This window comes from Lathyrus oleraceus, chromosome 2, assembly GCF_024323335.1.
Source record: "Lathyrus oleraceus cultivar Zhongwan6 chromosome 2, CAAS_Psat_ZW6_1.0, whole genome shotgun sequence".
Classification (NCBI taxonomy): Eukaryota; Viridiplantae; Streptophyta; class Magnoliopsida; order Fabales; family Fabaceae; genus Lathyrus; species Lathyrus oleraceus.
Genome location: NC_066580.1, coordinates 469,867,713 through 469,939,801, shown reverse-complemented (window position 1 = coordinate 469,939,801; position 72,089 = coordinate 469,867,713). Strand labels below are relative to the sequence as shown.

The window sequence follows — 72,089 nt, the reverse complement described above, 5'->3', positions numbered from 1 at the left end:
TCTGGTGCTGACATTATGCAGGAAACACTTAAAAATTCTGGTTCAGACAAGTACAAGGTCTTTGTAATGCACGAGGCCCATGGAAGATCATGAAGCACAAATGTCTTTGAAGGAAGTTGTAGCCCAATGCCGTGATTGCAAGCTGATTGCTACATCGGCAACTCTGAATGCACATAAATTATCAAATGTCTTTGGTAGTGTTCTGATCTGTCATAGTCCTAGGAGAACATTTCTTGCCAATGTATTATAGAGAAAAAACTCCATGTGGAGATTATGTTGAAGCTGTAAGCTAGGACTGTTCATATAACAGGCCCTTTAGGTGACATCCTTATCCTCATGACTGGCCAATATGAGATTGAGGCATCTTGCTATGCCGTTGCTGAAAGCAGGACCAAGCAGTAGCATACCAAATCATATCCAACATTGTGCAATGCAACATCCTCCAACCACATTAGCAAGGCATCTCAGTATTAAATGATTCAGATATAACTAACAACAACTTGATGATTTCAAATTCAGTGTAACATGGTAACACATAGCAGACTACCAATATGAATAATACCACATCAGCAACATAATTCTTGAGGGCAAATAATCCAGCTAATCCATATCGTTCTAATTGAAAAGTGTCTAACTGAATTCTCATGACTTAACTGACATTTTCCACTAACAAAATGGACACGACTCAAAGTTAGTTATCAGCATCTCCTTCCAAATTTGTCCTAATTGAATCTGAATATCTAACTAACATTCTAACATTGTGGTCTAACTTCTAACAACTTTCAATCAAAGCAAGCAAACAGAGTTAATCCTTCTATTAATTCAATCCTAATTGAATCTGAATATCTAACTAACATTCTAACATTGTGGTCTAACTTCTAACAACTTTCAATCAAAGCAAGCAAACAGAGTTAATCCTTCTATTAATTCAATCACCATTATAAATTTAAATCTTCACCGTCAAACATTCATTCTTCAGCTTCTTCAAATCTCAAAAATTCGTTCTTCTTTTAGATTCAAGACTGCATTTCTTTGTCACTGGTGGTGATGATGAAAATGAGCTTATTTTGGCTTCATAAGGTGTTGGCGGTATGAAATCAAAAACATAGTCGTGATACTTCATAGTTTTTTTCACATTTCCGTGTACTTGCAATAGTGCTTCATGGTAGGATCAACTTGGGATTTGTGAATGTTGGAAAAAAAGTTATCAAATGTATGTATGTATTGTTTTGATTTGAAATGCATTATGGATACAAAATGGATTTTGGATTTTGGATTTTGGATTTTGATTATAAAAATGGATGTGGATCTTTAGGAATAATCCAATATTAGTTTGAATATCAATTTAATTAATAATAACAAATCAGCAAAAACCAAATTAAAAACAAATTAATCTATAATTCATTTAAAATTACTTGGATATCCACTCTAACATTCATTTGGAAATAAAAATCGATTAGAGTTTTAATCATTAGTAAAAATAAACAATTAAGATTAAATTGACAATTGGAATTAAACTTAATTTGAAATTAAAATCAAATTAAAAATAAAAAAGAGTCAAGATATTAAAATCCATTTTATACTGATGAATGTATGCAAATGCAAAAATAAAAGAAAAAAATGGAAAAATTTCAGGATCAAAATCGGGGTATGACAAGATGCCATCAAATATACCAAGAAGGTGAGACAATCAGTCACAAAAAAAACTCTTCTCACCAAAATGTTCTATCCTTTCCTCAACATTTAAAGCATTCAAGGTAGCCTGATATTTAATAACATGCCTCTGCTTCTTCATAGACCCTACTATTTTGAGTTATTCCCCTTCTTGCAACTGTCTATGCATATGTCAAACATCTGGTTTGAGTGATAAATAGAAATGATCCCCTAGCCATGAACAAAGTCTTTCGAAGTTTGAGATATGAGGAACAAATTGAAAAAGATCTGAACATATGGATTGACCCCTCGATACTCACTCAGATGCTGGATCACTTTTGCAAAGGCTCGGGAAGATTAATGAAATTGGGATGGAGATACAACTAAGTGATTTAGCAAGCCCTCCTCAAAAGTGGTAAAGGGTAACCTGGATTTTATCAGAGTGAAAATTCACTCGTAGAAAGAAATAACACATCCGTCGTAGCGACTGCGAATCTATTTATCCTCGCGAATATGGGTCTACCTCTATGCGTGCATCTTCCATCTTTTTCGAATGACCATATATGGAGACGGTCCCTACTATCTCCAGATCAACCCAAAGGTAAAGTCAAGAATCAGGAGGCTGAACTAGGTCAGGTCATCCCGTTTAACCATGTCATCCTAGCTATCACATAAAAGAGAACACCAATCACAAGTTGGATTGTTGTTCATAAAGATTAGATGTTCCCAAATTTTCTCCTCAGTAGGTTCCCTTTCACCAGCGGGGGAGAAAATTTCAAAAAATTAACCGACCCCCGTCTTATTCTTAGAAACAATTTTCGCCTTCAATTCCTCATGATAACAAACATAAGAAGTCAAGCATGCAACAACCGCTAGGTAAACCAAAGTGTGTGAGTTTACCTCCTCATTCCTACCAGAAGGACTAAGAGGGTCACTTTCGCTCTCAACGAAACCTCATCAAATCCTAAAACTATCACTAAGAATGACCAAATTGGGAGTGAGACCTTAACTTCCAGCGGTTCCTCATTTGGAATATCAGTGTTTCTATAAATAGGCGATATGGTAGAATCGGTCCACCATCTCCATTTACATTCAAAGGCACACTCCTAGGTCATCCATGGAAAAAAAACTAAAAAGAGGAAGTATAAAGAGGAAATGGTACTTGAAAGAAAGAGGTTGAGCAAAGTAAACTGTTTAAATATGAAGATGTGACAATGTGAAAGCTGAAGACGTGGAAAAAAAATTGGAAGCAAAAATTATCCAGGAATAATGCAGAGGAAAAATGTAGGAATGAAAGCAAGAAGAAGAGGCAAACCAAAAGGTTCTAAAAAAAACCCAAAAGAAATTTTATATAAGTGAGGGAAAACCTAGAGCATATACACTTAATTTCACTTAAATGGTTTAGGCATATACACCACCCCTAACCTGATCACCTAGAGCCACACATAAGGTAGTTAGTGAAACGTTTTAATGTTTAGACAAATATTTATTAAAGATGTTCCCAGAACCTCTCCATTGCCCCCATGAGAGTGAAAGCGTAAAATCACCTGACCCAATTCGAAGACTTCATGTGCCTTTCTGCATTGCAAGCCCGGGGCAACTATTCCTCATCGGACCAAGGCCAAAAAAAGGATTGGGAAGTCCCAATACTATCCACCATATAAATACTCCCCTCTTCACGCCAAAGAAGATATGAGATTCATTTCCCAAGAATTTTGCTCCATCTTAAATGATTCGCAAACTAACTTGAGCATTAAAATGTTAATCTTACAGGTCCTTCTTCGTCTCCACACTGGAGCTGCAAGTTTTTTCGTCAACATTAGAATCTGCCTCTTTAATTTTCACTCCACAATGGAATATAACCTATTCTATTTAATTTTTTTTTGCATATACAAAGACATACTCAATTATAGTTCTATTATCTAGTTTTTCTTTTTTAAATGGTAAACTCTTCATATGAACATTTTCAAATATGTATATGATGAAAACTTGGTTTTTAATCTTTGAATGAATCAAAATGTATCTTTTTGACATCTTTAGTTGGAGCATGATTCAATATATACACTACTATTTTAGTGCTTCTCTCCACAATAAATTTAGAAGTTCAGAGCTCCTAACCATGTCCATCAATGTTCCATTTCTTCTTTTTCTACCCCATTTTGACATGGAGAATTAGACACTATGTATTGGACAACTATCTTGTTACCTTGATTTTTTTTACAAATAGATCTACGATTTGTCCATGTTGAATATATCTATTGTAATATTCTTCACCTATATGATTTCTTACCATTTTAATTATCTTTTCTACTTCGGCCTTAACAACTTTAAAGGCATCTAATGTTTCATACTTGTTACAAGGTCTGAAAAAGATGAAGCATTTTAGATCTTGTATCTATATGTGTGGATACCATATATTTGAATGTAAGATTTCTAATATTTTAGTTCTTCTTTTTGCACGTTTCTTATACTTGCATGTTTGTCTCTTTTCCCTTAATGCAATTTTTACAAGTCTCAAAATCCAAAGAACTAAGTACCACATCATTCAGTGGTCTTTTGATTTTGAATGGAGATATGTCATAAGCTTTGATGCCACATTGTAGCGGGGTATTCGTTACCATTAGAGATATTGACTAAATCCAAGGTAAATCATACAAGTCGAGTCGCCACCGCACTTCTATTTATCCAAAGGAATGGTTAGAAAGCGAACAAAAACCTAAAAGTTTTATCGAATCAAAAACTAGTAAAAATGTCAGAGATCTGGGTAAGGGGGTTGGTTATGCAATGGGAAGGTATTAGGCACCCAAAGCATCCTAGGTACTCCTAGGGAGCCCTTTTCACATTTGTTGCAAAGGTTGTTGTTTTTTTTTGAAAATTTATTTGTGCAAACATGATTGAAGGGATGAGAAAAGCGTGTATGTTTATCTAATGTACTACTTACTAAAAGAAGGGTCAAAAGAAAATGACTCGCACGGACGTCACATCCACTGCATACGTATCTCATCTGAATCTGAGAATCAGAGTTTTCGTAGCTCGGCTACCTATGGGTTAAAGAGGAGTGTGCTTGCTAAGACATCGCGTCTTATGCCTACGCATCTCATCTGGGATGAAAATCAGAGCAAAACGTAGTTCGACCACCTATGGGGTAAGGGTTGTGTTTTAGGGTGAACGACGTTACTACGTGTCGCATCCTGCGAAAAATCAACCGGCGAGCCTAAAAATAAAAACACACAGAGCCGCCACTAAACGTTATTTATCCCAAGATAGGGAAAGGAAACGCTCAGAGAAACCTGGAAAGACATGGTCTCGCGACCAGAGAGAAAAGGTTCGGGAGTCGGTTACGCAAGGGGAAGGTATTAGCACCCCTCACGTCCGTCGTACTCGACGGGATCCACGTTCTAGAAAGATAAGGTTGCTATAAACATACATCAAACACACACACAGGGAACGCAGGTGGGGTTAGGAGAAACGGGCTCGATAAGGTATCGCACCTTATGCCTACATATCTTGTCTGGAACAAGAATCAGAGCCACTGTAGTTCGGCTTACGCACGCCAAACAACACAAAACAACACAAACAAGAAAGGGTGGCAAACATGGAGCCCGACAACCACTGGATGGAATTACGTCGGCATCCGAACCAAAACACACTTAAAAGGGCAAACATGGAGCCCGACAGCCAATCCTGGGCTTACGTCGGCATCCGAACCCAAACATACAGTCAGATAACAAGTAAACACACGCAAAAAAGAAAAAGGTTGCCCGGAGTGGTCTCGCACGACCACCTGCCTACATACCTCGTCTGGAACGAGGATCAGGGCGATGTAGTTCCCCTGAAAGGGAACTAAATTGCTAACCAGAAACCGGGGAAAGATACACGACTAGGGAGCTGAGACTCGAGCCTAATGTTGTCATGCATCGTTAACCCTAAGTTCAGTTTTCTATCCTACTTGCATAAACAAGCCTATCCTAACCAGGAAAGAAGCTAGCACACAAGCATACAATCATATCATACATCAAATGAGAACAGGCATCTCAAACAAGCATGTCAATCAGATATCCATATAACACGCACTATAACCACACAAGGGGCTCAATCAATGGGGTTTGACCGCCGAAGCGAGTCGTCTGTACAGGCTGGTTTTGCTCTTAACCTTGCCATTACGAGGCTAAGGTGAAGCAGATGAAAGGATGAAGTGAGGATCAGACCTCACAGCTCTTATCCCTAACCAGGGAGAGCTGACAAATGAGCATGGGTCCAGAATAGGGGAACCCTTCTATACTCGATGACTCTGACACAACAGATCTTGGGCTTTTGATCTCAATGCTACAACCATGTAATGGGAGCAAGGAGAAGACTCAACTGAATAGTGGGGGACAGGTTGCTTGTCCCTACCTTCCACCAATTGCCTTACTTGAAGGACTTTTCCTGCTTGGGCTTGAAAAATAAACATACACAATCATTGCCTCTTAAGGAGGACTTCAGACAATTTGCCCGGCCCGGTAACAGCCGGGTCTCCAGACTACATGAAGTAAGAAGGCTATACCTCAATGCAAGTTGCTTAAGCAAAGCAAAGCAATAGTTCACAAGGAACTGAGCAACTAAAGTACCTGGAAACAATCAAACTCAGTCAGTACTCAATCAGACAAACTGTAAAGCAAACAGTTAAACAGCTTAAACAATACAACACAAAACAAGCCCAAGGCTTAAGCCCAAGCTCCAACACCTACAAAACAATGTTATGTTAGTGTACAAACATCCACAACATCAATTAAAATGGATTTGGATCATTCTCCATGTGCATTATGCTCTTGATCCTGAAAAACCAAGCAAACATTAGCAACTAGACCACTAGGCCAGGCCTAGGGTCCCAAAGCAAGAAAAAAGTTAAAACAGCAAGGTATCCACCATCCAACATCAAATTAACATCAAACAAGAGCAAACATCCTTGGTCTCATGTTTATATCATCCATCAAGTTCAATTCATGCACAAAACAAGGCACATTGGTTCAAATGAAGCACCAAATATACAAACAGAAGTATTGCATTCAAAGCCATGCCAAAACACATCAAAAAAAATCTCAAATTAAATACACCTAAACAGGGGTCAATCAAGGTCTACCATGTCAAATTTGAGCTCAATTGGGCAAATGGAACCATGTCAATGAAAATCAACAAAAACAGACACCATTTCATGCTTCAATTCATACCATCAATGCATACATCCACTTCAAAAATTCATATCTCATTGAAAACAAAAAAGAAATGGATGAGACCAAAACAAGGAGGTCCTAAAATGTGTCTAGTTCATGCATATCAAATTTCATGGCCATACAATACAATGCGAGCATTTCCCAATCATTCTACCAACCTATGTCATATGAGCTTGCACAAATGATCTCCAGAAATGAAAAATCATGATCAAATAGAAAATGCAGTGAAAAATTCTACAAAAATTCATACAACATCACAACATGCCAACCAATCATCATGCAAAATTTCATTCAATTCTAACATGTATAGGTCACTCAAAAAAATCCTGCAAGTTGACATAATGAGGTGTGACACAAATTGTCACACCTAAGTTCCAGAATTTGCTGCTCTCTAACCAGGTATCCAAAATTCATGAAATTTACATATAAATAATCCTCAATGAGTCAAGAACCACCACAAAAAGTTTCAAGAATTTATTCTACATTATGAGCATTTCATGATCAAATTACAAACATGTATCAAAATGTGACATACATTAGAAAACCCTAGGTCAAATGAAATATTCCCCAAGCACAACTTTGACCAATAGGTCAAAAAAAACCTACACTCACCAAGGAAGCTATAGAAAAAATTTCCATATTTTTTGGATTTTTTTACTATTTTTTACGATTTTTTAAAGGTCGTATGAATTTTTTAATAATTTAAACGAAATTAACTAAAAATTACCAATGGCATTTCTGTAATTTTTTTGGCGCGGCGGGAAACAGCAAATTTGAAAATTCAAATGACAATTTGGATCAAACATCATCTTCTTCATCGTTTTCAGTAAGAGATTTTCCAGAATTTTCAAAATCATGAAGAACATCAAATGCTAACGAAAACGGACATGGCCGGTACCATTCGAACCGTCTCAACAAGAGGATTACAACTATGAACTCTATTTCTCTCAACTCTTCCTAAATCAAACGAATCACTCGATCTAGGGTTTCACATCCAAAATTCGAATCCGAATATCTCCCTACACAGTCCTCCATTCGCAATTCCAAAACTATCACGACGATCTACATAGCAAGCTCTATAAAACGCATATGCACATCGAGCAAAACATGAAACTCGAAAATTGCTCAAACCTGTAATGGCAGTCGTGATTGAGAGGTCTTTTGCGCTTCTTTTCTTCAAACAGCAGTAGAAGAAGCTCCAGGCAAGGTGATGTGATGCTCCGGTCCCTTCAATTTCGCTCCTACAGCTCGCAATCCGAAATCACCATGGATGAAGGCATTAGCAACAGTCACGATGCAGCACCTAATTCCTCTTAATTTTGCAAAACAGATGGTGAGGATGAGGTTTGTGATCGAATGCAACAAGAATCTCCAATTTTGGTTGAAGAATGAGGAAGAAAAGTGAGATTGAAGATTGGTGTGTTCTTGAAGGTTTGAGAGAATTGGAAGAGTTCTAGATCTAGCTTTGGAGAATGTGATTTTCTGTTATGATTAGGCAAGGATTTAGAATATATATGTGTGCTTAATTGATCACTAATCATGTAATTAACCAATTTGGCATAATTAGTGATAATGTAATTTTTGCAAATGAGGGCAAAATAGCCAATTCACAATGACAGCACATGCCAGCTCAAAATTGGTTCCAACATGTCCAAAACACCATATGTGAAGTGTAGAAACAATTCCCATTGCAATTGGTTGCTTAAATCTCATTTTCACTATGTGTATGTAAAGTATCCATTTTTAACCATTTCATTTTTCATGCCAAAACTCAAACCATGTGCATTAACCATGAAATGAATATTCAAACACACTTAAAATGCCATTCCTGAGGTGTTGGAAAAAGTCCCATTCAAAAATTCCCAATATTTTGACTTTTGGACAATTTTGCCCCTGGTCCAATTCAGCTGTCCAGTTGAAAAGTGACTTTTTGCCTTGGCCATTTTTGAACAAATCCAATGATGCACCCTCAAAGTACATGTCAAATGGAGTTTGTGCATATAAAGAACTTGCAATTTGGACAAACCATGTGGAAGTTATGGCCTCCTGATTACGGTCTTTTCTGAAATTCAATGAGCCATATTTTGCAAACCGTACATTGGATTTTCAAGTTCTTGGACTTTTTGGAAAGGTGAGAACAAGATCTACATCTGTCATGTTGAACAATTTTTCATTTGAAGCTTCCTTGGACTTCTGTTTTTGAGGTCAAAAACTTTCCATTTTTGGAAACTTCAGCTACCAGTCACTTGCTATTTTTGGCAGTTTTTGTCCTGACTTGATTTTCTTCATTTTTAAGCTTTGCAATGTCATTCAACACTTGTTCCAACATGAATGAAGTGTGTCTAACTTGTTTCCACCTCCAAATCCACCAGATCATGTACAGTTGACCACAGTTGACTTTTCATCTGATAGATGAATTTGGCAATGCATTGATCAATCTGAGCCCCAATCTTCAACTGAAATGGCTCAAGGGTGATACCCTAGCCTCCATAAGCACCATATAGTCACAAAATGATCCTCATCTCCTTCATAAACCCCATCTCCTGATCCAGCCCTGATTGGCCCAATACAACTGATTAGGGTTGACCAGTGGTCAAAACCCTAATCTCAAGGAATCTTCTTCAATCTTCTGATGACATCCAACCATGATGATGATGATGTATCAATTCAATCAATATGAAGACCAATACCCTTGAGAATCATGAAACCCTAATCCACAGCCCCAATCCTCAGATGGCCCATGATCAATCAATAAAACCCTGGCTTGCACCTTCTGACTTCCTATCTCCTGATTAAGACTTGGGAAGATGGCTTGCACACTGTAACCACATGATATGCAATATGAAATGCCTAATGTCCTAAAATGATATGCAAATATGTTAATGCTAGTCCCAAGAGAGGAGGGCAAATTTTGAGGTGTTACAGCTGCCCCTATTCAATCCACTGTGAACCTGTCGATACGAAATAGCCTCGGATTTCGGATGATCAGGATGAAGAGTGATTGAATACCAAGAAACAGACGAACAATTTGCACTCTGATGGGATAATAATTAACAACGCCTGTCAGCATCGGCGAAGAAACAAACTCTGAACGTCGACCTGGATACCAAAATAAATGGTAGCACAGGGATAACCATGGTCTGATCACCACACATCCACGCGGGATTATCACCTCTTCTTTTTTGCTTTTCTTGAACCCCGAACTTTCTTTTCTCTCCTTTTCTTATTTTCTTGAACCCCGAAATTTTTCGCGCAAACGATCCTCGGACCTCTGCATTTGAACCCCGGAAAATGCCTCAGCACTCCTCCTTTGCCAAAATAATGAACCCCAATCTCCAATTTGAACCCCAGTCGCCTGACGATAACTCTCGATCGCCAGAATGAACCCCGTTCTCCAGAAAATGTCGCAACATCTCCCTTTCTCCATCTGAACCCCGTCTCCAGAAAATGTATCCACATTTCCTTTTCTCCATTTGAACCCCAGAAAATGCCTCAGCATCCCCTTTTCTCCATTCTCGTGATAATTCCGCTGGCAACGTCGGAAATAACACCAAACCACTCTGAGGGCGACATATCAGAGGGTAAACCTTCACAAAGGAAGGTAGCATGTGTATCTCTTCCTCAGAAGACACCTATAACGACCTCCATTGGCCTCAACCCGAGTCTACGGTGACACATGAACAGAAGATAATCCTGAGGACCTCATCCCGGATATAATCTTCAACTCCATCTCCATTTGAACCCCAGAAAATGCCGCAACACTTCCTTTTCTCCAGTTGAACCCCGAAATTGCGCTGACCGCAAAACGTCCTTTGACTTTATTTCCATCTCTGTCCGACGGAAACATCTCCTCCAATATCGCACTACTGGGGAACATTGTTGATCTGACGTCGTGATGCTAAACTCCTCAGAGTAACATCTTCACCATCCAGCGAAACCAAAACTCCAAGCGGTAACCACGGCTTGAATTGCGCTGATCGCATAACCTTTCCATCTCTGTTCGACGGAAAACAATTACTCCAGTATCGCACCACTGGGGAAATACCTTTGATTCAATCACGATGCTGAACTCCTCGGAGTAACACCTCTTCACCTTTGGGAAAAACCACCTCTCAAACGGTAACCACGGCTTGAGACTAGCTTATGCTTGCCATGATGAATGATTGATTTTTTCAGCGTAATGCTCCACAATTATGGAAATGCTACGCGATTATTTATTTTTCTATGCAATATGCCATGTTATTTTTTTCATGATGAATGCATGAAAAACAAAAACATCCCCCTCAAGGGACTCTTCTGGGGAACACGAGAATCTTTGCTGAGGAACTCGTCACCACTCGGATTTCCGCCCTGCTGGGGAATAACACTGCTGCTGGGAATAAGGCAACCCTTGCTGGGGAAGAACCTCTTTTGCACCCAATCCACTCGAGAAACTGCTGGGGATAAGCACCACCAACACTCTGTGGGGATACACCAACCTTTGACTTATTGGGGATACCAATCCTGACTCCGCTTCGGGAAAACCCTCACAGATACCCGTGGACTTCGCTGGGGAAACACTCACAGAGACTCTGCTAGGGGAATAGCAACCTCCAGGCTCAACTGGGGAAGCACTAAACCATCACCTGCTGGAGATAACCATCTTGACCCTGCTAGGGAACCGCATACTACTCCGCTGGGGATTACCCATGCAATCCATAGGTAGCATCAACTCAGCTGGGGATGCAGAAATTCGTCCGCAACAGGAACTTGTCCAATCCACTGGTAGGATGGACACTGTTGGAGATATATTTCATTAAAACCCGCTCCACTCGGGGAATAGCAACCTTCTGACCTGGCTGCTGAGGAAACACCGCTTTACCTCTGCCGGTATAACCATCCTGACTCGGCTGGAGAAGTCCACAGACATTGGAATCCGCTGGGGAGCCAGCCCTATAACTCTGCTTGGGGACCTAGCTGAGGAAATGAGAAAAGTTGGTACAGAACACCCGTCGACTCGTCGAACCACGGTATCCACCTCCCAATCTCGTATCAGCTTTCCACTTTTGAGAGTCCCCAGACTCGTCTGGACCTTTTCTGCTCCATCATCTTGTATTCCAAATCGCCCCGCGCTCGACGAGAAACGTACTCCTGGGATTTATACAGAAATTTCAATTTTCCGACTTTGAAGAGTCTTCTTGGTTAATTTCAAGGGTCGTCGGACGTCTCTCGTCGCCTCTTCGTCGCCCTCCTTTGTGCACTCGTCCCCGATCGGACTCTGTGGGGAATTACATACTTTCAAGTCTTTCGACTTTGAAGAGTCTTCTTGATTATCATCAAGGATCGTCGTACGCCTCAACGTCACTTCGTCGTTCCTCCCTTCATACCTTCGTTCCTGAGCGAACTCTCTGGGGATCTATTACAAAGCTTCCACATCACAACCTGCAAGTGAGTGAAGAATATCTAACAGTACCTGCAAAACAGATCGTCAGATAAAACCGTGCCCCAGGCGTGTCAAGATTTCAACACTTGGGTCACTCAACCTTCCAAATAAGATTTCCAGCATTCAATCTTATAAACATGCATTGGAAGGAACCTGTATGTCTTAAAATGCAAAAATTCTTTATCAAAATAATCGGATGTTTTTGCAATCAAAGCGGTAATGAAAAACAAAAACAAAATTATTTGACTGAATGTGCATTTTATTGATTGAAAAGTGTGTGGCTCAACTGAGCAATACAAAGGGAGCAATTCCTGAAAAGAGGTAATTGCGCTCAAAAGGAAAAATCTATCCTAATGGCAATGTGAAACCCGTAATCTCATCGAGTTCCAACTCGGTTACACCCCATATGTCCTCAGACTCTCCGTGCTTTCTGCCTTCTGAACAAAGCGATTCTGATTGATCCGTACCGGGTATTATCCATGATGCTTTAACCAAAGCGCAAACGATCATGCTAGATGCAGTTGTTCGTTTCAATCCCTCTTTTGCCTGGACCGCCCTTTCAGGTTTTCAGTCCACCGGGATACCCTTTTTTGCCCAAGTCGCCTCTTCAGGTTTTCGACTTGCCGGGTGTACATTTTTCTCATTTATATCCCTAATTTTTGCCCGAACCTTTCTTTCTGTTTTTGGTTCGCCGGGATGCCCATTTTTGTCTGGACTATTTTGTTCTTTTCGTCCAGCGGGTCTATTTATACGAAGTATTTTTTAACTGCGTCCGCATTCACAGGGGATGGAAAATCTTCGCCATCCATGGTCATTAGCAACAAGGCTCCACCAGAAAAAACCTTCTTGACCACGAATGGACCTTCATAATTTGGCGTCCATTTGCCTCTTCGATCGTTTTAAGGAGGAAGGATCCTTTTCAGCACCATATCACCTACGTGATATTCCCGAGGTCGTACTTTCTTGTTAAAAGCACGTTTCATCCTCTGTTGGTACAACTGCCCACGACAGATGGCTGCTAGCCTCATTTCCTTAATCAGGCTCTCTGAGTGAGAAAGGCTTTTGCCCCAGTAGATGTACGTACCACGGTACGGTACCCAGGATACCAGCTTCGTACTCGGCCACCATTGTTGGTACATTCCCTCGTGCCCCAGGAAGCACTACCTTATTCACCTTATCCTCCCCCATCAGACATCAGAACCCGTTCGGATTCAGGGTCAGGCCCCTCCTCCGGGATCGGTTACTCTCAATCTTTCGATTAGAGCACCTCGAGATGTCCTCATCAGGGAACTCAAACTTCCTCGGTTGATAACCCTCACTGGGTTGCGGAGCGACGTAATCAGACGATACACTCCTTGATTGCTTTCTGAAAGTATCACAAATCAGTCAACATTTTTTTTTGCTTTCTCACAGCCCGTCCGGTCGATGCTGGATTCTCAAATCCATACTTGATCAGATCCGTCTCGGAAATCCGCAAAGTGGCATGAACCAGCATACACTGTCTCAGTCGGCGAGCAGCCTATGCCAAAGTACATCAAGTTTTCTCGAACAGTGAATGTATTGTTTCACAGTCGACAAACTTTTTGCTAAGGTAAATTGCATGCTCTTTTCGACAAGACTTGTCATGCTGACCCAATACACCTTGTGGATCCCTCGAAGGCCGTCAAGTACAGAACTGACAATTGCCCCTCCCACAGGAGGTATCAGACTCAGAGGTTCCTGCAACTTATTCCTTTATTTCTTTCAATGCCCCTTGGCAATCATTATTTCACCTGACCGTTTGATCTCCTTTTTTTTTCAACATCCTGAATATAGGTTCCTACGTGGCTGTTAGATGAGATGTGAACCATAACAGATAGTTCACTCTTTCGAAGGAACCACGAACCTCTTTTCTTTTTCTCGGTTCAGGCATTTTTTTTTTATTATTTGTTTTTTTTTTTTTAAGCAGGATGAACCCCGATTCTTCTCCTACAATGAACCCCAGCAGCTTACCGGCTCGCACTCTGATAGTGCACTTATCTGAATTCAACCTCAGTTTGAATTGTCTCAACCAGTTAACCAACTTGGCCAGATCTACCAAATGCCCCTCTTCTGTTTGGGACTTTGCTATCATGTCATAGCATTCGATTTCATGATGAATCATATCATGAAACAAAGTCACCATGGCTCTCTGATACAGGCACTGGCGTTTCGCTTCTCTAGAGGACAGTCTCCTTTCTATGGGAGCTTGTGCACAACGACACCGGTATTCGACCTTGGCATATCCTGACATGACCAAGTGAATGCGTCCACCTGCTCCTTCAACAAGGCTACCATTCTGCTCTCGACTCGCCTCTGAAGCGGCCACAATTTTCACTTCCTTCCTGACCTCGGCGGTGCTTGGAATAACGACCTCAACCCGCTCCTCGGGCGGCTGAATCACCTTCTCCTCTTGTCTCAACAACCTGGTTAATTCCAGTAGATCACAATCTTCTTTGCCTTCTTCTTCAGCCTGATTGCTCGGATTGTCGAAGTCATATGAGGGGTAACCAAATTGTTATCAACGAGATCCGGAGAATTATTTTTCGACTTTGGGACGAGACAAATCAAAAAGGAAAAATGAAAATAAACATTGCCATTTTTATTTGTTTTTAAACTGCAAAAATAAATGAAAGACAGGGAACATCGTTTTTTGACTGAAAAACATCCATTTATTAATGATGCAGAAATGCAAATTTAAACATGAGGTGGCCCTTACAATGAACCATTACGTGTCGGGCAACACATATGGCTTCCATGCATATAAACTGAAAACAAGAAATATTACTCTTCCGGACGAGTGTCAGTGACGATCTTGTTTAGGCCTTTCAGCTTCCTGGTACGCACGATTTTATCCATTGATCAATCTCCTAGTCACTGTCAGTTTCTTTACCCACTGTATAGGCGTGATCTGAATCTAGCATTCCGGCACTGACAAAGGTGAACGACGGACGACGTCCTCTGTTCTGCTCAGACGAGTCTTGACCTGGATGATAACCAATCCCAAACATATCCGCCTTTACTACAATGCCTATGATTTTTCCCCAGCCTGGGATCCCTCCATTTCTCAACATTTCCAGTGCCTGTTTGTAAGAAGACACAGACGGTTTTTTCTCTTTCCCAACACCATTGTCATTTTCCACCTTGACGGTTTCAATCAGACTGGGTGTTTCAAATTCTCCACCGTCCATTTCCTTCACCTTCTGGATCATATCCCCCATCGGTACACCACCCTCTGTGGCGACGGCCATACAACAAGTATCAACACTAGGGAAAGTTCCCTCTTTCCTCCGAGGTTTTGGGACCACAGGCCTCGGCATTTTTAACCGATCCCCATTCACCAACCCAATCGTCTTCCTATCCCCATAAATTGCATTCATCTCCACCTCACCATGCGCGGGCATGTGATTAGCATTAATATTGGGAAATTGTGCAAAATTAATGGCCTTGGAATCCACCAGGTCTTGGACAGCATGCTTGAAAGCTCTACAACCCTCAATGTTATGCCCAGACGCCCCCGAATGGAATTCGCACTTAGCATTCTCATCGTATTTGGTTGGCCTCTGATCAGGTTCTAATGGAGCTAATGTCCTCAATTGTACCATTCCGAGATCTTTCAACTTCCTCAACAGAAAAGCATACGGTATGGGTGGCTTATCAAATTGACGATCAACCCCCTTTCCTCTTACCTGGTTCCCAGCTCTCTGTGCTCCCGGGCGAGGTGACGGATGTCTCGGTGGTACAGATGAACCATCAACAGGAATGGTTGCAGTGGCAGCATAAGGGTGATAACGATCCTTACCGCATTCTCTTTTAGTCTGCGCACCACCTGATTCAACCTTCTTCTTGGGCTGACCACTGTCAAGGGATTTCTTCACCACAGAGCCAGAGGGATTTGTTACTTCAGATGACGGAGCCTTTCCCTGAACTTTCTCTTTGATCATCCAGCCCTCAATCCTTTCTAATCTCTCGGCCATGGCTTTCTGCCCCAAGGCAAGCCCTTGCACAACCCTGAACAAATCCCTCACCATCTCTTTCAGTTCGAGGATGTCGGCGTTGAGAGGATCCATCAGTTTGGATTTGTTGCCCCTAGCAGGATATCTGAGCAAACGAGCTGTGCGCACCGGTCGACACCTACAAAACAGCAAATGGGTTAGTATGCATGAATGCAACGTCTATCCATATGAGGAAGCTTCTGTCCTTTGATTCTGGTTTCATCGAGACAGACAACATTTTGACATCCAGATGTCTCTCAACCAAATTCTCAATCCATAATACTCCCCATATGACTAGACGTGGGTTTGGTGCAGATGAATGCAAAATGAGAATGATGCAGATGTATGCAATGCATTGTGCCATCCTCCAGGTCATCTGATCCTCTGTACTGAATCTGGCCTCTGGACTGATCATTACCATCTGAGGGAACATGTAACCATAAGTCCGACTCAAGGGTTCCGAAATAAACGGAAGAAAGATACATCATCATCATCACTGGTCTCTGAGCAGACACACCATCACCATCTGAATCGGCCCAGGGAATCCGAAATAAACGGATCCCCACTGATAAATAACTCGGCCCGGGGAATCCTGAAATAAACGGATCCCCACTGATAAATCACGGATAGCACTCCGGCGTCTCCGAAATAAACGGTCATAAATCCGACTTATAAATAGGACTCTGATCCACGGAACAAAAAGTCACCATCTGAATCCATCTGATCATGCATCTGAAAGAATCACCCTCCCCTCACAGGTAAATTCTAAACAGGTCATCCTAAGGCGGATAATAGTCTCGACAATCGGGCAGAGATACTCAATGGGTTTGCCCTTTCGGGTGTGCCATTGCAGCTCTCCTGAGATCGTCTAAACCAAAAATCCGGGAAAAGATCGGTCACCAGAGTCAACAACTCAGATGGAGTAACTCAAACAAAGCGGAATATCCACAGAGATGAGCACTACCAAATGAATCTCGTCCGGCTTGTGGTACATCACGCCGCCAGGCACATGTTGACTTAACATGAAAGAGGCAACGTGAGACCACACTAGTCCTAGGTGTATACTCGGGCCTGGGTTTTAGCCCCACTCAGAACACCCACCCCAAACAACAGAACCACCTGCAGAGGACGGCAACAACATGATAGTATGATGCATGCAAACATTAATGCAAATATATACACACTGGTTAGAATAATAAATGCAATAAATCACACAACACACAATAAGCAACCCAAACCAATCCTAAAACGCTAGGAAGGACTCGCTTAGGGACGATGGACCAGCATAGGTCTACATCGCACCTCCCCAGCAGAGTCGCCAGCTGTCGCATCCTGCGAAAAATCAACCGGCGAGCCTAAAAATAAAAACACACAGAGCCGCCACTAAACGTTATTTATCCCAAGATAGGGAAAGGAAACGCTCAGAGAAACCTGGAAAGACATGGTCTCGCGACCAGAGAGAAAAGGTTCGGGAGTCGGTTACGCAAGGGGAAGGTATTAGCACCCCTCACGTCCGTCGTACTCGACGGGATCCACGTTCTAGAAAGATAAGGTTGCTATAAACATACATCAAACACACACACAGGGAACGCAGGTGGGGTTAGGAGAAACGGGCTCGATAAGGTATCGCACCTTATGCCTACATATCTTGTCTGGAACAAGAATCAGAGCCACTGTAGTTCGGCTTACGCACGCCAAACAACACAAAACAACACAAACAAGAAAGGGTGGCAAACATGGAGCCCGACAACCACTGGATGGAATTACGTCGGCATCCGAACCAAAACACACTTAAAAGGGCAAACATGGAGCCCGACAGCCAATCCTGGGCTTACGTCGGCATCCGAACCCAAACATACAGTCAGATAACAAGTAAACACACGCAAAAAAGAAAAAGGTTGCCCGGAGTGGTCTCGCACGACCACCTGCCTACATACCTCGTCTGGAACGAGGATCAGGGCGATGTAGTTCCCCTGAAAGGGAACTAAATTGCTAACCAGAAACCGGGGAAAGATACACGACTAGGGAGCTGAGACTCGAGCCTAATGTTGTCATGCATCGTTAACCCTAAGTTCAGTTTTCTATCCTACTTGCATAAACAAGCCTATCCTAACCAGGAAAGAAGCTAGCACACAAGCATACAATCATATCATACATCAAATGAGAACAGGCATCTCAAACAAGCATGTCAATCAGATATCCATATAACACGCACTATAACCACACAAGGGGCTCAATCAATGGGGTTTGACCGCCGAAGCGAGTCGTCTGTACAGGCTGGTTTTGCTCTTAACCTTGCCATTACGAGGCTAAGGTGAAGCAGATGAAAGGATGAAGTGAGGATCAGACCTCACAGCTCTTATCCCTAACCAGGGAGAGCTGACAAATGAGCATGGGTCCAGAATAGGGGAACCCTTCTATACTCGATGACTCTGACACAACAGATCTTGGGCTTTTGATCTCAATGCTACAACCATGTAATGGGAGCAAGGAGAAGACTCAACTGAATAGTGGGGGACAGGTTGCTTGTCCCTACCTTCCACCAATTGCCTTACTTGAAGGACTTTTCCTGCTTGGGCTTGAAAAATAAACATACACAATCATTGCCTCTTAAGGAGGACTTCAGACAATTTGCCCGGCCCGGTAACAGCCGGGTCTCCAGACTACATGAAGTAAGAAGGCTATACCTCAATGCAAGTTGCTTAAGCAAAGCAAAGCAATAGTTCACAAGGAACTGAGCAACTAAAGTACCTGGAAACAATCAAACTCAGTCAGTACTCAATCAGACAAACTGTAAAGCAAACAGTTAAACAGCTTAAACAATACAACACAAAACAAGCCCAAGGCTTAAGCCCAAGCTCCAACACCTACAAAACAATGTTATGTTAGTGTACAAACATCCACAACATCAATTAAAATGGATTTGGATCATTCTCCATGTGCATTATGCTCTTGATCCTGAAAAACCAAGCAAACATTAGCAACTAGACCACTAGGCCAGGCCTAGGGTCCCAAAGCAAGAAAAAAGTTAAAACAGCAAGGTATCCACCATCCAACATCAAATTAACATCAAACAAGAGCAAACATCCTTGGTCTCATGTTTATATCATCCATCAAGTTCAATTCATGCACAAAACAAGGCACATTGGTTCAAATGAAGCACCAAATATACAAACAGAAGTATTGCATTCAAAGCCATGCCAAAACACATCAAAAAAAATCTCAAATTAAATACACCTAAACAGGGGTCAATCAAGGTCTACCATGTCAAATTTGAGCTCAATTGGGCAAATGGAACCATGTCAATGAAAATCAACAAAAACAGACACCATTTCATGCTTCAATTCATACCATCAATGCATACATCCACTTCAAAAATTCATATCTCATTGAAAACAAAAAAGAAATGGATGAGACCAAAACAAGGAGGTCCTAAAATGTGTCTAGTTCATGCATATCAAATTTCATGGCCATACAATACAATGCGAGCATTTCCCAATCATTCTACCAACCTATGTCATATGAGCTTGCACAAATGATCTCCAGAAATGAAAAATCATGATCAAATAGAAAATGCAGTGAAAAATTCTACAAAAATTCATACAACATCACAACATGCCAACCAATCATCATGCAAAATTTCATTCAATTCTAACATGTATAGGTCACTCAAAAAAATCCTGCAAGTTGACATAATGAGGTGTGACACAAATTGTCACACCTAAGTTCCAGAATTTTCTGCTCTCTAACCAGGTATCCAAAATTCATGAAATTTACATATAAATAATCCTCAATGAGTCAAGAACCACCACAAAAATTTTCAAGAATTTATTCTACATTATGAGCATTTCATGATCAAATTACAAACATGTATCAAAATGTGACATACATTAGAAAACCCTAGGTCAAATGAAATATTCCCCAAGCACAACTTTGACCAATAGGTCAAAAAAAACCTACACTCACCAAGGAAGCTATAGAAAAAATTTCCATATTTTTTGGATTTTTTTACTATTTTTTACGATTTTTTAAAGGTCGTATGAATTTTTTAATAATTTAAACGAAATTAACTAAAAATTACCAATGGCATTTCTGTAATTTTTTTGGCGCGGCGGGAAACAGCAAATTTGAAAATTCAAATGACAATTTGGATCAAACATCATCTTCTTCATCGTTTTCAGTAAGAGATTTTCCAGAATTTTCAAAATCATGAAGAACATCAAATGCTAACGAAAACGGACATGGCCGGTACCATTCGAACCGTCTCAACAAGAGGATTACAACTATGAACTCTATTTCTCTCAACTCTTCCTAAATCAAACGAATCACTCGATCTAGGGTTTCACATCCAAAATTCGAATCCGAATATCTCCCTACACAGTCCTCCATTCGCAATTCCAAAACTATCACGACGATCTACATAGCAAGCTCTATAAAACGCATATGCACATCGAGCAAAACATGAAACTCGAAAATTGCTCAAACCTGTAATGGCAGTCGTGATTGAGAGGTCTTTTGCGCTTCTTTTCTTCAAACAGCAGTAGAAGAAGCTCCAGGCAAGGTGATGTGATGCTCCGGTCCCTTCAATTTCGCTCCTACAGCTCGCAATCCGAAATCACCATGGATGAAGGCATTAGCAACAGTCACGATGCAGCACCTAATTCCTCTTAATTTTGCAAAATAGATGGTGAGGATGAGGTTTGTGATCGAATGCAACAAGAATCTCCAATTTTGGTTGAAGAATGAGGAAGAAAAGTGAGATTGAAGATTGGTGTGTTCTTGAAGGTTTGAGAGAATTGGAAGAGTTCTAGATCTAGCTTTGGAGAATGTGATTTTCTGTTATGATTAGGCAAGGATTTAGAATATATATGTGTGCTTAATTGATCACTAATCATGTAATTAACCAATTTGGCATAATTAGTGATAATGTAATTTTTGCAAATGAGGGCAAAATAGCCAATTCACAATGACAGCACATGCCAGCTCAAAATTGGTTCCAACATGTCCAAAACACCATATGTGAAGTGTAGAAACAATTCCCATTGCAATTGGTTGCTTAAATCTCATTTTCACTATGTGTATGTAAAGTATCCATTTTTAACCATTTCATTTTTCATGCCAAAACTCAAACCATGTGCATTAACCATGAAATGAATATTCAAACACACTTAAAATGCCATTCCTGAGGTGTTGGAAAAAGTCCCATTCAAAAATTCCCAATATTTTGACTTTTGGACAATTTTGCCCCTGGTCCAATTCAGCTGTCCAGTTGAAAAGTGACTTTTTGCCTTGGCCATTTTTGAACAAATCCAATGATGCACCCTCAAAGTACATGTCAAATGGAGTTTGTGCATATAAAGAACTTGCAATTTGGACAAACCATGTGGAAGTTATGGCCTCCTGATTACGGTCTTTTCTGAAATTCAATGAGCCATATTTTGCAAACCGTACATTGGATTTTCAAGTTCTTGGACTTTTTGGAAAGGTGAGAACAAGATCTACATCTGTCATGTTGAACAATTTTTCATTTGAAGCTTCCTTGGACTTCTGTTTTTGAGGTCAAAAACTTTCCATTTTTGGAAACTTCAGCTACCAGTCACTTGCTATTTTTGGCAGTTTTTGTCCTGACTTGATTTTCTTCATTTTTAAGCTTTGCAATGTCATTCAACACTTGTTCCAACATGAATGAAGTGTGTCTAACTTGTTTCCACCTCCAAATCCACCAGATCATGTACAGTTGACCACAGTTGACTTTTCATCTGATAGATGAATTTGGCAATGCATTGATCAATCTGAGCCCCAATCTTCAACTGAAATGGCTCAAGGGTGATACCCTAGCCTCCATAAGCACCATATAGTCACAAAATGATCCTCATCTCCTTCATAAACCCCATCTCCTGATCCAGCCCTGATTGGCCCAATACAACTGATTAGAGTTGACCAGTGGTCAAAACCCTAATCTCAAGGAATCTTCTTCAATCTTCTGATGACATCCAACCATGATGATGATGATGTATCAATTCAATCAATATGAAGACCAATACCCTTGAGAATCATGAAACCCTAATCCACAGCCCCAATCCTCAGATGGCCCATGATCAATCAATAAAACCCTGGCTTGCACCTTCTGACTTCCTATCTCCTGATTAAGACTTGGGAAGATGGCTTGCACACTGTAACCACATGATATGCAATATGAAATGCCTAATGTCCTAAAATGATATGCAAATATGTTAATGCTAGTCCCAAGAGAGGAGGGCAAATTTTGAGGTGTTACACTACGCAATCTACCGGATGCTCGACCTTTGGAGACTTACTCGCCTGTAGTAGAAGGAGATAACGTGTTCTTAGGAGAAGAAAAATCAATGAGTTTGGGGTGTTTAGGGATGCTCATGCAAAAAGGCAGTCCTAGATGAAGGAACCGCGCTACCTTAAATGACATGCCACGAGAGGCTATACGAAACCTAAGAAATCGGTAACATGCGGGAAAAGTAAAGGGATCGAGAGATCTACCGTACGGATAAAGATCCGAAGTAACAGCAATTAAAGAGATAAGAAACCCAGAGATCTCTCAAGCTAGCACCATCAAAGAAAGTGAGTCAGTACAGGTAATCGGAATAAACCTCCAGGTGGTATCCCGCAAATAAAGTGGAACACCAGGCAAGCCATCTCTGCAAGAGTCATATGAGCCCTCACAAAACAAAACTCAACAAATAGGTTAGAGAAACAAGATAGAGTAATCAAGAGATGCCCCCAAATCAAAATGTAACCACATGAATCATGCCATTAAAATTCACAAAAAGCTCACAAAAAGCAACCAAGGGTAGGAGGCCTAAACCTCTTGTCAAACACATGCATCAAAAGGGTATCAAATTCACCCATAATACCTCATACATTCAGAGCATTCAAATTAAAAACATAAAGTAATGGGAATAAGGCAAACCTGACTGGAGAGATCGAATGAAATTGAATTGCCTGGTTGGGTTTGCAAAGCAATCTGAGGGTTTATATGAGAGGGAATTGGTTCTTTGCCGATGAGTTCCCTTCAGTCTCTGGAGGTTGCTCTGAACTCTGTTAGCTCTTCTCTCACTATCTTTTTCCCTGCCAGAGTAATAGGAATAGAATTGCCTTTTGTTTCACTGAAACTCTGAATTTATAACCTGATTTTTGTGGACCTGTGGGCTCAAATGAGAGAGGCCCAAGTCCAAAATTTTTCTGTTATATTTATTTATTTATTTATTATTATTATTATATTTTTTTTTTGTTTTTTTTTGTTTTTTGTTTTTCGTTTTTTTAGCACGTGGGCTTCGCCTAGCGAGCATGACAGTTCAAGAAATTCCTCTGAGCGTAGGTGATTCTGGTGGCTTTTCTTGGGACTCGCTAGGCGACCCATTCTGCTCGCCTAGCGAGCATGACAGCTCATGAACAAACTTTTGCTCCTTCAAGATTAACGTTTTGACTGACGAATAGACCCCATTTGAACCTGTTGGAAGTATCTCAAGCCATTCCCTTGTGTTGACTGATCATCTAAATAGAACCCACAAAGTGTCTTGGATGATACTCAAGCTTCAAACAAAAGATGTTAGTGACACATTTTTGTGCTTTTGGTTAGTAAACAAAAGTAAGAGAAACAATGATGTATAATTCAAGCATGCTTGGTGATCTCAAACCAATCACAAGGAGTCCCACCCAAAGGCAAAGGGAACCAAGATGCTAAAGATGCTTGAGGCAATGCAAATGCAATGTTATGATTCCATGAGGGATCTTAGGGTCAAAATTGGGGTCTTACACACATAATAATGGATTCCTCCTTTATAATCATTGTTTTGTCCTAATATGAGCATACATAACATTATTAATGCCATAGTTTTGCAAATTAATTGAGAAAAAATCAAATAATACACAATTTTGTATTAGTCTTGAATCATAAATTAATTTTTTTGAAAATTTTAGAACATATAATGTCTTTTCCAAATTTAAAATTATTCCAGATTGTCCATAATAGTCCCACATTATCTTGTAATCAAGGTTAATGGTAGTTTATATATAACACCCATACACCTCAACCTAACAAGACACATTTTTTAAAGAACAACATCATGAAGATTCTCATAAACAAATTGTACAATACCAACTAGACAAATAACTTCGTTTTTCTTGAGCTCTTCGAGCAACATCTCTACCTATGCGGCTTGACATGTTGCATATAATGCAACCACATATTCAGATTCACAAGATGAGAATACCATAATGATTTTCTTTCTCGAGATCCAAGAGATTAGGACACCTTCAATCATGAATATGTAGCCTACAATACTCTTCTTCTGATATTGGTCTCCACTGAAATTTGAATAAGTGTAGCCATTTACATTTGCATCGATGTTGGTATTCTTTCTTCTTGGCATTAACATACCATGACCAATAGTACCTTTTATGTATCTCAATACTCTCTTGACTGCAATAAGATGACATTCTTGTGCCTTCTCCATGAATCTTCTCAATAACCTGACACTTTGACAAATATCTGGCCTGGTGTTGCATAAATACTTTAAGGATCCAATGATTTGCTTGTACAATGTTGCATTTACAAACTCATCATTTTTATTCCTTCTCAACTTTTCTCCAGTCTCCAATGGTGTGATAGCTGCATTATAGTTACTCGTCTTGAAACGTTTCAAGATATCTTGGGCATACTTCGTCTGATGCATAAATACTCATTCACTTGTGTCTTTAAATTCCATCCTTAAGAAATATGACAAGTTCCCTAGGTCATATTTTTTCAGATTCCTGCATTATGTTGACTTGACCCTTTCTATTTCTGCTTGATCTACACCTATAATCGACAAGTCATCCACATACAAGCATATAATGACTCGACTGAGTCTACTTGCATTGTTGATACACACTCCATTTTCCGAGATGCATTTTGTGTAATTTTCCTCAACCAGGAAGCTATCTATTCTCTTGTTCCAAGACCTTGGGACTTTCTTCAAACCATATCAAGCCTTCCTAAATCTACACACCTTCTACTTTTTCCCTTTGATTTCGAATCCCCGTGGTTGACTGACATAAACCTCTTCCTCTAGTGGTCCATTCCGAAATGCTAATGTTACATATAGTTGATGTATCTTCCATCCTTTGTATGTTGCAGTCGACATAATAATCCTGATGGTTTTTAGCCTTGCCACTAGAGCATAGACTTTGTTGAAGTCGATACCAGGTTTTTGCAGAAAACCACTTGCCACCAGTCTTGTCTTATGCTTGGAAATTTCACCATTTGGCCTTAGCTTAAACTTGTAGACCCACTTCACATCAATTGGCATTTTGATTAAATTTTCTACAAGCTCCCAGGTGTTATTCTTCTCGATTGCCCAGAGTTCTTCTTGCATGGCTGCCAACCAATTTGAATCTTTCATAACTTGATCAAAATCAATTGGTTCTGATTCAACCATCATCATCACTTCTTCTATGAATTCACCATCTTCATCGACTGCTTGATATAAAAATATCTCATATCCAACTAGCCTTGTCGACTCAATTCTCGTTCTAGTAGATCTTCGAACATTTTGCTAAGGTGGTTCTTCATTTTGTTTGGTCGTGAATTCAATTTATTGGTATTCTTCAAGCACATTTTCTACTATATCTTACTCATGTCGAACTGACCCCTGATTCCAATTCCATCATTTACTAGAACATCCATATTAATCACTAGTTTATCATCATTGGGTGAATACAACTTATATGTATTAGTCGAATGATAACCTATGAGCATCATAACGTGACTTTGATCATCTAACTTCTTCCTCAGTTGCGCATGTACGTGTCTGAAACACATTTATCCAAATACTCTAAGATGACTAACATTTGGTTTCAATCCTATTTAAGCCTCATAAGGTGTCTTTTTGACTATCTTCTTGGTTGGATATTTGTTTAGAATGTATACTTCTGTTGAAGCTGCTTCACCCCAAAATCTCTTTGGCATTTGTTTAGATTTCAACATAGTCATGGTCATGTTCACTATACTATCATCTATACCATTATAGTGAGGTGTATAGGGTGCAACAACCTCATGCTCTACACCTTCCTCATTTAAAAATATTTCAAATTCTCTAGAGGTGTATTCACCTCCACCATCATTTCTCAGTTTTTTTAGCTTGCATCCACTTTATTTCTTGACATGCAATTTAAACTTCTTGAGCTGTGTGAATATCTCACTCTTCCTTTCAATAAGGTAAATCCACATATAATTGGTGAATTCATCCATGAAAGTTAGTAAATAGAAATTACCTCCATTCGACCTTACTTCAAAGGGTCCACACACATCACAGTGAACAAGCTCCAACTTTTCTCTCGACTTCATGGATAAGTAATGTTTGGACGCTTTTCTAGTTTGCTTTGCTTTGCAGCATTCCTCACATACTTGACTTGATTCCTTCATTTGAGGTAATCCATACACCATCTTATTTTGGTTGATCATACCTAGACCTCTGAAGTTTAGGTGTCCATACATGTGATCCCATAGTTAGTTCTTATCTTCAACCATAGTCGAACAAGACATTGAAGATCAACCATGTTTATCTCTACTTTGAAAGTTTTGTTGACTACCAATGGTTCTTTTAGAATCATACTTCCTTTACCATTATACACATTCATCAAATTTTCTTCCAACTTCATGTTATACCCTTTGGCAAGTAATTGACCCATGCTTATCAAATTACTTGTCATCGAAGGTACATACAATACGTCAGTAATACTAACCCTCTTTGTAACACCCTATTTTCCCCATTCATAAATATACAATAAAATCAGAGTATTCACACAATCAAATAGGATGTCACATATTCTCTTTTCAAAACATACATGCCCTGTAACACTTTATCAAATAAAAACAACAATCAACACCTTCACTTAGGATGTTATCACATGCTCACCTTCACCTAGAGTATCATCACAACGAAATTTCTCATAATAAATCATACATTAACTAAATCATTTAAAATTAAATGCACTTTATAGAATACTCAAACTCATAAATTAAATATCCTTAAAACTGAGAAATATCAAACATGAGAGTATACATAAACTCTCTAACTAAAAGATTATACAAAACTTGCAAAACGTTCCCAGTGTTACATATCAGAGCATATAACCTAGACGCAGAAAGAAAAATGAAGAATAAACCTCATGCCTTCCTCCAACTCTAAAGCAGCTACTCAATTACCTATTTATCTATACCCCGAAGGACAATACAGATCACAACCACAACAAAGGGGTGAGAAATCACAAACAATAATAACAAGCATATACTGTAAGGTAGGATATCAAACATAACATGTTCTACACAATATAATTCACAGTATATCACAACACATTCTCACACCCATACTCATCAACCAATCACAACTCAATAATATGCATATAACTCATTATACAATGCAACTCGACTAATGCAACTCTATGCATATGCATATGGTACCAACTCAACATTTGGTTCTTCATACAAACCGGGATTCAATCTCTGCGAACCCCATTTGGTTCTTCATATGAACCAAGTTCCAATCTCTACAAACCCTGAGCCCCCTCTCTGAGTTCCAAGCCCTCTCTCTGAGCTTCGAATAAGCCACTGGTCCCCTCTCTGAACTAGCATACATGCCTCTTGACACAACTCTTATGATGCATGATCATATCATCAAATTAATGCGTTAAGGCCCCCTATGATCTTAACATAAATGCATTGACAACTCAAGTAATCCCCTTTCTAGATTACATCACACCAAAATCACTAAATGCACATTATCAATCAACAGTGTAACACAAGCATGCTAATAATTCATTATAATTATATTCTAACATGCAACAATACAACAAACATAACTCAAAGTAATCAATATTCATGAAATTCCCATATTTAATACTTCTTCTCATTGCGGAACATCTCATCATAGCAACATATAATTTAGTGCAACTCAAGTATTCAATCAATCTCCTCAATTACATTATTATTCACACATGCAACAACACAATAGTCATAATCATCTCAAAAAATAATGACATCATTACACTCTCAATTCACGCTATAACACCATTATAAAAAAATGATTATCAAGTAGTTTCATGAAGTAGTTTTGCGCGTTAGCTTTTCAACGTTTCAAATGACATCTCATTTGGACTTACTGAACGAAAGTTATGGCCAAAATTGTCGGACAGTGCAACAAACATTTTGACAGTTTGGAGTCGATACATATAATTTATGTAGCGGCTCCCAACACTTATGTGGCACTACATACTATGCGGGTTTTTTTCTTCTGAAAAACTATTATTTTTGCCTAAAAAAATAGTTTTTAACATATTTTGAAAGTCTTTTATTGTTATAAAACCATCCAAACACTTTCTAACACGAAAATAGCTTATTTCAAACATCTATTTTCTCAAATTAAAACCCCACTCTTATTAAGCCCTAATTCTACCAATTAACATACCAATTCAATCACAATTTCATCAAATCATCATCAAATCACATCTCTAAGACCTTCATTATTGCAACAATGGTGGAAAACACACATACATACACAATTCATAATTTCAAACATCAATTCATACGAAATTCACATCAAGATAATCAGGAGAATATCACTCCTCAAGAACATACACATAAATGATCTCAATCATCATCCTTATTGGAGGCTAAAGACTCATCTACCCTACCCCTCATGGATAAGCCCTTATTGAAGGTTATTCTCCCCCTTACCTTAAATTCTTTAAAGCTCTTTCAATGGATGCTCTCTCTATGCCCTAGCCGTTGTCTCTCCTCTTTCCACCAAATTCTGATTTTACGTATGAAAACTCTCACAAATCCTTACTAACCTTTTTATTAGTAACCTAATACCTCGATTAGAGACTTCTAACATTACCCTCACTTATTCCCTTATTCACCAAACTACCTGAAATTCTGGTATGCAGATACCAGATGTTGTATACGATGTCGCAACACCAGGATCAGGACATTGCCACACCATAAACAATTATAGTGTTAAAGTAAATAACAGGAAGTAAATAACACAAGTCAATTGTTAACCTAGTTCGGTGCAACATCACCTACATCTAGAGACATCCAAGCCAAGAAGGAAATCCACTATAACAGTATTAGTTTAAAGTTCTAAACAACCTCTGGTTTTACAAACTTCTCACCTGATCACTACCCTAGGAATTTCTATCTAAGACTCTCCTAGATATGAGACCCTCATCACTTCCCTTCAATCGTACAACAATGATAGAAACTTCTAACAATAAACAGAAGACACACTTCCAATGAAACAAAACCCACTCTTGCTTACAAGCTTATGAGTGATTCACAATTACAACTCAAAAAATCAGTCCAATTCAAGCATCTAAGTGATACAAGAATGACTCACAAATAACAACGAACAAACTAAACCCTAACAGGGACTATTACCTACACAGCTTAGTTATTTTCTTAGGTTTAGATGCGTCCTTTAAATAGCCCCAGAATAGCAAGGGCATTGGGCCAAAATATCATAAGATCCAAATCAAATCAAATCAAATCAAATATGATGTTTCCTTAAATATTTTGATATCCATTCTACACAATCTTCTGCAGAATCAAATCAAATCAAACATAATGTTTCCTTAAATGTTTTGACATCCGTTCTGCATAATCTTCTTCAAAATCAAATCAAATTAAATCTAATGTTTCCTTAAATGCTTTGACATCCATTCTTAGGAAACATTGTACATCTGGAACCGATCTTTAAGCTTCTAAAATAAGCACTTTGAACTGCAGAATACGCAAAACAAATCATCAAAGAATCTTCACTAATCTCACGCTAAAAAATGAATCTTCAAAGAATGTAAAACCATAACACATCACGATGTTGTACAAGCATGTCAAGACATCTTGTCCAACATCTTACTATTTCACTTGTTTTAACAAGATGCTGCCAATCACAACACACAACCTAACAATCTCCCCTTTTGGTAAATTTTGGCTAAAACAACCTTTTCAAAACATATATTGTAAAAAAAAACATGAGAACTTCTTCAAAGAAAATTCACAACAACAAACTTGGAACTTCTCCTAGATACATCAGAGGCATACACTGTAGAACAAGATAAAACCATCCTCACAGAAAATGTCACATCAGAGAGAAATAAACTCTCACAACACAAACTTTATGCCGAGAAAAATAAATTCTCCCAGACATGATGTCAAGATATCATGTATGACATCAAGCATCTCACAGTCATGACAACATCAAAACATTAAGCTCCCCCTAAACACTAGAGCATAGGCAAGAACTACTCCCCCTCCGTTAGTACTCCCCCTTAAGGGGAAAAAGGCATAACTAGGCATAGGAAAAAGAGAGCAAAATACCAAAAAAACCACACCACACCACAACTCCCCCTTTTTAGCCAAAAAAATTAACAAACACCCACATAAGTAGCAGAGAAAAACTGAAAATAGAGGTAGCAGAGCATACGAAATATCATGTTACAGACCATAAGCATTAAAACATTCAAATATGTAGGGTATAACCCACAAAACAAATACATAAACACTGATCAAAATATATCATATGTCAAAACTGACATATGTTTCTTCATCAGTAGTAACATCTGCATCATCATTCTCATCCCTTAAGGTTGAGCTGGCAATTTCCTTACCAAATGTCATGATAATGTTTGGGACATGTGTCCTTGAAAACAACCTATAATGCAAGGATGAAGGAGATTCCCTCTTACTTGCTGCATCAAAACTGATCAATATCCCAGGGTACTGACTCAGAATTATTCCACAAATTAGAGACGGAAAAGCAATATGCATTTTCACAGCAAAAGTACTAGCATGCTTCAGGGTTTGCTCAAGGAAATAAGACCCAAAATCAAACTCGGTTTTGGTTCCAACAATGTGAATGAATTTACCGAAACCTGTAGCCATTGTTGACAAGAAACTCAGTTAACCTTTCATACCAAGCTCTAGGTGCTTGCTTCAATCCATAGAGAGATTTCCTTAGTTTGTTAACATGACTTCGAAAACTAGGATCTATGAACCCCTTGGGTTGTTCAACATATACTTCTTCATTCCAGTATCCACTCAAAAAGGCATTTTTCACATCCATATGAAATAACTTGAATTTAGCATACATTCCACTTCTAAGAGAAATCTTATGGATTCAAGACGAACAACAAGTGAAAAAGTCTCATCAAAGTCAACCCCTTCAATTTGAGCGTATCCTTGAGCAACAAGCCTAGCCTTGTTTTTGGTCACAATTCCATTTTCATCAGATTTGTTCTTGTAAATCCATTTTGTGCCAATAATATTCATCCCTTCAGGCCTAGGAACTAGGTCCCACACTTCATTCCTTTTGAACTGCCATAGTTCTTCTTGCATAACATTGATCCAGAATTCATCAGTCAAAGCCTCCTTCACAATTTTTGGTTCAAGCTTTAAGACAAAATAAGCATTGGATATCACATCTCTGGATCTAGTGGTGCTCTCTTCATTAAGATTTCCAACAATAAGTTCCTTTGTATGATCTTTCTGAATCCTGATAGAGGGACCTTTGTTGGCTTGAGGGTTATCTCATTCAGTCCTTGCTGGCTCAATATTGGAGTCATTATCTTCCATATTTTCTGAAGCATCAGTCTGCTGAGATGATGTTCCAACATCTTCATCGACATCAGTCCCTCTCACAATAATTGAATCATCAACCACAACATTAATGGATTCCATCATGACCTTGGTTCTGGATTTAAATACCCTGTAAGCTCTGCTGTTTGTAGAGTAACCAAGAAATATCCTTTCATCACTTTTGGGATCCATTTTTATCCTCTGTTCACGATCATCCAGAATGTAGCATTTACTCCCAAATACATGAAAATATTTAACAATAGGTTTCTTTCCTTTCCATAATTCATAGAGAGTAGATGAAGTATCAGCTCTCAGAGTAACATGATTGTGGATATAGCAAGCAATGTTCATTGCTTCATCCCAAAAATGATAAGGAAGATTTTTTGCATGAAGCATGACTCTAGCTGATTCTTGTAATGTTCTGTTCTTGCATTCAACAACTCCATTTTATTGAGGAGTGATGGGAGATAAGAACTCATGACCAATGCCTTAATAAGAACAAAATTCATAAAAAAATTCATTTTCAAACTCCTTTCCATGGTCACTTCTGATTCTGAAAATCACATTTTCCTTCTCTCTTTGAAGGCGTTGATAAAGGTCTTTGAATAACTCAAAAGTGTCTGATTTTTCTCTGATAAAATTAACCAAAATAAACCTTGAAAAATCATTAACAACCACATTGACATACCTCTTTACACTAAGACTTTCAACTGACATATGCCCCATTAAGTCCATATGAAGAAGTTCTAAAACTTTGGAAGTAGTCTGATGTTACAACTTCGGGTGTGACATCTTGGTCTGCTTCCCAATTTGACACTCACCACAAACTTTAACCTCCTCAATTTTGAGCTTTAGTATACCTATAATAGCTTCTCCAGACATAATCTTCTTTATACCTTTGATATTCAGATGTCCAAGCTTCTGGTGCCACAATCTGACTTCATCTTCCTAGGACATTAAGGATGTGGAAGAACAAGTAGTTTCTTGTGGTATCCATAAATAGCAATTCTCTTTAGACCTGAATCCTCTCATCAGAACATTATTCTTCTCATTTGTAACCAAACATTATGACCTGGTGAAATTGAATTTTAAACCTTTATCAAATAACTGACTAATACCGATGAGATTTGTAGTAAGTCCTTTCACAAGCAGAACATCATCTAATCTAGGAAGACCAGTGCAACTTATCTTTCCTATACACTTGATTTCACCTTTAGCTCCATCACCAAACGTGAAAAAACTAGAGGAATAAGATTTAATGTCCACCAAATACTTCTTGACCCCTGTCACGTGTCTTGAACAACCACTGTCAAAATACCAGTCTTTTCTAGATAAAGCTCTAAGATAAGTATGGGCTATTAGACAAGTATCAACAACCTTAGGTTTCCACTCCTTTATAGTTTTAATAATCACATGATTAACCCTAGGATATGTTGTATGTTTTGGATAACCATACAATCTATAACATAAAGGCTTTATATGTCCATATTTACCATAATAATGATATTTCCAAGGCAAAAACCTGACTTTAGTTTGAGTTTCCTGATGTTTGGAAGGATGCTGTAAGATTTGGTCGGACATCATGGGCTCATACTTCCTTTCTGGAGGTATAAATTTTGTAACAAGGGTTTTTCCTTTCATAGATTGGTAATCAAAACCTATACCTTTTAAGTTTCCAACCCTTTTTCCAACTTGAAGAATTTCATGTAACATATCAGACCCATTGTTAAAAAGTCTTACTGATTTGGTCATGTTTTCAAGTTCAGAATTCAATAGGCTTACCTCATTTCCAAGATTTGTTACAGTAGATAAAAGTTTTCTTTTTCAGCCTGTAGATGAGCTATGATTCTCTTATGCTTTTCTCCTATCTTACACACCTCTTTACTTCTGACACAAAGCTCTTTGTAGGAAGAAACCAATTCTTCATAAGAGATATCCTCATCACATGAATCTTCATCAGATTCATATCTACCAGTGAAAGCTATAACATGCTTAACAGTTTCACCTTCAGAATCATCAGACCAAGAAACAAACAAACCCTTCTTTTGTTTCTTGAGATACGTGGGACATTCTGATATAATGTGACCAAAACCCTCACGTTCATGACACAGAATACCTTTTCCTTGATTGGATTTTCCTATGTTCTTGCTTTTCTTTGAGAATCATTGTTCTTACTGATGTCGAATGACATGTTCTTGACATTAAGTATTGACTTCATATCCATTTTTTTCAACACCTTATTGAATTGCCTCCCAAGAAGCACAATGGCATTAGAAATTCCTTCATCAATCTCCAAGTAACATTGATCCTCTTCATCCACAATGTTGGAGATAAAAGATATACTTTTGTTCTTCTTTTCAGATCTATCATTGATAGCCAATTCAAAAGTTTGAAGTGACCCAATAAGCTCCTCCATTTTCATGTTGCAAATGTCTTGTGCTTCTTCAATAGTTGTGACCTTCATGTCAAACTTCTTAGGCAAATACCTGAGGATTTTTCTAACAAGCTTCTCCTCTGACATCTTCTCTCCCAAGGCACTAGATGAATTGGCAATATCAAGAATATTCACATGAAAATCATGAATACACTCATCATCTTTCATCCAGAGATTCTCAAATTTGGTGGTGAGAAGTTGAAGTCTTGAAATTTTTACTTGTGATGTTCCTTCACGAGTGGTTCTGACAATTTCCCATGCATCTTTGGCCACAATACAAGTATTCTTGAATATATTTTTGTCAACTCCATTGAACAAGGCATTCAAAGCTTTGGTGTTTCCAAGAGCAAGTTCATCTTCTTCCTTTGACCAGTCCTCTCCAGGATTCAAATTAGTTGTGTCCTTCTCATATTTGTTCTACACCACAGGATGTTCCAAACCTTTGATAACTTCTTTCCAAGTTCTGCTATCCATAGATTTTAGAAAAGCCACCATACGCGACTTCCAGTAATCATAGTTGGTGCCATCCAGAATAGGTGGTCTGTTGACAAACCCTCATTCATTTTCCATAGTACCAGAAAATATCTCCCTGGAGCTCACCCAAAATAGAATAGGGTGCCTGCTCTGATGCCAATTGAAATTCTACTATGCATATACCAGAGGTTGTATACGTTGTCACAACACCGGGATCAGGACATTGTCACACCATAAACAATTACATTATTAAAGTAAATAGCAAGAAGTAAATAACACATGTCAATTGTTAACCCAATTTGGTGCAACGTCACCTACATCTGGGGGCATCCAATCCAGGAAGGAAATCCACTATAACAGTATTAGTTTTATTTCCTAAACAACCTCTGGTTTTACAAACTTCTCGCCTAATCACTATATTTGGAACTTCTATCTAAGACTCTCCTAGATATGAGACCCTTGTCTCTTCCCTTCAATCACACAACAATGATAAAAACTTCTAACAATAAACAGAAGACACACTTCTAATGAAATATAATCCACTCTTGCTTAAAAGCTTATGAGTGATTTACAATTACAACTCAAAAACTCATTCCAATTCAAGCATCTAAGTGATACAAGAATGACTCATAAATAACAAAGAACAAACTAAACCCTAAAAGAGACTATTACATACGCAACTTGGTTATTTTTTAGGTTTAGATTCGTCCTTTAAACAGGCCCAGAATAACATGGGCTTTGGGCTAAAAAATCAGCATATCTAAATAAAAAACAATCAAATCAAATCAGATCAAATCAAATCATATGTCTCCTAAAATGTTTTGACATCCATTCTGCACAATCTTCTGCAAAATAAAATAAAATCAAATCTAGTGTTTCCTTAAATTTTTTGACATTCGTTATGCATAATCTTCTATAGAATCAAATCAAATCAAATGTTTCCTTAAATGTTTTGACACCCATTCTTAGGAAACATTGCACAACTAGAACCAATCCTTAAGCTTCTAAAATAAGCACTTTGAACCACATAATACGTGAAACATATCATCAAAGAATCTTCACTAATCTCACGCTAAAAAACAAATCTTCAAAGAATGTAAAACCACAGCACGCCACGATGTCGTACAAGCATGTCAAGACATCTTGTCCAACATCTTTCTATTTCACTTGTTTTAACAAAATAATGCCAATCACAAAACTCACAACCTAACATTACCCTCATCATCTCTAATTTTGTTTTAATAAAAATACTACTAATACTCCTTATTTTCTATTATTCTATTTTCTCATTTTAATTAAATAATTCAATTAAAATACTATTATTTAGTTATTAAAAATGGACTCTAATAATTCTAGCCCATTTCTATCAATCTCTAATCACTTTCTACACTCCCACCTCAATGTCACACACCCCTGGCATCTATATTAAATCAATTATGATACATAATAATTAACTTAAATCATAATAATTCAAATAATTTGATAAATCAATAATTGAGGTGTTACACTCTTACCATCTTTTCTCACCACATATATGTTTCCTTTTCCACTTGATGTGGCATGCCTTCCATTTGCGACCTGATCACTTTCTTGACTGATTCATCTAACTTGGTGAACTAGTTTTTATTACCAGTCATGTGGTTACTGCATCCTGAATCCAAGTACCGCATATTAATTTGTTCATCATTTGAGTGAGTCTTTGCCATGCATAGCATATCATCATAGTCATTTCCTCTAGCATGTGCATATTGCACTTCGTCATTATCTTTCGCTCTTAATTCCTTCTTTCTTCGACAATCTCAAGCATAATGATCAAATCCTTGACAGTTGTAGCACTGCACCTCCTCCATGTTAACTTTTTCCCCTTAATACTTGTTTCCCATGACTTTATTTTTTGAATCAAAGTGATTCTTTGAATTCTTGCTTGACTTCTCATCATTTGTAAGATTCTTTCTCTACTTCGCCTTTTCTTTTCCAGACTTCTTGATGAATCTTGCTTGCAATGCCTATTCAACCACCTTTTTCCTTTCCGTTTTCCTCTTCTTCAGCCTCATCTCATGAGCCTCTAATGATTCTTGAAGTTCTTCTAACTTCATCTTTGGACTCTTCAATAAACACTACAGTGTAATCAAACATTTCAGTAAGACATCTCAACAATTTCTCAATCTTCTGCAAATCATTGATTGATTCACCATACGCTTATTTGGTTCATGAGTAACACTAATCTTGAGAATAAATCAACAAACAATTCATCTTCTTTCATTTATGTTATCTCAAACTTCTCTCTCAGTGTCTGCAACTTCACCCTCTTCACTTTTTCATTTCATTTGTACAAGTTCTTTAACTTGTCCCACGCTTCTTTAGACGTTTCTTCTTCAATGATCTTCTCGAACAAATTAGGATCTACACATTGATGAATCAAGAAAAGAGTTTTTCCATCTTTCTTCCTTTGTTCCTTCTGTGCAGCCTTCTGAATATCATTTGCATTCGTTTCCAATGCAGGTACACTATCATTCACAATTGCAGTCATATCTTGAAACCTGAAGATGACCTTCATTTGCGCAACCCACCTCTCATAATTCTCTCCTTTGAAACTAGGTAGATTTGCTGGAAATTGTGTTGATGTTGTATTACCATTTGTCATAATAGATTCTTTCTGAATTGCAACCGGGCTCGTTGGTACCAATTTGTTGGAACAATTAGGGTTTCAAGAAGAATGAAGAAGAAGAAGAAGAAAAAAGAAGAAGGAGAGAGAGAGAGAGAGAGAGAGAGAGAGAGAGAGAGAGAGAGATTATATGTGAAGAGGGAAATTGATTAAAGTGAAGGTTTTTCTCTATTTTGATTTACATTGTTACCTATATATATATATATAGGCAACCCAAAACATACAAGCTTAACAAGATGTAGCATTCGAATACATGCTTACATAATTTAACAACTACATGTTGTATTCGAACACACCTATGTTGAATACAGTCTTTTCTATAAAATAATGATTTACATTTTCTAACTTGAATAAGTAATGGCCCATGACAAAATACGATTTTGGTAAAGTCCAACTAGGGACAGAAAATGGATTAGTCGCCCAAAGTGGTGTGATCGCCCAAGTGAGAGTGGATAGTCGTCCGACGCGATTTGAGTATCTCACCCATGATCTTCCTCGTTTATCACGCATGAATATAATGGTAGAAGGATACCAAAGAGTGAGGAAAATCGCCTCCCCACGATCTAGGGAGAAAAAGAACTCTCTACCCCCACGTGCTTGATGATAGAGTTATGAGATCCATTATTTTCTAAATCAATATTTCTCTATAAATACCTCAAACCTCCAAGATTAAAGACAAACACCAATCACAAGAGAGAAAAATACATAATCTTTCATCATCATTATGTGGGCAGGTCTTCGTTCTCTCACTATTGTACTTTTAAAAAAGACATGATTGTAAATATAAAATTATAAACAAAAAATATTTCTTATCTCTTTTTTCTCTCTTTTAGGGAGTATTTATTTTAAGTGAAATAGGAAAGAAAAAAGTTGATGAAAGAGAAGATGAGCAGAGATATTTCGTTTCTCTTGATTGATTTGGTGAGTAATAAAAAAGAGAAATTAAAATACTTAATTATTTTTCTCTAATATCTTTTTAAATAAAATAGAAAGAGAAACTATTTTTTATTTTATTCCATACTTATCCTTGTATACAGATACGAAACCAGAAAAATTAACATATGTAGGCAAATATATATAGTTTTTATTATGTTAGTTTATTATAATATTTACAAAATATTTGTATTGAATATAATGTATAATTTTTTAATATTATTTAATGAGATTAATTGTTATGCACTGTCAGTGTAAAAAAATTTACACCGTCAATACATCACAATCATCCGTTTGGATTACTTTACATGTGATTATAGAAAAAGTCAAATTTCTCTATAAAATCAATGACTGTGATTAACTGACAGTGTAAAATATCTTTACACTGTCAGTTCATTTCAATTAAACTCTTATTTAATAATATATATACCAATTAAATTATATTTAAAATAGAATATATTAATTTTAAATTTAAAGTATGTATTATTTTAAAAATAAATATCATTAATAGTATAATAGTTTTTTAGTCTTTTAAATGTGATGACATAAGTAGAAGATCTAAAGTTCAAATATGATTTAAAAGTTCTTAATTAACTATTATCTTGCTCAAAAATATATTTGATTATATATCATATGAATATATGATTTATGTTATCTAATGAATTTTAAATTTGAAAAATTTAACATAAATATTTAATACAAAATTTGATATCAATTTCAAGGCCACAAATAATGTTATTATTGATTTTTGTTGGAGGAGTTATTTACTAGGGAGTATTGAATATTGTGAGACTTCTTCTTTTAGAGCAACACCTTTGTGAGAGACACATCACATATTCACCTAAAACCTTAAGGTGATAGGTGGGTGAGTTCTCTCACTTATAAATGCTCAAGTCTCCATATTACCAACAAATATGAGACTATTATCCACACTACTCACACTTGATACATTCTCAAGCTCAAGTTCACATATTACCAACAAATATGAGACTATTATCCACATTACTCACACTTGATACATTCTCAACACTCCTCTCAAGTGTGAGTCCACAATGCTCTCCCTCAAGTGAAAGCACTTCTTACTTCTACAAATTCTTGTACCGTACAAAACGTTTCTTATTCACCACACTGGCGCCGTTGTTACTCTTCAACGAAACATTTCTTATTCACCACACTGGCGCCGTTGACTTACGATACAAGTAAGTCGGTCCCTCTCTCGAACCAGACTCTGATACCATTTGTTGGGAGAGTTTCTCACTAGGGAGCATTGAATATTGTGAGACTTCTTCTTTTAGAGCAACACCTTTGTGAGAGACACACCACATATTCACCTAAAACCTTAAGGTGATAGGTGGGTGAATTCTCTCACTTATAAATGCTCAAGTCTCCATATTACCAACCAATGTGAAACTATTATCTACACTATTCATACTTGATACATTCTCAACAATTTTAATTATAACTAACACGTATTTCAATGTTGAATCATTAAAAAATTGAACCAATTATAGTATTTTATACGATGTAATTTTAATTTATATATCAATATAAGCACACATATTAGTAGTATTGTATTAGCAATATTAGCATATGTATTAGTAGTATTAGTACATATATGTATGTGTAAGATATTAGTGGGGACATAGGCCTATATATGCTACTTAATAACTTAATGTTAAATACATAAAATTGTATATATTTTTATAGTAAAAATATTTTGTCTTTTCTAAAATTTTTAAACACTTCTTTCTACTTTTCTTTCTCCATATTTTTCTTACATCAAACAACACTTTAATTTTTCTTTATTTATTTTCTATTTCTCTCTTCTCACATTGTGTTTCACTTATTTTTCTCATCTCACTTTCTATTTACACCCAATCAGACATTTGGAGATATTGTAAAGAGTGACAAGTTCTACTTTTCTTTTCAGGATTAGTTGCATAATCAAAAATGGTGAATGGAATGTTGGTCAGATATATTAGCATTATAACAAAAATCATAATCATAATTATAAAATTTATTCTATAGCGTATAGATTTAAGTGAAAATTCTTTTACAATTAAATTTGAAAAAAAAAAACTAGTTTCACTTCATTATAGTTGAATACATTTTATTTAAATTTATCATCTAAAATTTTTTTTACTGAAAAATCAAAACATAAAACCGCCCGGGTAACCCTTAAATTTAATTATAAAAAATCGGGATAAAATAAGAAATACAATATAGAAATTTTATAGTATAAACTGTAGTAACTTTTTTGAGTGTTTAAAGTCTATTTTTTAACATAATTTTTTATTTTAAAAACTTTAGAATTTTACATTCTTAATTAAATTTTAATTGCAAAAATTGGGTCCTCCTTTCTAATTTGTCGGCAAATTAAAATGATTCCATTATTGTCGGAAAGTATAAAATTTTCCTTTTCCAATACTGATTAATACAGACAGAAAGACAAAGATCCTGAAATTGAAATGATGCAGTGGAGTTAGCTTTGTACATGAGCTTGGTCCCATTAAAGCATAAAGAAACATGACCAAAAATGTCCTTGTCATTTCAATTGATATAGAAAAAGCATACTAAAGCTTAAACCTGCAGAAGAAGGTATGGGCCAACATCAAACAACCTTTAAAAAACACAAAAAAGAAAGCACCTAGATATAAATAAAATTTGTATATAGTAATTTTGAATAAAGATGGAAAAGAGTTGGATAATAATGTATATATGTTAACGTGAAAGGGGGGCAAGTCTGATGACAACATCAAGATATGCAAAACCCTTAAAAGATGAACCCACTATTCATATTATTTCCTTTTTCATTCTTAATAATGGAATAGTACTTGCAATTTACTTTGCTTTCATTGGAAAAAGGACTCTCTTATCACCTCCCAACCTAATTATTTCACCACCATCAAATACTATATAGCTCAGGGTTTTTGTGGGGGCCATGCAAAAAGACATACATTATGATCATCAAGGTATCAGAATATATATTTAATGCAAACCAATTTCTATGTTAAGGAAAACAACAATGGTTCAATGTTCCAAAACTATAAAATACATGTTTTTTTTTAAAGAATACACTTCATCTCATAACTTAAACATTCACCATTATCTCAAAACCTTAAGACATCAAGTGTATGAATAATCATCATAATGTATCCGAATGCATTTTGAGTTTGATAGAAAAATTCACTTTAATTCGGTTTGAGGTTTTCTCGAATTTAGAATATAAAAAAAATCATGTAATATGGACATTAATATTCACTTCAAATCATTCTCATTTAAATGTATTTTATTATTTAGTTTTTATACTTTAAAATAATAATTATACGATAAACACTTTAATTTATTATTTATTATTTGATGTTTGAAAAATAGATTATTTTCATAAAAAATAAATTAATTTATAACAATTCAAATCTGTTTGAGATAAGTTTTAAATTCATTTTTACATCTATATTGAGAATAGTGACAAGAAAAAGAAATTGATTGAGGGTTCGAATTTGAAACCAAAATAAATAAATAAAGTCTTTAATTTCTCTTATAAATTAAATATTTTACTCATTAATAAATTACATGTAACTTTGAACTAGCCTACTCAATTCATTAAATCTATTAGAATATGGAAGAAAATATAAAAGAAGAAAGACCATTTCAAAGGCACCTTGTTGGCCACTCAATTGAAAAACTATACACCTTTTAATGAAATTATATTCCCCAAAGCACTAACCCAACTTGATGGCCGTCCTAATGTGCCCATAAACTAGATAATGACCTCATTTCATGCTGATTTATGGACATGTGGATTTTCGTTTACTTTATAGTCACTAATTAAATAAACTCCTGAAAATATAATATTGCTAATGTCTTAATAAAGCTGATATCATCTTCACACACCAAACCCTGCTAGCTTCTTTTCTTTTCGACAAATTTAGGAAAATAAATTAAGATTATTGTTATGGTAGGGTAGAGTAAGGCCAATAAGTTGGTTAGCTACTATTAATGATCTTAAATTAAAACATAAAATATTATCCAATCAAACTCTTGTCCTTTTTAACTATAATATGTCTTGCCTTATATTGTTAGTTAAACCTACAGATTAAAACAATCTCCTCTGGTCAAATCTATACATCACAACTAATTGCTTAATTAGATTAACCATAATTCAATTAATTAATCTTTATTAATGATCAACAACCATGTACCTGGTCAATAATATGCTTCGAAACCTATCTAGTATTTGGATTGGGACATTTAGTTATTTTAGCCCGAAACTAAAACTATACTATTAAGATTTAATTATTAATATCACAACCGCTAGATAATTTATTACTACTATTTTTCTTAAGTTATTGAAAAGGTCCTAATGGTCCCCAAACTCAAAAAGATTTAAATAAGATCATCACAACTAATTAATATTGACCTATTATTAAAAAAATTATGAAATAATAAGAAAAAAAGAGAGTAAATTAGGTTATGATTCCTTTTTCATTAATCAATACATGCAAATTGCTTTGGTATTACTAACCAAACTCTGAAAAATAAATCCCAATACTAAGCGAAAAAAAAACCAAGTTTCCAGTTACGCACGTGCTAAAAGAACTATAAACACGTGCGAGCGTCAAGGCCTCCATGCACTGGCCCACACCACCGGTTGTTCCTTCCACGTCAGAAATATTCCGGCGTCGCTACACGGCGTCATCGACCACCCTTCCTTATACCTTCTCAACAACGCTCTCACATCGTCACTAACTTCATCACTAAACGCCACCGTATTAAACCCTCCACCATGCAAACGCTGCGACCACCTCACCGCGGTCTCTCTCCGTTCCATCGACTCCGACGGAGCACACGCCACCAAATCAACTATCCCTCTCCCCGCTTCCCTCTCCAGCATCAAACGCTCGTTACTCGTCTTCGGGAAACTCTCTTCCAACGCCTCGAAATAAACCCTAAACCATCTCAAACACTCTTCAAAACCTCTCACAAATTCAAATCCTTCGAAACCAAAATCCAACTCAGCTTCCTCTTCCACCACCGTAACTATCCTAGGACGCAACCTCATCAACGAACCTATCAACGCGTCTCGACGGTTATGGTTACGGTTACCGTTACCGTTACCATTACCATTACCAACGCTTATCGAATGCAGAGTATTGACACAATTAACCGCCAACGCTTCATCATCCTTAATATCCAAACCGGAAAAATCCAAATCGGAAAGATCGCCGGCATGATGAATAACGTTGAATTTAAACGGAACTCCCATAAGTCTAGCGAATTTCTCCAATCTTGCACCAATTTCCTTCATGACCTTTTGAACTGAACCACTTGCGGTTACAACAGTGGTTAAACGGAGGTGCGGAGTATCGTCGGTTCGAGTGGCCAACGCTTCGAAAAGCGTAGGCCATTGAGTGCAGTAAGTATTACTTATATCAATTATATGCAACTTGGAATCTCCTTCTAAGGCTTCTAAAATTGCGCCATTGCAAGCTACATGGCCGAAAGTTGTCCATGGACTAACTTCTTGAAATTTCAAAACCGTTTTTCGCGTTGATTCGAACGAGCAAGTTTTCTCCGAAGCCGAAGCTAGGGTTCTGAAGGTTCGGGTACCGGCTTCGGTCATTCGAGAGAATAAAGCTTGGAGAAAATACGCGCCGAGTTTTTGTTCCGTGTCGCCGTAGGGGGAGCTTAGTTCGTTAAGCATCCACATGAGTTGTTGTAAACGATTGCTGTTTTTTTCTGCTATGGCACGTGCGGTTTCGAGGAGGATGTTGTGGGACCACTTTCCGGTTAATTCGAAGTTGAAATGATCAGTTGGTGGAGGTGGTGGGGGTGTGGGTGTAGGAGTGGAGGTGTTAGTAGTGATTGAAGTTTGTGGTTGTTGATTATAAGGATAGTAGTGTTTGGAAGAAGATGAGGAAAGGTCTTCTTCATCCATGAAAAAGTTGAAGCATTCTTCTTGTTGTTGTTGAGGGTAATATTGGTGATAGTTTTGTTTGGAGGATCGAGAGCTACTAGATGTTGTTGTTGTTGTTGTTGTGGAGTTGAGAGATTGATGAGGTTGGTGTTGGGGTTGAAAACTGACAAGTCTAAACAACGTATCCATTTAAGATGTATGAGACCCACATCAATAATCTAGTTGTTGTTGCACACAAAGGTATATCAATATTGCATGTAACGTGTTTTTAATGACGATGGTGGGAACAAATTTGGATTGTAGTTAAGTTAATTAGGAAGGGTGAAATGGGAATTAGTAGAAAATTGGATGGAGAGTGAGTGGTGGTGGGGTGGGGGTGACTCGAATAGAATGAATTATGGTCTTCTTTTTAAGAGAAGTGGAGTATTTGAGATGGCGATTTATTTATCTTTTTCTTTATTGAAAGAGTTAAGGGTATGGAGAGAAAGAAAAGTGGATTGATTGGTGAATAAGTAAATGGCCTAGCTGATGCTAAAAAAGGAATAGGGTCTGACAAAAGATGAAAATTAACAAAGTGCGTAGTGAGAAGAGACACTTTTTATTCTTTGAGAGAGAGTGGGAGAGCAGGCGTGCCAGATGGGAGGAAAGAGTAAAGGTGCCGGCGTGAGTCATCTTCATCAAACTCATTAAACATTCATCATTACTCAAGTTTCTTGCCTCCTAATCCCTCTTCAAACACTGCAAACACATGTAATGATGTGTTTGTATTACCAAAATGCACTCCTTCGAATACTTCTAGGGCATGCCTTCATACTTTATCTGCACACTTATTTCTTGGTTTATAATATAAGCACCCACTAATCAAACCAAAGCTAGCGCATCCACTCTAGTTACCACACACTAATCTACTTAAAATTTAGTTGTTCTAACATATGCTACAATCCGTAATTTTTGTTATAGATTATATTACCTATTATATTACCCATACATATGTCACCAAGAATACCTCGTCTCAACAAAATTTTGTTACAAAAATTCACATATGTCATAGTTTACAGAAACTAGACACTTTAAATAAGTAACTCCATCTTTTTTTTTTCTTCTTATTATATCATTTTGAAAAAAAAATCTCAAATTATAAGTCTGTTTTACCGTTTTAATAAATTGTTAATTCATTTTTATTATTCTATTCTTAAATATTTATTATTTTTTTATATGATGATGATTATATTTTTAAAAAATTTAATTGAAGTATACTACTGGTGTACAAAGATTTTACACATTCAATTAATTATAGATATTTGATGTTGAGAAGAGTTTGACTTTTATTTTAACTACATTGGAGTATAAAGTAATGAAAACGGATGATGGTGATGAATTGCCATTATAAAACTTTTTACATTGACAATGCATAGTAAGTAATCTCATTTTTTAATATAAGTAAAAATGTCAAAATAACTTATACTAAAAAATGAAGGGAGTATTAAAGATTTGATTCATGACTCTTACCTATGAGAAATATTTAGTTTAGAAAGCAAATACGATTTTGTGTGTTCAATCCAGAACCTTACCCTAATGCCACCATCATATTTCATTATCTTCCTTATTTCTTTTGCTCATATACATCTCTCTCTCAGAACCTATTCTAAACCTTTAATTTGTACAAAGCTCTCAAGAACCCTAACTATTAAAACACAAATTAAATGCAATTGGAGGGGGATCAAAGCAAGTGACCACGTGGCTTTGATTCCCCTCATCGTCCTCTACATCTCGGTATTAAGATTTGAGCGAAAGAAGGAGAAATTGATCCTACCTACAAGGCTGAGACTCGCCCTGGGAATTGTTGAAATTCTTGATGATGAAGTTGTAGAGAAAACCAGATGAGAAGCGCCAATATGTAAGTACTTTGAAACTTCAATTCTTTGCAGTAACTTCTTCTTCTTCTTCTTCCCAATAGTTTGTAGGATCAAAACTATTGTGTTGTTGTTGTTGTCTGATGAGTGTACAATGTAGCGGTGAGGTTTATGCTTTAGTTGTAGCAAGCTTCATGGTGAAGCTTGCTCAACAACGAAGGAGTTTGAGCTTTGAGTGAGATGAGGGTGAAGAGAGATGGAAGATGAATTGTAGAGTGAATGGAAAGCATTCAATGTGATTTTTACAGAGTGAGAATGGTCCCCTTTGATTGTAGGTAGATCGTGTCTTATATAGAGATTGAAGTGTAATAGTTTTAGGGCAATTAGGGAAAAGTTTTTTGAAAGTTAGGGTATGGTTATTGTTAGTCGATTTCAAGAGTAAATTTATTAGAGGACTGCCACTTTTAATTAATAGTTAGTTAGTTTGAATTATGTTAGGTTAGTTAACTAGGTTTTGAATCAATGCTAAGTGGATTTTTAAGTGAACTGAAGTTAGGAAACCAGTTAGGTTAGAGGCTAGTTGAATTCGATTAGTAGTTAGGATGTAAACTGGTTCACTTTGGTCAATTTGTATTGCTAGTTACGGTGATAAATTAATGTTAGTGAAAACACTTGATTGTACTATAAGTAGAAAAAAAGATGTTAGTTGAAATGAATTAGTTAGTAGGTGGGTTAGTGAGATGCTGATTTGTTTAGAATATATTGATTGTATACATGGATTGTTAGGGTAATTGAATTTGGGTAGAAAATGTTTGAATTGGTAGTTACCACTATTAGCTAAGTTGTTAAATGACTGTTATGGAAAATGAGTAATTGAAAGTGTTTGTCATGCTAACTCGAGTTAGTGTAGGTCAAGTTGAAGTTGAATTGTTGATTAATAAAATGGTGCTTATGTTAATTGTGACAATTGTCATACCCTTAAATTTACCCTACCTTCATTACATTTCATAACCCTAATTCATGAGTATACATCCATCATATATCATCTCATTTGCATTTACGCCCATGACAAACAATGATTCATAAACTCAAGGCATGAGGTTCATCTATGAAGCTGCAAGACCCCCTGATCATGTTGAGGTGTGCCCAATCCATCTTCCTCCTTAAGCATCCTTGGACCTTGGAGGATCCCTCAAGACAACTCCCTCACCTCCAAAACCCAAATTGGATGGTGAACCCTCATTGAAGACATGTGAAGATTCATTTGGTCACCCAAGGACCTCAACCCTAGTTCTTGATCCTCAATGGCTTGTACAAGTCATGATTCACCTTGTGCCTTGACCATACCATGAAGGGCCCCTAATATCCAAGCATTATTCATGCCACAACCCTTTTAATCACCTAAATACACCTCTTGCACCCCAAAACCCTAATTTTTCTGGCTATGTTTCTTGATGAAACTTGCGGACTAAGAAACCCTAATTTGTGCATCCTTTTGATTCTATGTCTTGCCACACTTGATCATCCCATCATTCAACACTTCATTCACCTTCAATTCAAGTCATTTTTAACCACATTTCATCAAGTAAACATTCATTTCATCCATGGTACAATTCTTTGGTTTCATCATGAACTTTGAACTTTCATTGCATTGATTTCACCCATGAACTTGACCTAAAATCATCCCACCGAGCTACAAGCCTCATTTTATATCAAGATATGATCACATGAGCTTCAAAAATCCATCATTGTGCCTTAAAAATCAAGAAATCACAAAATGGCATTTCTAGGTCATGTTGGTTGGTCACATTTTAGCAAGATTTGCCTACCATTTGGTCCAAAGCCCTTAACTTTTTCACCTTTAAAGATTTTCAAGATCTTCTTTGAGAAAAATTTCCTAAATGAGTCCCTCTTCAACTTTTTTTCTGGGTCCAAGACCTAATTCATTGAGCAACAACCTCAATATTTGCATTGGCCAACCTGGTCAAGATGTCTAGCCAGACCTAGAATCATGCCCATGACCCCCACTTTACCCTATTTCCATTTCCAAACCACAACTTCTTTTGACCTAGTTCTTTTTGCATTTGATAAAGGTGGATAATAACATTTTTCATAATTTTCATGCAAAATGCACGAGCCAATTTCAGTTAGCCCAAGTTCAAAGTTGTTGACTTGCCATGTTGCACAAGCCAGACCACACATGACCAGAATTTTCATTTTGATGCACCAAGCCCCCAAACCACATTGTTATGATTCCTTTTGACCCCTAACATATTGCATAACATTGTGTGACATGTTTATAATTCAACTTGGTTGCAAATGAATCACATGGAGGCAAACCTGAGTCATGTGCAAAAGTGAAACTTTTCCCAAAATGGAAAAAGCAAAACCTCCAAACAACTCTGATTATACCTTCCTTTCCCCTCCATTTTATGCTAAACTATAAAGAAAACCGAAGGAAGGAGAATTACATAGAAAACATAGGCCATCCTTAGCAAGCAAGTCTCACTTTTTGGCATTTTTTGGGTCCATGTGAAATCAGACTTCCCACCTCCAAAACTCCCACCAAACACTTCCATCACCTTCCCTATAAATACGGAAAGGTATTCCATGAACTTGCCAAGCTTTTCAATCCAAAATCACCCTACTTCAAAACCGAGTTTCTCCATCAAAAATAGAGTTCCTCTTTCTGAGTTCGAAGTCATTTCATTCCAAACCAAGCACCCAGAAACCTTCCCTCAACATCACTTAAGCTTTCTGAAACACTAACACCCTTTGCAAACACCTCCCATGAGCTTTCCATTATCATCAGAGTTCCCCTCTAAAACTGACTTCGGCCAGGTAGTTCCACTCATCTCCTTCACTCAAACAAGTTACGCTCTTGCTTGAAATCACTCACTGATGCTTAACCCCATGGTGTAAACCTTGATTACTTCATATCCACCATTTAATTTTGTTTTTAGGTTAACTCATTTTTTTGTATTCTTGATAAATTCTCCACACTCAGAGCCAATAAATGGCTCATGAGTGTGGAGGTGATAACGATGAGGTGTGCGAAGGATGAATCCATGAGTGATTCCCCCTAAAAACATGAGTTCCATAAGTTTTATTTTGGTGTTTTGAGGTTGAAGACGATGCAGTGTTCGTTAGCACACGCGTTTTTCAAATTTGAAAATATCTGTTGTCTCACTCTGATTAGCTCATGTGCGCATGTTTTATTTTAGTGGTTGTTTTTAATATTTTATTTATTGGATGCGTTGACTAACACCAAAAGTGGTTGGCTCAGTTGGTAAGGGGGTTGACCCATGACCCCAAGGTCAGAGGTTCAACCCCCAACGCGCTCATTTTATTTTTAATGTCTTTTCTTTCTTTTATCATTTTTCTATTTTTCAACTATTTATTTCCATTTTGATTTTATTTTTTTCACCCCTTATTTTTATTCTGATCAAAATATTTGTAACACACACCCTCATTATTTTCTCGCTTTTATTTTAATCCCCCATTGATTTATTTTATTTGGACTTATTTGGTTGACTTTTCATGTCTTTATTAATGTGGGTTGATGAAATTTATTAGGTCATGGCCATGGTTACTTAGGGTTGATAAAACCTTAAATGCTTCAAATCGATCAATGAATGATCAATGCATCATTCATGATACTATGAGGCATTGATAAGTTGCCTCTATTTCAACCATACTTGAGTCATTTGATGCATATATGGAACCATAACTTGTGTTTCTAACTTGTTTGTTTCATTGTGATTTATTTTCTTTCATTATTCATTTGACTTGTCTTGGTCCCATTGACTACTAACCCTCTTGCACTTTTGTTTCATTACCTAACTTGTTTATAACTTAATCATTAATCAATTTGTTAACTTGTACTCATTGAGTGATACAATCTTCGTTTGTCAAATCATTGATAGATGGACTTAGGGTTGCATAACTTTCATTGTTTCAAATCTATTGTTAGATGATCAGAGGTCACCTTCAATACTTTGCATCATGATAAATTATCCTTTGATGTGCCATATTTTGAGTCCTTTAACCTATGGGTAGATAATCCTCAAATGTTTACCTTGTACATTTTTAACTAACCACTAACTTTGTTCACCACTAACCATTTGTTATTGTGATCTTGTTATTATTACCTTGTAATTTACTTTTATGTCATTGCATTGTAATTTACTTTTAAGCACTCATTACCATCATCACTATATATACTCCTCATGCATGTTTATTATTGTTATTTATTTATTATCATCATACAATTAAAAACAACAAAAACATGATAAAATTATAAGACCAAAAAGATGCATTCACTTGTAATCAACCATTGGACTTAGAGGATTTCACTTAGGACCCTTGCTTGGAGACCTTGTCCCTTATCTTTTAACATTTTGCCTTAACTTTGGATTTCATTTGTAAATTACATACCAGTTGTAAGAATGAAATCATGGCACTATCCTAGGGACACATGACTATAAGACCATAATCCTTTGTTAGTTTTTGTCACTTTTACATACACAAGGCTTTCTCTTGGGCTACCTTATAATAAGACCCTTTAATTTCTTGCTTGGTTACTTTGTATTTTCATTATACGTCACCAATTTCATAATAAAACTCAATAAACAATAAAAATCGATTAGTATTGTGCGTTACAAGCCTTAAGTGGTAGGGAATGAGTAAGGATGAAGCTCTCCTACCCTTATTCTGATTATTTTGGACACAAGACGCTTGACTTGTTTGTCTAGAATATTTACCTCCGCCCATAGACTTTAGTGCAATCTAACCACAAACATCTCTTTTTCATAAACCCTTTTTCAAGGTAAAATCAACACAACCCATCAAACTCATTTTTGCGCCTTAGGGCATCACACCGAAAACCCCTTTTCTCAAAGGTAAAATCAACCAACCCGCAAACATTTTCTACTTAGAACTAAGGGGCTCTGATTCTTCATCACCCGATGAATGATACGTAGGCACAAGGTCCCTAATCCTCGGCGAGCACAATAATAAAAAACCCAAAATCTCACTCTTTCACACTCTTTTAGAAAATAAAGCAGAAATAAACAGATAAATACCCACGCACGCAGACAACGTGAATGGTTCCCATGGAGTACCATGGACATGAGGGGTGCTACTACCTTCCCCTTGCGTAATCAACTTCCGAACCCAATCTCGTTTGCGAGACCGATTCTTTATCCGCACTTTTGCACTTCCCGTGTGCATTCTTTTTCTTTTGGAGGGTTTTATCGACTATTTTCCATCTCCTCTCTTTTTAAGAGGAAATCCAATAAAATTCGGTGGAGACACTTTTGTTTTCTCCTTTTCGGAGACGGTCAAGTCCCGATTTCGTTCCCGAACCTCGGTAGCGACAATATTTAATTGGTGAATTATTAGTGATTGAATCAGTTAAAAGCTAGGAGGTTAAAAACTAGGCCAGTGAACTCTTATGGTGTGTGCATTTTGGAAACTTGGATACTGAACTAGTAGGTTATGGTGTATGCATTTAGGAAAAATAAGTATGTTAGTTAATATTGATTGAATAGCTGTGAAATTTGGACTGTGAAATGTTAATGTTTGATTTCTATGTTAATTGATCTAATGTGGTATGTCAGAATAGTTAATAGGATTTGGAATTGAACATGTTAGATGTTAGGAATGTTAGATGGTTGGTTTGTGTCATAAGTGCACAAGTATGTCACTAAATTGGGTCATTTGACATGAGTAATGTGTGTCGCTGAATTTTGTTGTATTGTGCATGATGTTTTCCTCCTATTGGTGCAGGTTTGGTGTTTATGCTTGACATGAAGCATGTACATGAAGTTCATCCTAGTTTGGCATGGCATTGAACAAGTTTTGACATTATGGTCATGAAGAGACTTTAGAGACTTGAATACTTAGGGGCACAAAAAGGAATGAAATGTATTAAGGATGAAGAAAAAAGTAGGATTAGGTAGCTTGACTTTGGTCAACTATTTGACCAAAAAGTCAACAATTCACCAAAAGTCAACTCTAGGTTAAATGTAGTTTTTTTGTAGAGAATTTGCTATTGGACTTATTTTTAATGCAACTTTGAAGGTTTGTAATGGAAATTGGCCCTTGAATGGCAAATGTAACTTGTTTCTCAAGAAAGCAACTTTCCCTCCAAATTTCAAAATTTTGAAATATTGAACTTCCTTTTATTTGAATTCTTGAATGCCAAAATGTTATGTCCTGAATCCATAGCCAATCAATCAATATGTAAAAAAAGGTCCATAAAGGAGTTGGTCAACAAAAATTCAACCTTCCGATGGTTGGCTTTTGTTGACCAAATTCAAACCTAAAGAATGTCTTCCAAATTCATAACCATGATGAAATCAACATAATCAAGGGTCGTAGACCAAGGATTAGGGTTCCATAAAAACTTGGTCCAAAAAGATGAGCCTCCTAAGTCAAGTACAACACAATGATCCCATATATTTGATCTTTAAGTACACCATAGAAAAACCCTAGCCCCTGGAGCTTGATAGGTTACTTGTGATAATTCAAAGCCTTGTGTCATAAGTAACAAAACCTTTAAATCAAATGACGTCTATTTGAAAAATAACAGTGAATGATCTAAATGACTATGAGTATGTAGATGAACCAAAGACCATGATCTAGATGAAATAAAAAAGGGTAGGGAAATTTTTGGGGTGTGACAATGCCCACATTAGGTGTACTTTTCTAGTTCTTTGAGTTGAAGGGAGTGGAAAATGAAGGTTGGGTCTCCCTCAACGGGATTCTAGGAAAGAGTTTCCTTAAGGATTACACTACTAATTATAAGGGTTTCAAGGACAAGTTCCTTTGAGTGAAGAGTGGGAAAAGGTGTCCCTATGTTATGTATGCGCTGGACGGGAACTTGGTTTCCCAATTTATTGGTCGAATAGTTCATTGACTGTTTTCGGTTTCGACTATGATAAGTTGAATGTTCTAGAAGTCTAAGCCTTGGTCGTTTTGGATGCTTTCTGGGTAGTGAAAGTTAAGGATTTCCTACATATGGATGATAACCCAGAACAAATTTCTAAATTCCTGGGTAATGCTTACATATACTATTTATTGACTTTTGATAACCTTATTATTTATAGTTCCTGATCTTTATTTTGGTCTTTTCATTTCAGCTAAAATGACAAACCTCAAATTAACTTTCTGAACAAAAGAAGTTGATGACTGAAGCAAGAGTGAGGCGTGGGGAGCGTCTACCTCTAAGAGTGATCTAACGGGTATTCAAACCCGGGCTCTCAAAAGGAAAAAGTTGGACGATGTCAAAGCATCCCCCGTTGTATCAGAGCCCCAACCAACATCTATTCCTCCTTCTGGGGAATCTAAGTTGGGCTCTCTAAAGATGATGAAGACCCTTATGAATGATGATGTTAGTTAGGTCGACCTAACAGTTACTACCTTGATGCAGGATTTAGGTAGTGTAGTGGTAAATTCATGACCATTAAGCTATGGATAAACTTAACGTCAATTAAACCAGAGTCGCTACCGCGCTTTTATTGTTTCCAAGGGAAAAGGGAAAAGTACGAACAAAACCCAAAGATAAGAAGTTTTCAAATCGAAACTAATAAAATGCCAGAGATTACAGGTAATGGGGTTGGTTACACATAGGGAAGGTGTTAGAACCCAAAGTGTCATAGGTACTCCTAGGGAACCCTTTTTTGTGTGTACATGTGTTTTGGTATAAAATGATGTTTGCAATAAATAGAATATGGGGATGAGAGAAGAATTCATTAATTATATTTTTATGTTTGACAAGACCTTCGGAGTTGTGCCTACGTACCAACGTAAAATGAGGGATCAAAACCTCGTAGTTTATGGTAACAATTTCAAAGTGAATGAGTTCCTTTTAACAAAAGTTTAAGTTTAAAAAAAGGCACAAAAGGCCTAAAAAGGTTTGAATGAGTGTTAGTTCTTTTTGTCTTTTGAAATTTTAAGTCAAGTATAGTTAAGTTCATTTACAAATTGGATTAAGAAAAGAGTTTGAAAATTCAATGGCATAAGGCCAAAGTTTCTAATTTACAACAAAGTCTATGTTAAGAAGAAAAAAACACAGGCAAAGAAGATTTTAAAAGGAGGGAGAGATTTGAAATTAAAGAAGGTGGGAGGAGATGAAGAGACTAATCCTAAGCAAAAATTAAAAGTTAAGAGTTGAAAAGATCTGACCAATGGGATGCAATCCAATAGAAAAGAATGTCATATAGAAACCCAATTTCCCTTGGACTTTAGAATCAAGCAATGTCAATACACACAATAGCAATGTGAAGAACAAGGTATCAAATAAAGATAACCACATCCAAGCTTAGCAACTCCATGACCTTCTTCATAATCTTCCACGTATCAGATGACATACTCCTTGAATGACTCAGAGATAGGCATTAGACACAGGTTCAAAGTAACAACTTCATCAAGACCATGTAGCAGATGAACTCAAAAGGGGTCTCAATACTTGCATCAGATGAAAGTTTTCTTCACAAGCACTTGATTTCAGAAAATTTGGCATTGGCCAAGTCCTTTTGCATAGGGAGTGTTGCTTAATCCTAAGTCCAATGTCTCAAATCAAATCCAACAGTCCACACCAATCTTTTTTAGAGTTTTTGTTGTTATTATGTACATTAAGTTCAAAAGACCACAAACACAAACAAAATACACAAACAAGTATATACAATCACAAGATATGGCTCAAGTGAGCAAAGTGAAAATGACATTAAAGTAAACAAGTTAAATGGTATGAATAATGGAAAATGAATAAAGACTTGAATTTAAAGTGCAAAAGGTAAATGACTTGAAATTAAAAGTTAGCCAAATGTTAGTTGATTAGAAGTTAGTATTGCTTTTGCTTTTTTATTATTTAAGTCATTCTTTGGAGAACACTCAACCCTCTATTCACAAGCATGGATCCTTGAACCAAGACATCTTCCAAAGGAAGGAAAAAAGGCCAAGTTTCAACACAATACCATGAAAGGGGGGAGAATTACAATCTCACTTACTAGAATGTTATGCTTTTGGGTCAAAATTTAGCGCTATGTTAAGAAATTGTAATTGGACTTATGTAGAAGTCATAACTATTTGAGGTCAGACAATAGAAATTTTAGTGTTAATGCACGTTAGAGATATGGTATTATGAACCATACTCCTAAAACATACCACACTTAAAAGAAAATGGCAAGAGGGTGAACCTAATCTTATCCATACTTATGTTAATTTTGTAATCAATTAGCCTTAGAATATAGAAATATCATAGATCAATGAAATGGGTGAGATAGAATGGGATTAAAGATGAAGAGGGAGGGGGAAATGAGACAAACACAAATTGGTCATGGGAGGACTTTTATCAAATTAAAATCATTCATTTTGGGAGATGAAATGTATATTTCATCAATCCCCTAAATCCAATGATTTTAATCCAACAAAGTCAAATCAATCTTGACCAAGGCCTAAACAACAAGACTCAAACTCAGCAAGTCAATAAAAATAGCTCAACACAATTTATTTGCAATTAAACAAATAAAAATCAATTAAAAATACATTAAATTAAATTATGGTTGATCAAAATCCTAAAACCTCTTCGAAACACCAAATAAATAGCCAAGAGATTTATCATAGGTCAAACAAGGTCAAAGGACCTTGAAATTTTTTTTTAATTATTTTTGGAAACTTAAAAGTATTTCTAAACAATTAAAAATATGCACAAAAACAATTAAATCATGAAAAATATTAATATTGATCCAAAAAAATAATTTTAATTCAGAAAATGAAAGAGAAAAATATTTGAGAATTTTTGGTGAAAGTCCCATATTTTTTGGATCAATATTAAAATTAATATGAATTAATGAAAATAAGTCAATTAAAATGAAAATTAGAAAACGCAAAAAAACGTGGACCACTTGACCTCCCTCATTAATTGAGGTGGTAGATCAAATGGATAAGAGCGCGCGTTCCATGATGTTCCCTAGTCAATGTCCCACACGCGTGGTAATCAATTTGGACGCTCAAAATTAAAACAAAATAGAAGGACCCTGTGGTCTGGAGACATGTCAACACATCGCCGGAGCCAGAACTCCGGTCTTCTTCTTCATTGGACCTCACCGGACTGGTCCACCCTCAACCATCACCAAAATGAAAAAGGAGGACATGAATTTAAAGTAAAAATGCTCAGGAGCTCGAATCTAGCCTCAATTTCACCTAACTCCAAGTATATTGAAAGATACAGGGAGTTGAATTTTGAGGATCATGATCTGAGTTGCTTCGATTTGACCTCAAAGCAACTCAATCTTGTTGCCTACATTGGTAGGACTTCAGACAAACAAAAATCATCAAGAATAATAGAGAATTGAGTGAGAATCGAAGAGATGAAAAATTCAGAAATTCACCTTCACTGCAGGTTCAGATAGACACGATCTTGCTCTCAATTGTGCTTGGCCTTGCTCTGGATACTCGATGGAGTGGAAATGGATCAATAAAGAAGCAGGACTCTTGGAGTTTTGAATCTCAAAACAGTGGGAGATTCAAACTCGATTTTCAATGAAAATCCTCAAGGTTATCCTTTAAATATGGAGGTTTAGGGTTGTAGCTTCAAAGCTGGCGCGCAAGGGTCCTTCATTCTGAGCATAGACACTTCTATTTATAGCCAAAGCCTTTGATATTTGCACACTTCCTTGAAACTTTTAAAAATAGAAAAATGCCTTGCATGGATGCATGGCCGTGTGATAGGCCCATGTAATGATGCATTCAGATCCAAAATCATGTGCAAGCAATGCTGAAGTCATGTTAACAAGCCATGCATTCGTGTGTGGAAAGTGGAAGTTCAAATATGCCAAATGGTCACCCAACTTTAATCCATGCGTAAGTCACTCATATTTTGTCCAAATCGGATGAATTTGGACTTTCTGGAAAGGTTAGATCAAGGGGAACAACTTTCATATTGAATACTTTTCCTTTTGAAATTGGATCATGATCAATTTTGAGGTGGAAGTTTGGAAAATCAAACATATCAAAAAAAAATTCTAAGTACCAAGCCATATGTTCACTTCTTCCACCTCGAGTAACTTTTTCTATGCGCTTCAAATGAGAAACGTTCCTTCAACAAAGTGGTATATCTCTCAAATTCATTAAATTTGGTAACAAATTGGACCTCATTTGGATTTAGCATGAAGGAGTTATGAATTTTAGAAGTTGAGGAAAATCACTTGTTCAATGGTATTGGCCCAAAATGACCTATAATGTTTCCTCATATCACATGCATTTAAAAGTTTAATTTTCTCTTCCTCCAAACATCAAAGTATAATTATGCATATTGAATTTGATCATGAAATTTGAATAGATTTCATCTCATAAAAATTGATCAAGTTATGGTCTTGGGAAGTTGATCTCCAAATTAGGGTTTAGACAAAATGACCTATAATCTTTCACCATAAAAAATGACTTTCCAAGGAAAAGTAGCTCTTGACCTCAAAATGAAAGTTGTTTGTAACTTCATTTAGAGTAACATTTCTTTTGGAATCATTTTCATATGACACAAATTGTAGGAGATAGGGTCTAGGGAACCCCAGTTTTGACTAGTTGAATTCCTCTAGTCAACCACCATGAGCCAACTTGATAGCTTGATATTCTCTTGACTTTTAGGAACCATGGAGGATCATATATGCATAAGATGATGTAATGTGAAGTATACCTTGAAATATTTTATCAATTGTTGAAGAAACTTGATGAAGAAGTTACATAAGATACCTAGATGAATTAGGGTTTTCAAGGCAAACCAATTCCAAACTCTTGATGATTTCTTGATCAAAATAACATGTGAAGATCACGGGGATTCATATATGATACTTAAAGCCATAGTAAACCAATTATTTATTGAGCTCCTTGCAATAAGGGTCTTAAACCCTAGATGTGAGCTTGATAGAGCATAGATGAGCATGTACACTACCTACAAAAGAGTTAAGCTATACAATGACATATTTTTGGTATTTGGGTTAGTGAAATAAAGATAAATGAAGTATGATACAATCAAATATGCTTGGTGATCTCTCCCATTGCAAACCCAATGAATGAGGGGTAAGAAGGATGTCAAAGTGTGATCCCAATGCTAGTGCATATGATGAGAATAGCATGATGGATCTTAGGGTCAAAATTGGGGTCTTACAGTTGCCCTTATTTAAGGACGTTCTAGCTGAGGAGATGAAGGTTAAAATATTCGTATCGACTCAGTAGAAAGGACTTAAATAACAACATATAAAAACAAATTTTGGTCCCTAAGAGACCTCATGATGCATATGATATGAATGCAAAAATAATTTGTGGGGGGGAAATGTTGCCACAAAGGAAAAGAATCCAGAGAGACTAAAAGTCCGCAGGAGCATAATGCATTCCATAAGGAAAACTCACTGGGGAGACAGAGACTCTAGGGATAAAAAAGTTGTGCGTAGGCCAGGCTATGACTTAAAATTATTGGGGGACTCGAGGGATTCCATGAAAATAAATCAATGGAAGTGTCGCACCTCGAAAAATGAGAACACGACTTAAGCGAAGCGCAATCGCACGCTCGCATGATGGACCAAATAGAGTCGCCACCGAACTTTATTTATTCCTAAAAAGGAAAGGGGAAATATCGATAAAACCCAAGAAAGAACGACAATGATTATGGTCGTCGCAACCAAATCTGGGTTCGGGAGTCGGTTACGCAAGGGGAAGGTATTAGCACCCCTCACGTCCGTTGTACTCAACGGGAACCATTAGGTTAATTGTGCGCGTTAGTGTTAGTTGAAATGTTGGGCTTCTCGAGTTATTAGGTGGGAAAGAAAGAATAGAGGAGAATATTTTTGGATTTTTGACGAAGGACTAAACCTAAGTTTTTTTATTAGTGGGCCTGACAAGATTTACAAATCCTGCTCATACGTATCTCACCAGAGAAATCAAGGCTTACGTAGTTCTGGGTAGAAAATGTTTGTTTGTTGGTCGATTTTAGTGAAAGGTATATTGTATTAATCGAAGAAAACATTGTTTTACCCAAAACAGATGAGGAGCGGACATATACCACACATCGAATGGATTTACAAATCAACATTCGGAAAAACGTCACTTATCTCAACTCAACAATTGTGGCCGAAACATTGCTTTACGTCACCTTAAAACAAGATATCTTTCATTTTGAAAAGGTTTTTTGATCAATCGCACGACGGCGAAGAAAAGAGTTTGATTGGTTGGATATGTTTTGAGTAATGGCGAGAACTTGGATGAGCGAGATATCCATCTCGAATCCTAGTCTCAGGAGTGCGTGGCATCCACCACGTTCCATTTCCATCTTACTGGCAAAAGTGTTTGATAAAGATTAAGTGTTTTGAATTTGATTGAGAAAGAGTTTGAAGAAACTGCATTGACAATGACGGCGAGAGCTAAGATAGGCGAGGCATCCACCTCGAATCTTAATCTCAGGAGTGCACGGTATCCACCATATTCCATTTCCATCTCGGGTATGAATTAATATATTTTTGGGTTTGAAAGACGAGTACTTATGACTTGCAAGCTCTTACAACTCGGGTCTGATACTCGGGATTACGTCTGGACCTTTCACCCAGGTAATCTTTTTCTTTCAATTTTATTGAGAAAAGACGTTTGAATATTTACGAATATTTTGAAGAGAAGACGAATACATAGGGCTTACAAGCTCTTACAACTTGGGCCTAATATTCGGGATTACGACTGGATATTTCATCCAGGTAATCTTTTTCTTCAGATTTTAGTTATGGTCAAAGTTGTTATTATTCATTTTGAGTTTATTTGGAAAATGGCTTAATGTTTTGAAATGATTTCGAATGAGATGAAAAGGAGTGAGATGTTGATCATAATTATTTACATGTGTGAGAGTATGAACATGGGAGAGATAAATTGACCAACTAAATCAACCAAGCACACGAAAAATCGGTCAAACCATTTATCAAGTAATTTATTATCGAAATTTATCAACTCATCAAGTAAACTCCTAACTAAACAATTAACTACTAAAAAATAATATAAAATCAAAAGAATAAAATAATAAACACAATATAGGTAGAAGAATTCACATGGGGGTTTACAAGGGATCTAGTGACAAAGGGCCTAAGGCCCAAATAATAAAACAAAAAACCTAATCATAAAAAAGAAAGAAATAATAAAGATAAAATAAATAAATAAATAAATAAAAGGTAACAAAATAAAAAAATGAAACAAAGTTAGAGCGTGGAACCATCTCAATCCTTACTGTTAGAAAATTTTGAAATTTTGAAATGCCATCACTCACATTGCGACACCTGGAAAACTCTAAACAATAATAATAATAAAAAGTAAAGGCCAATTGCAAAACATAAACAAAACCTACACTTTCCTCTTCGTATGACTCTGTTGCAGGAAAAATAAGAAAACCTGAAAGCTTTCTTCCTCGCGCTCTCTCGTTCTCGCTAAACAAAAGGGGGCAACCGGGAGGTCGCGACGGCGGCGCCCCCTACTTTCTCATCGGTCTTGTCACTTAGTCACCCTCTCTCTCGATCTCCTCTCTCTCTCTCTCTCTCGAACGGAAATGGCGATGTTGCGGCAATGGCGGATTTGTTCACGGTGAAGCGACTGTTGAGTTTTTAGCGGTTAACGGGGGATATCTGGATGTCGTACTTGTTGGTTTACCAGTAGGGGCGAAGCTGTGCCAATGATGATGATTTCAGATCCGGCGACGTCGAGGCGGTGTGAAGAGTTTGAAAGGGTGTGACGGTTTTCACGAATTAATGTTGGTAATATTAGTTTACAGTGAGGTTAGAAGGGAAGATTGATGAAAGTGTTATTTTCATGGTGGGGCTATGGTGGTCGTGGCTAGCGGATTTGAATGCGAAGAAGGAAATAAAGGTTTTGGTGGAGGTATTGAAGGGAGTTGGAAGCGGTGGTTGTTGCACTTTGTGGCTTTCTGTCAACTATGGAGGTCGGGGGGGGGGGGGGGGGGGGGGTTATCGTGAAGAGTAGCTCTCACCGGTTTTAAAGGAGGTGAAGAGCTTGTACGGTTGTTACGGCATGGTTCTCGCATTATCGGCGGAAGTTTGTTAATGGTGGGGTTTGGTTGTCTGCAGCAGTGCGCAAAGGAGGGAGAAATGGTGATCTGAACAAAGGGTAGTGAATCGCGTTGTGGTTGTTACGTCCTTGTTGTGTCGTCGTAGTGACAACGACGAGTTTGCAGTAGTGTTGCGGTAATGTGTTTGGGGAGATGGCATGGCGGTACTGGAGAAGCCGAAACATGTTATTGGGCGGTGGCAGTAGTGGTTATGTACCGAAAGCTTGGATGTGCTGTGTTGTTCAGTCAACATTAATATGTGTTAGATGGGTGTTTTGAAGGTTTGTATTTATGATGTTATGAGGGAGTTGTTGTTTTTGTAGTGTGTATGTTGCATATCATGAAGGTGTTAGATGTTGGAAGTTGAGGTTAGAAAATGGATGTAGCAGGTTGATGAAAAAATAAGATCCTTCTTTTTCTTTTCACATTATTGAATCGAAAATGAGAAGAGAAGAACATGATTATGAGCTTGCTACTGTATGGTCAAATATGAAGTGGAAGGAAAAAAGTATTATGAATGAAGTGAAGAGGTATAAGGGTGATGAAGTTTAACGTGAAAGATTAGCAGGATGTGTTTTCTTTTCATTCCTGAGTGAGTTGAGAGGTTAAAAGAAAAATAATTAAAAAATGATCCCCCCTTGAAAAATGGAGTCCTCCTTTTTATACTAAGTGACAGTTCCCATTTAAATTTCAAAATGAGAGAGAAATCCCAAAAAATTAAAGTCATCACCTCACTTTTTTGTTACTTTTTGACATCCTCCCATATTAGTGATCCAAATTCCTATCTTCACTCCCTTCTTTCACATGCATCCAAAGAGATCTGTTGGAAGACAAATGGGGAATGGGCCACGTGGCCCTCTACCACTGGAGGAAGGAAGACATTCTTTCAAATTTGATTTTCTTCATTAATTTAAATTCAATCAATTCCTAATTTTTTATTGGATGAGAGGAGTGGACTTGGATTGCCAATATGAACCAATGATCAAATGTATCTGGTGGTTAGAAATAATTCAAAGAAGCACACATTGTTGGACAACTTAAATGTCTAGGATGACCAATATAGATGCTTTAATTGATTAAAGTCCAATTCAATTAATTAAACCAAACAAAATTCGCAACTTTTAAAAACAACCATAATGAACAATTCTATTTAATTTTTCTGAATCTTTTGACGAAAGAATGAAAATAAACGGATTTAAAATGAATAAAAGTCGGGCGCAAAAGTGCTCGAAAAAATTAAAATGAATGCACCAAAATGATCAGTGCGAAATAAACTTATTGGAAAAATACAGCGTTTCTTTTAATTTTAAAATAAATTTTGACCGGTTAAACAGGCTCGAGTTGATCAAAAAGTGGCCAAAAATTAGATGAAAAATAAATCGAGCATACCAGATTAAACTACGCGAAACGTAGATTAATAAAGTTGATGTTTGGAAGCTTGATTTAAAAAAATTTCGTCCACTGATTTGATGCACATCCGTCGATTAATTCAACCGGTTTTCCTGTAGATCCGAAAAAATTATTTCGACTGATATTCTAGGCACTATGCGGTATGGAATGCATGGTATGCTATGTAGAGATGCAATATCTATGATGAATGTATTGAATCAGCGATTCAGGGTCAAAATTGGGGTATGACAGGAAGGACTCAGTCGGGGAAAGAAAAAACATCTGTCGGGGGGAACAAGTAGATCATAACAAAGCTGGAATGCTCGACCTAAGCAGGAAAAGGCAATTCTCTGGGGGAAGTGCACTCAAACTCAACTGGGGAAGAAATGATCTTCAACACAGGAATAACATAAGTATATTATCTATTACCGATTACCGGGTAAGGGTATAAAACATTATGACAGGGAGGGCATCCGTTACCGGTTAGGGTAAACATATCAAGGATGACTCGCTGAGGGCAACCAGGAGATGCATTTGTTACCAGTTACTGGGTAAGAATAAACTGCTGGAGAAAAGCCAAATAGGATTTACAACTACCGGTTACTGGGCAGAAGTCCATAAAGAAAGAGAATATTTGTCACTGATTAAAATGAACATATCAAGGATATACTCAAAGGGGAAGAATATCCGTCATTAGTTAGGATGTACATATCAAGGATAGACTTACCTGGGGACATTAGGAAGGATACCCGTCACCGGTTAAGATGAACATATCAAGGATAAACTGCTTAAAAAAGTAGGAATTACATCTATCAAATACTAGATAGAACATCAAAAAGAGAATATTTGTCATCAGTTAGGATGAACATATCAAGGATATACTCCGAGGGGAGAAATAGGAATTACATCTATCAGTTACTGGATAGAATACCGAAAAGAGAATATCCGTCATCGACTAGGATGAACATATCAAGGATAAACTCTACAAAAGGGAAAGCATGATTTATAACTACCGGTTACTGGGCAAAAGACCACAAAGAGAAGGAAACCCGTCATTGGTTAGGATGAACATATCAAGGATTAACTCTCTGGGCAACAAAATAGGGATTACAACTACCTTTTAATGGGTAGAATACCAAAACGAGAATATTCGTCATCGGTTAAGATGAACATATCAAGGATACCCGTCACCGGTTAAGATGAACATATCAAGGATTAACTCTCTGGGGAACAATGATCACTAATCCTTCTACCGCCTTCAATATCCGTTATGCTCTTAGCTTCGGTTGAAGATGAATCAGAACCAAGCATTGTGCTCAAGAACATCTTCAAGACTGAAGCTCAACAAGATGCAGTTACTTGCCATAATCCCTAATTTTTGCATAAATTTCCCCAAGGTGGGGTAATCAATTTATCGGGATAATTTTCTATTTTATGTCTCTAACTTTTGCCTGGATCGCCCTTTCGGGTTTCAGTCCATCGAGACGCTCATTTTTGCCTAAGCCGCCCTTTCGGGTTTTCAACTTAGTGATTTATTCTTTTCTTTTTAGGCGAAGTATTTCTTGATTGCATCAGCATTCACAGGACGAGTGAACTCTTCACCATCCATAGTTGTAAGAATCAAAGCACCGCCTGAAAAGGCTCTCTTAACAACATATGGGCCTTCATAATCAGGAGTCATTTTCCCCTAGAATCTGGTTTGAAAGATAAAATTTTCTTGAGCACAAGGTCACCTTCTCTGAACACACGAGGCCTGACCTTCTTGTCAAAAGCTTTCTTCATTCTCTGCTGGTATAACTGACCATGACACATGGCAGTCAACCTCTGCTCTTCAATTAAATTCAGTTGGTCATACCTGGTCTGACACCATTCAGCTTCTGTCAACTTGGCTTCCATCAGCACAAACAATGATGGGATCTCAACTTCTACCGGGAGCACAACTTCCATGCCATAAACAAGTGAGAAAGGGGTTTCCCCTGTTGAAGTGCGGATGGATGTACAGTACTCATGCAAAGCGAATGTGAGCATCGCATGCCAATCTTTATACGTCACAACCATTTTCTGAATGATCTTCTTAATGTTCTTATTCGCCGCTTCAACGACCCCGTTCATCTTAGGTCTGTAAGGAGAAGAATTATGATGTGCAATCTTGAAGTCTTTGCAAAGAGCTTCCACCATATTATTGTTCAAGTTCAATCCATTGTCGGTAATGATCTTACCCGACACACCATAACGGCATATAATTTGATTCTTGATAAACCTCACAACAACTTGCTTGGTTATATTCGTATACGATGCCGCTTCAACCCACTTTTTGAAGTAGTCAATAGCCACCAGAATGAAACGATGTTCGTTCGAGGCTTTGGGCTCAATCATGCCAATCATATCAATTCCCCACATGGAGAAGGGCCATGGAGAGGAAATGACATTCAACAGTGTCGGAGGAACATGAATCTTATATGCATATATTTGACACTTGTGGCATTTCTTCACAAAATTACAACAGTCAGATCCCATTGGCAACCAATAGTAACCTGCTCTCAATATCTTCTTTGCCATAACATGTCCATTGGAATGAGTACCAAAGGAACCTTCATCGACTTCAATCATCAACAGGTCTACTTCGTGTCTATCCACGCATCTGAGCAGAACCATATCGAAGTTTATCTTATAAAGCACATCACCATTCAGGTAGAAATTTCCAGACAATCTTCTCAAAGTATTCTTATCTTTCAAAGATGCCCCAGGTGGGTAAATCTGACTTTGGAGAAAACTCTTAATATCAAAATACCACGGATTATCATCTTTGACTTCTTCAACAACAAACACCTGAGATGGCCTATTAAGACGCATCACAGTCAAATTGGGGACTTCATTCCAATACTTCACCATAATCATTGAAGCCAATGTTGCAAGAGCATCTGCCATCCGGTTTTCATCTAGAGGGATATGATGAAACTCAACCTTTGTAAAGAAAGTTGAAATCCTCCTCGCATAATCTCTATATGGTATCAAAACGGGTTGATTCATCTCCCATTCACCTTTGATCTGATTCACAACCAAAGCTGAGCCTCCATAGACGCCGGGATACTTGATTCTGAGATCAAGGGCCTCTTCAAGCCCCATAATGCAAGCTTCATACTCAGCCATATTATTCATACACTTGAAATTCAACCTAGCTCTAAATGGAAAATGCGTTCCTTGAGGAGTAATAATCACCGCCCCAATGCCATTACCATATTAATTAACAGCTCCATCAAATACCCTGCCCTAACAAGAACCAGGTTCTGGCCCTTCTTCAAGCAATGGTTCATCACAATCTTTCATTTTTAAGTACAAAATCTCTTAATCAGGAAAATCATACTGCATTGACTGGTAATCTTCAATTGGTTGGTGAGCCAAATGGTCAGCCAAGACACTACCTTTAATCGCTTTCTGAGATCGGTATTCGATATCATACTCTGATAACAACATCTGCCAACGGGCAATCCTACCGGTTAAAGCAGGCTTCTTAAAAATATACTTGATTGGATCCATTTTGGATATCAACCAAGTGGTATGATTCAACATATACTGACACAGACGCTTGGCAACCTAAGCCAATACACAACAAGTTTTCTCAAGCATAGAATACCGAGTCTCATAGTCGGTGAACTTCTTACTGAGGTAGTAAATATCATATTCTTTCTTTCCAATTTCATCTTGCTGACCAAGAACACAACCCATACTCTCTTCAAGCACAGTCAAATACATGATCAAAGGTCTTCCTTCAACAGGTGGAGAGAAAATCGGAGGCTCAAGCAGGTACTCTTTGATACTCTCAAAAGCTTTCTGGCAATCTTTGGCCCAATCACAAGACTGATCTTTCCGAAGAAGCTTAAATATAGGCGCACATGTGGCAGTCATGTGTGAAATGAATCTTGAGATATAATTCAAGTGACCGAGAAAACCTCTGACTTGCGTCTCAGTTTTGGGCGCAGGCATCTCTTGTATTGATTTGACCTTGGCGGGATCAACTTCAATACCCTTCTCACTGACAATAAAGCCCAACAACTTACCAGAACGAACACCAAATGTACACTTATTGGGATTCAAGCGGAGTTTATACTTCCTCAAACACTGGAATAGCCTCAACAAATTCTCAACATGTTCTTCTTCGTTACTGGATTTGGCAATCATATCATCAACATAGACTTTAATCTCTTTGTGCATCATATCATGAAAAAGAATGGTCATTGCTCTCTGGTAAGTTGCACCAGCATTCTTTAGACCGAAAGGCATCACTCTATAACAGAATGTTCCCTAGGGTGTAATGAATGTGGTCTTCTCCATATCTTCGGGTGCCATCTTGATCTGATTACATCCGGAAAATCTGTCCATAAATGAAAATACTATGAATTTAGATGTATTGTCTACCAACATGTCAACGTGTGGCAGAGGAAAATCATCTTTCGAACTAGCTTTGTTTAAATCTCTATAATCGACACACATGCAGACTTTTCCATCCTTCTTAGGAACATGCACAATATTGGCCACCCACTGCGGATACTCAGCAGTAACAAGGAAACCAACATCAATATGCTTTTTCACTTCTTCTTTGATCTTTACTGCCATATCAAGATGAGTTCTCCTCAACTTCTGCTTGACTGACGAACATTCTGGCTTCAACGGCAATCTATACTCCACAAACTCAGAATCCAAACCAGACATGTCTTGATAGACCAAGCAAACACATATGAATAATCTCAGAGAAGATCAATCAACCATTTCTTAACCTTTGGACACAGTTGAGACCCAATCTTGACTTCCTTCACATCATCTTCAAAACCCAAGTTGACTAACTCAATCTGCTTTTCGAATGGCTGAATGGCTTTTCCCTCATGCTCAAGTAGACGAGATAATTTATCAGACACTTCTTCATCACTTTCTTCCTCTGCCTCAAACACAGGGAATTCAAAGTTTGGAGAAGGAGTAAGGTCATTGTATTCAATGGGTTTAGAAACCAACCTGCATAATTATTTGATATTTTGATTTTAGATAAGTGAATTATGACCAAATATTATGCAGATGGATAATCATTATTATTTACTTATTTTTTTGTGATTACCATTTTCAGAAAAGCAAAAAGTAAATATAAAACATCATAGATGTGGATGAATAGAATTGTATTTTATTAATGATCAAATTGAAAGATGTCAAACAATGTTCACTTCTCCCTTAGGCATAGGAGAAGGATTTTCAAAAACAATAAAAGCAATTACTTAGAGCGATGCATAATAACAGGAACATCGACAACGCTCCAATTGTTTCAAGCTTTTCCATGCATCACAAAATTGGTGTAGTCTTCATCTTCATCCCCCTCGATCACGATAGCTAAGTGTTGTTCATTACCATGAATGAACCCTCCGCTATGGAAACTAGGGTGCACATCTACAACCTTAATCACAAACATCCCTTGTTGGAATCCCAAACCAGCTTTGCTCTTGTTCTCAGCGACCTCCACCATCCGGCTCCACTGATCAGAATTATCATCTTCAACAACTTTATGCATGTCTTTGAAAGAGGACATAGGTGCCCCAACCCTCTTTTCTTCAGCAATAGATAGAGCTTGGAACAGAGTTCCAATCTCATCCTTGGCTTCAACATATGAAAAATACGACAGGTGACTCACCAATAGAGCATTCTCTCCGCCAACAATAATAAGCTTACCATTCTTTACAAACTTCAAATTCTGATGCATAGTTGATGTAACAACTCCAGCTTCGTGTATCCATGGCCTTCCCAACAAGCATCTATAGGCCGGGTGGATATCCATTACTTGAAAAGTAATTTGGAAATCACTGGAGCTATCTTCACCGGAAGGTCCATCTCTCCTATAACAGTTTTGCGAGAACCATCAAAAGCTTTGACGATCACGCCACTGTATCTAATCGGAGCTCCTTGATACGACAATTTGGAAAGAATTGACTTGGGGAGTACATTCAGAGAAGAACCGGTATCAACCAATACATTTGAGAACGCGTCCTCCTTGTAGTTCATTGATATATGCAATGCTAAGTTGTGATTTCTACCTTCCTTGGGAAGTTCTTCATCACAAAAGCTCAAGTTGTTGCAGGAAGTGATGTTAGCCACAATATGATCCAACTGATCCACTGTTACATCATGCTCTACATAAGCTTGTTCCAATACTCTTTGCAATGCTTCTCTATACGCTTTAGAGTTCATGTGCAGAGACAACACTGAAATTTTGGAAGGAATTTGGAGCAGCTGGTCCATCATATTAAATTCGCTCTTCTTGATTAAATGGAGTACCTCATCATTATCATTAGGCTTCAAACTACTGGATTCACCAAATTGACATCTTGGAGTGCTAGCCGAATCTACTGCAGGCACATCAACCTTCTTACTGACAAATACATCTTCTACACTCTTCAAGAACACATGCCCAAAAACACGACCACTACGGGTCACCTTCGTCACATCAGCAGTGCTTACAACAGAACTGGTCATAGGCAACGAAACCTCTTGGCCATTCTCTAACATAGTAGCATTATACTGATATGGAACAACTCTATCGGATGCGTACGGGACTGGACCCGCAAACCGTATTACCAACGACGATACCGATCTATTGACGCTGTTATTGTTGTTGCTAGCAAACTAAATTATCACCCTCTCTGGTGTCTTGAACACTGGCACTATTACATTGACATCATCTATATCCCTAGACTGTTGAATCTGGATTACATTCTCATCCATCAACTTCTGGATATCTCTCTTGACAACCGAACACCCACGGGGGTTCACACTACAAATTGCACAACTGGCGTGATCATGCTCACAATCACTAATAGTACACATGGTTTTATGCATCTCAACCAACGATCGACAAATTCGTCGCACATCGAACACCCGGAAACTCCCTGGACAACCATCTACCATGTTGACAGAGGAATTACCACGAGCAGGCAATGTGTTAGCTTTCACATTTGGCACACGGTCCTCAAAGTACACCATCCCACTCTTTACCAACTTCTGGACTTCATACTTCAGCGGGTACCAATTCTCAATATCATGGCCAGGAGCCCCTTGATGAAAGGCACAATTAAGCTCTGGCTTATACTACCATGGAAGTGGTTTTGGGATTTATGGCGGATTTCTCGGTTGGAGAAGGTTCTTGAGAACCAGAGATGGGTACAATTCAGCATAAGTCATAGGAATAGGGTCGAAAGAGACCTTCTTCCTCTCAAAGTTCTATTGTTGTTGATGATTATTGTTGTTGTTGTTGTAGTTGTTTGTTCTTTGTTGTGGCTGTTGTTGACGTTGTTGTTGAATTGACATAGATTGATTGTATGAAAATACTGGAATAACAGATGATACTTGATGATGGTGTTGACGGGGTTGTGGACTTCTTCTGACGTGAGGCCTCCTCTGCCTCCCAACTGATACTGCATTGGTTTCAGCTTCCTTCTTCTTAACGAAACTGTTACCATACCTCTTGCTTGATGATGCCTCTTATTTAGACAATTGTCCCTCACAGACACCTTTTTCTAATCTCATCCCCATGTTTACCATTTCAGTAAAGTCACTAGGGGCACTTGCAATCATCCGCTCATAGTAAAACAAGCTCAAGGTCTTGAGGAAAATCTTGGTCACCTCCTTTTCTTCCAAAGGAGGGGTAATCTGAGCGGCTAGCTCTCTCCATCTCTGGGCATATTCTTTGAATATCTCCTTGTCCTTCTGAGACATCGACCGAAGTTGGTCCCTATCAAGCACCATATCCACATTGTACTTGTACTGTTTCACAAATGCTTTACCCAAATCATTGAACGTGCGGACACTCGCACTATCCAAGCCCATTTACCACTGATCAGTGCATTTTAATGCACCTTCTTCTACTATTTTACTTAGGAAAATCTATAGTTTATTATATTATTTTTACTATTTTAGTGTGTTTTAATATTTAAGTTTATTTTTGGCTTTATTTTATTTTTGTATTTTATTTTCAGCATAAATAGTTATTTGACACCTTATCACTATGCAGATCATAACTTGGGCTATAGAATTCGGATTGACGCATTCTAATATACGTTGGAAACATAAGAGAAATAACTACAAGTTTCATGTATAAGGAAAAAGCTGATTCTAAGTGAAGAAGGGTTGAATAATTCGTTGAAGTTCCATACGTAATTAAAATAGTTAGTTTGGGCCAGTTTTTGTAATTTTCGGGTCAGATCCTATAAGGGCCCGAATTTGCCTTTCATTATATTAGGTCTTTCACTACTATAGTAATCCGAATTCTGAATTTTGATGAGACAATATTGCTTAGAAGATTTCATGGAGAGCTAATTCCCAAAGAGCTGATCTGTTGTATTCGAATTCCACTTTGAGGTTTCTATTAATTTCAATTTAATTTCAATTTCTTTTCAATTCTTCTGATAAACTCGTTTACTTAATTCGATTACTTTCGTTTGCTTAATTCGATTGTTTCTTATAGGATAAAGTTGATTAAATTTGATTGTTTGTATGATCCTTAACTATAATCACGTTAGCGTAGCTTTTTCGTTATCATGTTTGATTAAGTCGCGTTTGCTTAATTCACGTCTGCTTAATCCGTTTGCTTAATTCGGAAATTAGGAACATACATCATATAATACCAATTTACGCTTTTCAGTGGGTATTGTAATCTAATGGGATTGAATCCGCTAGGAAATTGAAATTATAAGAATCAATGAAAAGTCGGAAATCGATACAATAGATTAGCTTATTTATCAATTTTGCTTTTACCTTTAATCATCTATGATTTAAGTTTTGAACCTTAAAAACCCCTTCTTTCTATTTGTTTGGTTATACAATTCAAGAGTCCTTGTGATATGATATTCGAGTGTCGCTTCCGTTTTACTACACTTTTAAACTCGTTTTTGACCCGTGTGCGACAGAGGATCAACCACCTCAGAGTGGCACCAGTTAGACTATCTTGTAAATAATGAATCAGTAGCTGATCATTATCAGTTTGTGTCAACATCTTTCTAGCATACATGACGAGATGGCTGAGCGGGCAAGTATTCCCCTTATACTTTTCAAAGTCAAGGACTTTGAACTTCATCGGATCTTGACATTGGGAACCAAGCACAGTTCCGCAACACTCTTACCGAACAAATCTTTTCCCCTCAAGGTCTTCAACTCCTTTCGCAACTCAAGGAATTGGTCTTTCATCTCGTCCATCTTCTCATAAACATTTGGACCCTCAGACGACTCAGAATGGTAGATGGTGTCCTCAACACGAGGCAACATGTGAACAACTAGAGGAGGAACAGACATAACCGAGCTAGATGCCGGCATGGAAGCAAAAATAGGCGCAAAACCTTAAGGCACAAAGT

General features: G+C 37.4%; 1 protein-coding gene and 1 pseudogene across 1 annotated transcript; both read right to left on the bottom strand.

Annotated features, from left to right (window-relative positions):
- Nucleotides 1-33,015: 33,015 nt before the first annotated feature.
- On the bottom strand, nucleotides 33,016-34,858 carry LOC127123790 (uncharacterized; annotated as a pseudogene).
- An 8,056-nt stretch (nucleotides 34,859-42,914) lies between these two features.
- LOC127120484 (protein SHORT-ROOT) lies at nucleotides 42,915-44,850 on the bottom strand. The gene has a single exon (XM_051050921.1). It carries the CDS (start codon nucleotides 44,560-44,562, stop codon nucleotides 43,075-43,077), a length of 1,488 nt encoding a protein of 495 aa, XP_050906878.1. The 5' UTR covers nucleotides 44,563-44,850; the 3' UTR covers nucleotides 42,915-43,074.
- Nucleotides 44,851-72,089: the final 27,239 nt, after the last annotated feature.

Bases quoted from the DNA above. Each gene is read 5' to 3' on its own strand.
- LOC127120484 (XM_051050921.1), bottom strand. From the start codon at position 44,562: ATGGATACGTTGTTTAGACTTGTCAGTTTTCAACCCCAACACCAACCT.